Source organism: Oncorhynchus masou, chromosome 11 (genome assembly GCF_036934945.1).
Source record: "Oncorhynchus masou masou isolate Uvic2021 chromosome 11, UVic_Omas_1.1, whole genome shotgun sequence".
Taxonomy (NCBI): Eukaryota; Metazoa; Chordata; class Actinopteri; order Salmoniformes; family Salmonidae; genus Oncorhynchus; species Oncorhynchus masou.
In genome coordinates, this window is record NC_088222.1 from 50828874 (window position 1) to 50890720 (window position 61847).

General features: G+C 41.1%; 4 protein-coding genes and 1 long non-coding RNA gene across 5 annotated transcripts; 1 reads left to right on the top strand and 4 right to left on the bottom strand.

The window, feature by feature from the left end:
* Positions 1 to 5759: 5759 nt before the first annotated feature.
* On the bottom strand, positions 5760 to 13261 carry LOC135548806 (NEDD4 family-interacting protein 1-like). Its single transcript, XM_064978741.1, has 7 exons — positions 13089 to 13261; positions 8979 to 9066; positions 8570 to 8700; positions 7901 to 7988; positions 7559 to 7683; positions 7197 to 7263; positions 5760 to 6552 (listed from the first exon to the last, which is right to left on the bottom strand). The coding sequence occupies exons 1-7, from the start codon at positions 13116 to 13118 to the stop codon at positions 6449 to 6451; spliced, it is 633 nt and encodes a 210-aa protein (XP_064834813.1). The 5' UTR covers positions 13119 to 13261; the 3' UTR covers positions 5760 to 6448.
* A 368-nt stretch (positions 13262 to 13629) lies between these two features.
* On the bottom strand, positions 13630 to 21480 carry endou2 (endonuclease, polyU-specific 2). The gene is made up of 6 exons (XM_064977201.1): positions 21379 to 21480; positions 20737 to 20857; positions 17085 to 17206; positions 16730 to 16842; positions 14109 to 14262; positions 13630 to 13893 (listed from the first exon to the last, which is right to left on the bottom strand). Exons 1-6 carry the CDS (start codon positions 21478 to 21480, stop codon positions 13630 to 13632), a joined length of 876 nt encoding a protein of 291 aa, XP_064833273.1.
* A 1609-nt stretch (positions 21481 to 23089) lies between these two features.
* LOC135548807 (E3 ubiquitin-protein ligase RNF14-like) lies at positions 23090 to 29370 on the bottom strand. The gene is made up of 8 exons (XM_064978742.1): positions 29275 to 29370; positions 28561 to 28719; positions 28319 to 28449; positions 27120 to 27644; positions 26812 to 27040; positions 26473 to 26645; positions 26232 to 26362; positions 23090 to 24650 (listed from the first exon to the last, which is right to left on the bottom strand). Exons 2-8 carry the CDS (start codon positions 28709 to 28711, stop codon positions 24590 to 24592), a joined length of 1401 nt encoding a protein of 466 aa, XP_064834814.1. The 5' UTR covers positions 28712 to 28719; positions 29275 to 29370; the 3' UTR covers positions 23090 to 24589.
* Positions 29371 to 32418: 3048 nt separating this feature from the next.
* Positions 32419 to 34084, top strand: LOC135548005 (uncharacterized). Its single transcript, XR_010456757.1, has 3 exons — positions 32419 to 32795; positions 33570 to 33761; positions 33859 to 34084. It is a non-coding gene; the product is annotated as an uncharacterized LOC135548005 (long non-coding RNA).
* A 4126-nt stretch (positions 34085 to 38210) lies between these two features.
* LOC135548808 (heat shock 70 kDa protein 4-like) lies at positions 38211 to 57567 on the bottom strand. Its single transcript, XM_064978743.1, has 19 exons — positions 57172 to 57567; positions 44046 to 44103; positions 43816 to 43956; positions 43568 to 43690; positions 43300 to 43399; positions 43077 to 43210; positions 42760 to 43004; positions 42500 to 42576; positions 42225 to 42376; positions 41884 to 41990; positions 41644 to 41777; positions 41320 to 41501; positions 40918 to 41010; positions 40373 to 40516; positions 39979 to 40104; positions 39787 to 39894; positions 39583 to 39702; positions 39293 to 39454; positions 38211 to 39131 (listed from the first exon to the last, which is right to left on the bottom strand). The coding sequence occupies exons 1-19, from the start codon at positions 57276 to 57278 to the stop codon at positions 38922 to 38924; spliced, it is 2523 nt and encodes an 840-aa protein (XP_064834815.1). The 5' UTR covers positions 57279 to 57567; the 3' UTR covers positions 38211 to 38921.
* Positions 57568 to 61847: the final 4280 nt, after the last annotated feature.

Below are 61847 nucleotides of genomic sequence, written 5' to 3' on the forward strand. Positions count from 1 at the left end.
TATTACCTTTATTTAACTAGTTAAGAACAAATTCCTATTTACAATGACGGCCTATCCCTGGCCAATTCTGGACGACACTGGGCCAATTGTGCGCCACCCTATGGGACTCCAAATCACGGCCGGATGTGATACAGCCTGGATTCGACGCCTCTTGCACTGAGATGCAATGCCTGAGACCAACGCGCCACTCGGGAGCCCAATGTGGGTTGACGTTCAATAGCTGGGTCGTTCCACGAAATGGGTGCCTTTTGCGTCCCTTTGATATTTTAAGTCAAAATTGTGCACCAACATATACTTTTAAAAGCCTTTTAAGTTCTCTTTAATATAGACCACATGGAGAATTACATGAATCATAAAAATTCGGCATTTTGACATGTCCCTCCATTAACCTGTGTCACTTCTAGGAATATTTCATCCCACTTAATCAAACCATTTCTCCATGTTTCACCATTATAGTTATTTTGCTGCTTATTGCACAGGGTTGGGGAGTAACGGATTACATGTAGTCAATTACGTGTAAGGGATTACAAAAAAACAGTAACTGTAATCCGTTACATTACCTGGCAAAAAATTGTAATCAGATTACAGATACTTTTGCAAAACTACATGATTACTTTGAGGATTACTTTAACATTCAGAAAGGATGTTTGCGAAAGAAATCTTTGACACTTCTCTGTTTTCTCAGTGACATTCAAATCAGGCTTGAAAAAGGTGTTAATGTAAATTTGTTCCAACTGAGCGAGTTCGACCACAAGTCAGAGACCACTATGATGACACACCAAATGTGTTTGATGGATCGTGGGGATGACAGCAGTGGTGTAATCTACGGCGATACAGATATATCACTTATTATTGATATCTACATAGCGCATTGATGTGATTTGAATCCAATAATGGTTGAATTCAAGAAGTTTAAGCTTCCTATCAACCTTTTTTTAAGTGGACAGCCAGTGAAAAATGCATTCCAGCAACAGCTGCATAGTGCGGATCCCAGTCTATGGAATAAAAGTGAGGATTTTTTTGCTCAATCTAATTATTATATATATTATATATGTATTTATTTTATTATTTAACCTTTATTTAACACGGCAAGTCAGTTAAGAACACATTCTTATTTACAATGACAGCCTACCGGAGAACAGTGGGTTAACTGCCTTGTAAAGGGGTAGAAAGACAGATTTTTACCCTGTCAGCTCGGTTACTGGCCCAACACTCTAACCCCTAGGCTACATGCCCACATTGCTTTCATTGATTCTTGAAGAATATAACTTAGAAATGGCTCATAAGCTTAGTTCAACTGTCACACTCCATGAGAACATTTAATATAAGCTTGTTTTCTCCCATGTTTGTAAACATTGTAAATGTAAACAAACACTGTATAGCCTCATAATATGGTTAAAACAATCATTTTGATATCTTGGATGGTCTGTCCTTGCATGCATAGCTCTGTCTATTAATCTGAGAGTGGTTACATTTCTCCAGGCAATCCCTCAGCTTTTTACCAAAACAGAAGCGGGGCAACCATTTTGTTATTGTTTCAATGTGGACTTGCCTTTTAAACAGCTGCATATTATCAAGATATCAAAGTGCCAACAAAAAGGTAAACAATGGGCCTATAGCAAATGCAGCATATGGCATTCATTTTTCACATGTAAATAACACATTTCAGTAGAGCTCAAAGCCTGCCATTCCATGAGAGAAGCATTTATTTTTCAACTCAAATCAATGAGCCCAATCAGTCCTCCATGACAACAAAATAAACAGAGTAGGGCTGGCTAATAAATCCTTAGTTTTGGGGTCATGCTCAGGTAAAACAATTTGGCTAATCTATACTTCCATATTTCCAAGTCCTATTCTTGAAGATCAAGGGTTATAACATTTATTGGAATGACTGGAATTCTGATAGACTTTGGTTTTTAATGTAAAGATATAATTTAATCGTATTATTATATGTAGTAGAAAGCGATGGGTTATAGAAGAAGCCTAAATATATAACCCATAAAGTCAAATTTAACATCCCCATATATGTCCAGCTATGTAAACGTTAACATTGATTTGTCCTGCAATGGATGTTGTTCAATTGGTAACATACATTCTTGTCTTCTTCTAATGCCTCTTAAGAGGAAAGTAATCTAAAAGTAACTGAATGTAATCAGATTATGTTACAGATTTTTTTTTAAATTGGACAGGTAACCTGTAACGGATTACATTCAGAAAGTAACCTACCCAACCTTGTTAGTGCATGCTCTGCAAACAATACAACAGATGAAGGTGTGGCAAGAGCGTGGTGAATGGATAGACGTGGTTATGACCAGCGAGGAAGAAAGTAAAGATATGAGTGCAGAGGTTAGATGTGTTTTGAGGAAGTATGGCGCCAAGTACAAACCGCACTCTGCTGTCTCTGATATCTTTGAAATTTAACCTGACAAGAGTGAGGATGAATTACCTGTGGTTGTAGGTGTGGTGAAGGTTAAAACATTATTATTATTTTTTTTAAAGATCTCTTGAGTCCAAACCTCACCCTGATGGTCATGTAAAGGATGAATTTGGCCCAGTGGGAGTGGTATTTTTGGAGAAAGTGGATCCCTGCCTTTTGTCTGGCCCATATGTAGTATCAGGCTGGGTAGAAAATAATTTGGGTACTGTTAAACCGGAGAAGGTAGCTCGAAGTGGTCTTGTGATGATTTTCGCTGTGTCTTCCGCACAGAGAGAGCGGGCACTTTGCGACACGTGCATTGGGACAAAACCTGTGACTTGCTTTGCTTTCAGGAGCAAGGAACCTTTGAAGGAGTGATTACTGGGATGGCGTTAAGTGTTGTGGAACAACTGACATTGAAGATTTCCTGTGTCTGCGATGACCACCGTTTAGTGCAACGCAGACCCAGTGGCGAGCCTGGTGAAACTGAGAACCCACTGTCTGTCATTTTTTAGTTTTGAAGCAGAGCATTTACCTGACAAAGTAATGTCAGGATATGCCAGTTATCCCGTGAGAGCTTTTATGCCAAACCCACTAAGGTGTTTTAGATGCCAAGCTTATGGTCATATTCCAGCAGTGTTTTAGAGGGAGATTCCGAGATGTGAGAAGTGTGGCAGGAGGGCATGGGAGAAAGAGATGTGTAGCATCGGTGGGAAAAAATGGTGTCAATTGTGAAGGGGATGTTGCTGGGGATCAGAAGTGCCCGGTGTGAGATAGACAGGTTGAGGTTGCCAGAGTCAGAAGGATACAGGCTGAGATTGCCAGGGTCAGAGTAGAACAGAAGGTGTCGTGTGCTGAGGCAGTAAAGAGAGTAGAGGATGATGGGGTGAGTATTAGGCCTAGGCTAACACATAGTGATACAATTTTGTGCTTCAGTAAGGTTGGCTTCTTAGCATTCACTGCTATGGTTATCAACTGTACTATAGAAATGGATGGTAAATCACAGAAAAGAGATGTTGTGGTGGCAGCTGCAGAAAATTGCTTGGGTGAAGAAGGGTCACTTTTGATGAAATAGTGGTATATACGTAGGTGTACGGTTAGTTGGCGGTGCAATTCTTTCCTTTCCCGCTTCCTTTTTATTTTTGTATCAAAATGTAACATGATCGACCACACACAGTAGGTGGCAGCATGCACAAACACAAACAAATGCCATGATACCAAATAATAATAACAATAAGAGATCAATTGGGTTAAGATTTCTAAAACTAGATCCTGTCCAGAAATGTTCCATATGCACAGAAACCTATTTCTCTCAAATGTTTTGCAAAAAATTTGATTACATCCCTGTTAGTGAGCATTTCTCCTTCGCCAAGACAATCCATCCACTTGACAGGTGTGGCATATCAAGAAGCTGATTAAACAGTATGATCGTTTTACAGTTGCACCTTGTGCTGGGGACAATAAAAGGCCACTCTAAAATGTGCAGTTTTGTCACACAACACACTGCCACAAATGTCTAAAGTTGAGGGAGTGTGCAATTGGCATGCTGACTGCAGGAATGTCCACCAGAGCTGTTGCCAGAGAACATAATGTTGATTTTTCTACCAGAAGCCGCCTCCAATATTGTTTTAGAGAATTTGGCAGTACGTTCAACTGGCCTCACAACCGCAGACCACGTTTAATCACGCTAGCCCAGGACCTCCACATCCGGCTTCTTCGACTGCAGGATCATCTGAGACCAGCCACCCGGACAGCTGATGGAACTGTGGGTTTGCACAACCGAAACATTTCTGCACGAACTGTCAGAAACCGTCTCAGGGAAGCTCATCTGCGTGCTCGTCATCCTCATCAGGATCTTGACCTGACTGCAGTTATTCGTCGTAACCGACTTCAGTGGGCAAATGCTCACCTTCGATGGTCACTGGCACCCTGGATGGAGAAGTGTGCTCTTCACGGATGAATCCTGGTTTCAACTGTACTGGGCAGATGGCAGACAGTGTGTACGACATTGTGTGGGCAAGCGGTTTGCTGATGTCAACGTTGTGAACGGAGTGCCCCATGGTGGGGTTAGGGTATGGACGGGCATAAGCTACAGACAATGAACACAATTGCATTTTATCGATGGCAATTTGAATGCAGAGATACTGTGATGCGATCCTGAGGCCCATTGTTGTGCCATTCATCCACCCTCATCACCTCATTTTTCAGCATGATAATACACTGCCCCATGTCACAAGGATCTGTAATCAATTCCTGGAAACTGAAAATGTCCCAGTTCTTCCATGGCCTGCATACTCACCAGATGTCACCCATAGAGCATGTTTGGAATGCTCTGGATCGACGTGTACGACAGTGTGTTTCAGTTCCCGACAATATTCAGCAACTTTTCACAGCCATTGAAGACGAGTGGGACAACATTCCACAGGCCACAATCAACAGCCTGATCAACTCTATGAGAAGGAGATGTGTTGCGCTGCATGAGCCAGTTTCATCACAGCGCTTGATGGTTATGTGACTGCACTTGAAGAAACTTTCAAAGTTCTGGACATTTTCCAGATTGACTGACCTTCATGTCATTAAAGTAATGATGGACTGTAGTTTCTCTTTGCTTATTTGAGCTGTTCTTGCCATAATATGGACTTGGTCGTTTACCAAATAGGGCTATCTTCTGTATACTACCCCTACCTTGTCACAACACAACTGATTGGCTCAAACACATTAAGAAATTCCACAAATTAACGTTTAACAAGGCACACCTGTTAATTGAAATGCATTCCTGGTGACTACCTCATGAAGCTGGTTGGGAGAATGCCAAGAGTGTGCAAAGCTGTCAAGGCAAAGTGTGGCTATTTGAAGAATCTCAAATATATTTTGATTTGTTTAACACCTTTTTGGTTGCTACATGATTCCATGTGTAATTTCATAGTTTAGATGTCTTCACTATTATTCTACAAATGTAGAAAATAGTCAAAATAAAGAAAAACCCTTAAATGAGTAGGTGTCCAAACTTCTGACTGGTACTGTATCTGTGACCAACAGATGCATATCTGTATTCCGAGTCATGTGAATTCCATAGATTAGGGACTAACGAATATATTTCAATTGACTGATTTACTAACACAAACTGTAACTCACAAAAAAATGTATGATGCTTTTAGATATTTTTGTTCAGTGTAAATGAATGGTTACCTTAGCAAATTTGCCTGGGATTCTCCTTGAAATGTCTGAAATGTACTGACAAACCCCTAGCTACAAGGTTCCAGTGCATTCCTCCACCACTGTATTTACTAGGATTTCCAGAGTAAAAATTAAGCTTGAATACAAAATCATTGTTTTCTCCACATTGAAGGCTACATCTTGAAAAGACTAACTTTAATCTCATTATCATATACATTAATAGATTTCACTCAATGCTCCTATTCACAGACATAACTCTATGGGTAGTTTCACAGGGTCAGCATAGAGCCGAGCTGTCTCCATATCAAACACTTTGAAAGAGGACAGAGAAAAAGACAAATACTGCCCCCTATTGTTTAACAGGAACAGTACATGCCATTGTTAAACAGATAATACAAATTATATAAATCAAATCCAATTTTATTTATCACATGCGCCAAATACAACCGTACCGTGTCGACTGTACCGTGAAATGCTTACTTACAAGCCCTTAACAATGCAGGTAAGAAAATATTTACTAAATAAACTAAAGTAAAAAAAATAATAATACAAAAATCAAATATAATAAAATAACTATACTGAGGATATATACAGGGGGTACCGGTACAGAGTCAATGTGCAGGTTAGTCTAAGCATCATTTCTGCGTCGCAGACTTGATTCCAAACAGCACTTGAAATAAACCACTAATGATTGAATAGTTACAGAATTGTCAGCATCCACTAGTTTACGTCAAGAGACATAGAAATGATTGTCAGATTTATCGGCAGCAAAACAAGAGGTGTTTCCTCTCTGTTTTTCGTGATGGAGTCGAGGCCAGATAGCGAACTTCTAAAGAAGAGTTCAGATTTCCCCTTTTAGTAGATGAAAAGGACTCTGGTTCGCGGGAGACTAGAAAAGGAGTCTGCCATTTTACGGATCTTGGCGTAGTTGATGGATCCTCTGAGGAAGAGCAAGAATCCTGGAGGACAGAGAATACAGTAGATTGGGGCAATAAGGGTCACTGTTATTTTAGCAGGATTTAACAGTAGTTCTTTTTCTTTTTCAATCATGTTTTTTGGGTTAGCACTTCCCAACTCCCAGCAGCACAAACAAGATAGTGTGTGTTTAAAGGTGCACTATGCCAAAATCGCTCTACCATTTCCGGTTTGAATAGTTCGCCTAATTTCAATTCGTGACAAACCCACCACAGCCAATGTAGAGAACCATTGTACTGTCTAAACCACTGAAATATATTCTCAAGAACCAAAAATATTGTATTTTTAGCTGTTAGAAGCTGGTGTACAAAACTGAAAAGTAAAAGACGCAAAAACAAAACTTAAGAACGAGAAGCATAGAAAGTGCACATAGAACACATATGCCGCTCCTTTGACTTGCTTTCAATGAGAATGACGCCTCTATAAAACATATTTCTATGCGAATTTTGTTGAGTCTCCCAAAAAGTTACATATTGCAGCTTTAACTCTTCTATAAGGGTCATTGTCATAATATATTGGTTTTATGCACACTATCCATTGAATATATACCTTTACACCAAAGCTACAATGTTTCTGTATTTACTTGTCTAGTTCTACAAATGAGAAAGACAGAACTGGTTGTACTTACCCAATACCAGGAACACCCACCACAGCCAGTACTGCCCATCAAAGTACCCAGGGAAATAGGTGGAGAACTGGGAAGAAAAATTAATAAATAATAATCACACAAACATAAAAGATAAGTGGACTGGTCATAGTAACCATGAATGTGATTGATCTTGGGCTCTGGAAGAGGGAAACCATGATCTGATGCTTTGCCATCAGATCCCTGCCACTAGATGATTCTTATGTTAAGGAACCACAATCTACTCTGACCAAAATATCATTACATATCATTCTAATAAATTATTTATTTGTTGATTATAAATACCAGGGAAACCTTTGTCTACCACCTTTACATCTCAGGGAGGGTTGGTAGGGAAATCTTACCCGGACAATGAGGATCCACTTGATGAGTGACAGGCCGAAGCCAGAGATGGCCCCGTAGCGGCCTGCTGCCGACGTGGTCAGACAGAAGGACAGGAAGAAGCCGATCCAGTTGAAAAGGAATGCCACTAAAGTGGAGGAAGAGCGGGAAAGAGGCTGTGTATATGGTCTACTAGGATGGGCTTTCTCCTCACAATATAACATTCTACAATCACATCACAGATCCATCAAATACCTGTATCGGGAAATAAATACATTACATGACTGTTCTTCATTTCGCTGTTGTGTAGTGTACCAACCCCCGTCCCAACCAAGGAGAAGATCTTACTTCAAGATGTGACTTACTAAAAAAGGTCAACATGAAAATGCCATCGTTCCCTATCCGCAGCTGGTCTGCATCCTCAAAGTCGTCCCTGGCTACAAAGTCTTCATCCTGCAGAGATAAACATACGGTAGAGATCATTATCAAGTAATTTTATGATGGAAATCCCATTAAAAAAGGCTATATCGACCAAGAAAGGAAACACTCCCGCTACAAAGCACAACTTCTTCTCTTCATTGACCCTTCGCTTTACATTTCTCTAATGTCATGGATGGAGAAGGCATTTAGCTGGAAAGCTGCTTCAATTTAAAGCATTGTGTGGCAAAGAAACACAGACCAAAACATTTCCCACTAGAGGGCATAGATGAGCAGTCTCAATATCTGACAGTGATTATTAGGGTGTCTGCCGACAATGTATGACTCACCATTTCAATACACTATATTGAGTACAGTATATCTACACACACAACCATAGTTAAACAGGTTTGCTTTGATATTATATGCAATGGGGTTCATGATGTTATATTCAGAAACTAGCCTACCTCCAGCTCTAAATGTAAACAGTACACAAAACAGAAGTGAGGTTGGTTGGGAGATCGGCCACACCTTTAAAAAAATAAACATATATATAAAATAGTCTGGCAAAACCACACGAGAGGATTACGTGGAGTTTGTAACGGTGGGACACTCACCCTTCCAGCTACCAAGGGAACAAGGGCTTCAGCCTTGGTTCTCTCTGCCTCGTCATAGGAAGGGAGCGTTGTGGCCACGTTGTATGATGGTGGATTGGGGAAACCCCCATTTTCTTTGCAGTCAAAATAAGCTAAGAGAGATAAATAAGTGAAATTGCAGAGCATAAGCTGCTGTGTTACACTTCAGTGTTATCTATCCCCTTATGGTGGGCTAATTGCTGTAACAGCATAGGTAAACCTAACGCTAGAAGGGGAAATCTCCTCTGTGTCCTAACAAAGATACTTGATGGTCATAGTCTAGTTCTGGACTGTGTAATGTCCAATGTCTCTTGGAGTAAAGGAAAGGACATTGATTTCCAGGCCAAACCATAGTGCTGCACTGTGATGTGTGTGTGTATTGTGCTTTTACCTGCATTTTCTTCTGCAATGCTGCTGTAAGAGGGTGGGGCATCAGCAGCCACCTGGAGAGCCTCCTCTGGCTCCTCTTCATTGGGCAGCTGCATGGGGGAGGAGTCAATACACTGGTTAGGCCTAGATGACCGTGACAACGTCAACATGACGTAGAGAAAGAAAGAAATCAGTCCAAGGACTATTGAGATGTAGCCTAAGGAAAACAAGCTAGCTAAGCTACAGGGTCAGGCGACTCCATATTATAGCAGACTTATGGACAAGACACATCCTAACGAACACCGGACATGCGCAATATATCACCTGCTGGGTGTCAATGAACGATGGCGATTCAGCATGTAGAATCGTCAGGAAATTAACTGAAAATGAAGGCCAATGTGGTCAGATGAGATAGGACGGTCGCCCGCTGCACAAGCTCGACGTTGAGATGGCATTTTCCCTCTTACAGGGTCACGCTAGGATTCAGCCAAAGATAGTGGATAAATAACCATGTCTTACTCAGGCTGTTTATCATTGAAGAAATGTTCAAGTTCTGGTCTGCTTGCTTCCATTCAGCCACAAGAGCATTAGTGAGGTTGGGGACTGATGTTGGGCGATTAGGCTTGGCTCGCAGTCGGAGTTCCAATTCATCCCAAAGGTGTTTGATGGGGTTCTTCCACACCGATCGAGACAAAACATTTCTGTATGGACCTCGCTTTGTGCATAGGCGCACTGTCATGCTGAAACAGGAAAGGGCCTGCCCCAAACTGTTGCCACAACGTATGCTGTAGCGTTAAGATGGCCCTACACTGGAACTAAGGGGCCTAGCCCGAACCATGAAAAACAGCACCAGACCAAACTTTACAGTTGGCACTATGAATTGGAGCAGGTAGCGTCTGTCAGACTGCCAGATGGTGAAGCGTGATTCATCACTCCACACAGTGCCTTTCCAATGTTCTAGAGTCCAATGATGGCGAACTTTACACCACTCCAGACAACCGACGCTTGTCATTATGATCTTAGGCTTGTGTGCGGCGGCTCGGCCATGGAAAGCCATTTCATGAAGCTCCAGACGAACAATTATTGTGCTGACGTTGCGTCCAGAGGCAGTTTGGAACTCGGTAGTGAGTGTTGCAACCAGACAATTTTTACGCTCTACGCTTCAGTGGTCCCATTCTGTGAGCTTGTGTGGCCTCCAACTTTGCGGCTGAGCTGTTGTTGCTCCTAGACGTTTCCACTTAACAAAAACAGCATTTACTGTTGACCGGGCAGATCTAGCAGCGAAGAAATTTTACAAACGGACTTGTGGCATCCTATGACGGTGACACATTGAAAGTCACAGCTCTTCAGTAAGGAGATTTCATGGATGTATGCTTGATTTTCATACACCTGTCAGTAACGGGTGTGGCTGAAATAGCCAAATCCAATCATTTGAAGGCGTGTCCACATACTTTTTTGTGTGTATACATGTATGGGCAGGCATAAGCTATGGACAACCAACACAATTGCATGTTATCATGCCGCAATTTGAATGCACAGAAATACTGTGACGAGTTCCTGAGGCCTATTGTGAGGCCCATTTATTTATTTATTTTTTGTGAATTTTACCACTTTTTCTCCCCAATTTCATGGTATCCAATTGTTTTAGTCTCATCACTACAACTCCCGTACGGGCTCGGGAGAGACGAAGGTTGAAAGTCATGCGTCCTCCGATACACAACCCAACCAACCCGCACTGCTTCTTAACACAGCGCCATCCATCCCGGAAGCCAACCGCACCAATGTGTCGGAGGAAACACCGTGCACCTGGCAACCTTGGTTAGCGCGCACTGCGCCCGGCCCGCCACAGGAGTCACTGGTGCGTGATGAGACAAGGATTTCCCTACCGGCCAAACCCTCCCTAACCCGGACGACGCTGGGCCAATTGTGAGTCGCCCTCCCGGTCGCGGCCGGTTACGACAGAGCCTGGGCGCGAACCCAGAGTCTCTGGTGGCGCAGCTGGCGCTGCAGTACAGCGCCCTTAACCACTGCGCCACCCGGGAGGCCCAGGACCATTTATTTTAAGGTATCTGTGACCAACAGATGCAGATCTGCATTCCCAGTCCATAGATTAGACTTAAATGTATTTCAATTGAGAGATTATTTTTAAATTGTTGCGTTTATTATTTTGTTCAGTATATATGGTGTGTGCACGGTACCTGTTAGATATTGGGGCCTACCTGGGATGTGCTTTTGTATGTTATTGCTGTAAGAACGAGCTAGCATGCTTTAAATTGTAACAATCGCATTAGCCCCTGCTAATTCAGTTATTTCCATGCTAACAGATGAATCACAGATCTACAGTGTCATGACTGGCCTGTTCGGGTCTGGTTACCGTGGACCATAATCCTACTGAGATATCTCTCACACCCACCAGCGGGGAAGAGATCGAAAGGTATGGTGGTGGGGGGTTATGACAACTCTCGCCCATTGTAAATCTTAAGGCAGCAGACAAAATCCCTTCTGTCCTGTCAGTATGGATGGATGGAATGTATGATGGGCCTATGGAGAATCTACCTCTGAACAGTAACATACAATAAATGGACTTTGGGACAATATGTTTCGTCAACCAAAACGGTAGTAGTGACGATAGATGAAACACGAAAATGAATGTCGTTTTTGTTATGTTATTAAAAGTTAAATGACGACGTTATAATGAAAACGTTGTAACTTGAAGAGTTCACACTATGTACTTGATGTTTGCATACTGTACGTTGTGTGGAAAATGTCCAGATCAAAGAGAATGTTTTGTAAAGACGAAATGTGAAGTTAGTTGTCTAAATTGGATCTGTGTAAAATCCAGACCTTGTCTCGTAACTAGTTACGCCCAGAGAACTTGCCTAGAGGCGGAAACGCCCATTTCTGACCCAAGGGTATAAAACATGTGAGTTAAGAATTCACCTCTTGAAACTCTAGGGGCGCAATTTCATTTTTGGATGAAAAACGTTCCCGTTTTAAACAAGATATTTTGTCACAAAAGATAGCTTTCGAAAGAAAACACTCTGACGTGTCCAGAACTGCAAAGATATTTTCTGTGCGTGCCCTAGAACGTGAGCTTCAGGCAAAACCAAGATGAGACGGCACCCAGGAAATGAGCAGGATTTTTGAGGCTCTGTTTTCCATTGTCTCCTTATATGGCTGTGAATGCGAGAGGAGTAAGTCTGCCCTTTCTGTCGTTTCCCCAAGGTGTCTGCAGCATTGTGACGTATTTGTAGGCATATCATTGGAAGATTGACCATAAGAGACCACATTTACCAGGTGTCCGCCCGGTGTCCTGCGCCGAAATTGGTGCGCAAAAGTCAGCTGCAAGTATTTTTCCATGGAATTTAGAGAAGAATACAGGCTTCCACGAACGATATATCAATGAAGAGATATGTGAAAAAACACCTTGAGGATTGATTCTAAACATGTTTGCCATGTTTCGGTCGATATTATGGAGTTAATTTGGACATTAAATATAATTACGTTTTTCTCATAAACGAACTACGGATTTATGCACTTAGAGTAACCACTAACCAGCAATTACACAGAACGTGTGTAATATTGGGTTCTTTTTACGTGCCGAAATGAGTCGTTTTTTATAAAAACGTACTGTTATGCGATGTCTGCGCTCCAGTCCTGACAGCACACACTAGTCGCTGCTCAACTCCACCGTAAAACGTGGAGTTGAGGTTAATCGCCTATTGAGTAGCTAGCTAGTGCAGGGCTCTCCAACCATAATCTAGCACACCTGCTTCTAATAAAGAACTGGTTGACAAAATAAACCAGGTTAGTTACAACTGGAGTTGGAGGGTAGCTTTCAAGGACAGGGTTGGAGGAGCGAGTGTTAGTTAGCAAGTCAAAACATCACCTACAAATATTGACCATGTTAAATCAAATGTATTGCTAACCAACAAAAATGACTCGCATTTTAATTTAGCTATAAAGCATCATGACGTGTTGATATTAACTTGTAAACTGACGTTGCAGTCATGGTGCCTTCACAAAACAATGAGGCCTAGATCCAACCCATTACCCGTGTTTCTTAGTAAACAAACCACAGTTAGCTAATGCTTGCTAGCTGAAACAGACACGGATAAACTTTTTTACTCACCTGCTGATATCTAGCACACGGCTCAGCCATCCTAATATGAACAGACTCAAATCTTTGAATTTAAACAAGCGATTGTCAATGTATTCAATACAGAAAGTATAACGGAAACATAAACTATTGGGACGCTGTCTGCTCAAGTCCCTCCCCTCTTTCTCTGCGAGCTTGTAACGTCAATACTCCCAAAACTAGGTCACGCATCCGCTCTTTACTGTACTGCCCCCACAAAAACACAGGCATTGACAGTAAAATAATAACCATCCATATTCCAGTTATTGTACATTTTGGCTTAGAGTGGCAATACTATGTGTAGCCTACTCACTGTATTCCACTATTCAAAAACTTGAAAGGTGAAATAATAATAGAGGTTACCTCGAAGATGACATGCTGTGCTGCCAGTTCTTTTAGTTCAGCAATTAATGAATACAGCAACATAACACGTATTCTTGTAAGATGTATTGTATCTTTATTTAAAAATAAAAAAGACTAAAACAATACTCATGACACTTGGGTGAGAGTGTATTTGAGTCCTGTTTGATTAGTTTTATTGTTTTTTTGGTTCATTTTGATATTTCACAAGAACAGGGTAAGTTGTGCCAATATGCTTCTGGTTGTAGTGGTGACAGACAATATCCACCTCATAGATACTGAAGAACACTTTGACACGCTCATTGGGTGAGACCAGGAAACACAGGGTATAAAGGGCAAACTCAAATTCAGGACTGACACCAACGAAGATGCTGCCTTTGGGTTTAATTCCATTCTTCCAACTGAACTGTAGTGCCAGGATATGCTTGTTCTCGTCAGGCTGGTTTTTAAATAAAAGAGAGAAGAGGGAGACAACAATAAAGACATAGAGGCCTACACCCATGGGACAGTCATTCAATAGGTTTGAAAGTTCTCACATAATTTCCAAAGAAATGCCCTGGAAATGTTAACTACCATCTCATCACAGTCACACAACTGATTCTACATGATAATCAAAAGATACATTCATAATTTCAGTATTTGTTTTAATCTAACCTGGGGGGAATTTGCGTTCACACTGTAGCCTTTGTAATCAATGTGTCCCAGCTTTTCTTGCAAATACAACTGAATCCAGTTATGAAAGCCGATGACTGTGCGGCCCCCTCTGGTCTCTCCGACAAAGACATGCTCAAACCCTGAGGAGTCTGGCCTGGAGGAACATGGGAGAACATCATGAGGCTGGAATGCAGACTACTGATTTTACACCCTCTTTCTGAAGGGATGATATTGGGCAGGTCTAATGGAAGCTCATCCACCACTTGAGTGGTAGTGCACATGATGAAATTACAGCACAATCTGCATGTTAACATACAGTATAAGTGTTAACTACTGAAAATAATAGGCTACTCTCCTTCTCCCCCGAGGAATAAACAAAGCTAAGTGCAAATCAAGTCCAAATCATGCATAGTAATCTCAAATCAAGTTCAAATCATGCATAGTAATCTCAAATCAAGTTCAAATCATGCATAGTAATCTCAAATCAAGTTCAAATCATGCATAGTAATCTCAAATCAAGTCCAAATCATGCATAGTAATCTCAAATCAAGTCCAAGTCATGCATAGTAATCTCAAATCAAGTCCAAATCATGCATAGTAATCTCAAATCAAGTCCAAATCATGCATAGTAATCTCAAATCAAGTCGAGTCGAGTAACAAGTGTTTTTTTCCCCAAGTCTCTAGCCTCTAGTTTCATTTGGTAATTTTTTCCCCAAGATATAATGACTATTTTTTTTATTTATTTTTTTATTTAACCTTTATTTAACCAGGTAGGCAAATTGAGAAAAAGTTCTCATTTACAATTGTGACCTGGCCAAGATAAAGCAAAGCAGTTAGACAGATACAACAACACTGAGTTACACATGGAGTAAAACAAACATAGTCAATAATACAGTAGAAAAATAAGTCTATATACAATGTGAGCAAATGAGGTGAGATAAGGGAGGTAAGGCAAAAAAGGCCATGGTGGCGAAGTAAATACAATATAGCAAGTAAAACACTGGAATGGTTGATTTGCAGTGGAAGAATGTGCAAAGTAGAGATAGAAATAATGGGGTGCAAAGGAGCAAAATAAATGAATACAGTAGGGAAAGAGGTAGTTGTTTGGGCTAAATTATAGATGGGCTATGTACAGGTGCAGTAATCTGTGAGCTGCTCTGACAGCTGGTGCTTAAAGCTAGTGAGGGAGATAAGTGTTTCCAGTTTAAGAGATTTTTGTAGTTCGTTCCAGTCATTGGCAGCAGAGACCTGGAAGGAGAGGCGGCCAAAGGAAGAATTGGTTTTGGGGGTGACCAGAGAGATATACCTGCTGGAGCACTTGCTACAGGTGGGTGATGCTATGGTGACCAGCGAGCTGAGATAAGGGGGGACTTTACCTAGCAGGGTCTTGTAGATGACCTGGAGCCAGTGGGTTTGGCGTGGAGTATGGAGCGAGGGCCAGCCAACGAGAACTTACAGGTCGCAGTGGTGGGTAGTATATGGGGCTTTGGTGACAAAACGGATGGCACTGTGATAGACTGCATCCAATTTATTGAATAGGGTATTGGAGGCTATTTTGTAAATCGCTGAAGTCGAGGATTGGTAGGATGGTCAGTTTTACAAGGGTATGTTTGGCAGCATGAGTGAAGGATGCTTTGTTGCAAAATAGGAAGCCAATTCTAGATGTAACTTTGGATTGGAGATGTTTGATGTGAGTCTGGAAGGAGAGTTTACAGTCTAACCAGATATCTAGGTATTTGTAGTTGTCCACATATTCTAAGTCAGAACCGTCCAGAGTAGTGATGTTGGACAAGCGGGCAGGTACAGGCAGCGATCGGTTGAAGAGCATGCATTTAGTTTTACTTGTATTTAAGAGCAATTGGAGGCCACGGAAGGAGAGTTGTATGGTATTGAAGCTCGCCTGGAGGGTTGTTAACACAGTGTCCAAAGAAGGGCCAGAAGTTTACAGAATGGTGTCGTCTGCGTAGAGGTGGATCAGAGACTCACCAGCATCAAGACTGACATAATTGATGTATACAGAGAAGAGAGTCGGTCCAAGAATTGAACCCTGTGGCACCCCCATAGAGACTGCCAGAGGCCCGGACAACAGACCCTCCGATTTGACACACTGAACTCTGTCAGAGAAGAAGGACTAATGTTCAAGTAGCTGTCTTTCATCTACTCATTGAATGAAATAGCGGTCAGCCATTTCCATTTGTTTCATACAGTAAAATAAGATATACAATTCTGACAAAGCGGTACAGAAACAGGCATTTTTAAACAATCCTTTCGAGTCATCAGTCTCAAGTCAAAATCGAGTCCCGAGTCTTGAGGCTCCAAGTCCAAGTCAAGTTTCAAGTTCTTTCCTGCCAAGTCAAGTCTCAAATAATCAAATGTGTGGCTTGAGTCAGACTCAAGTCCAATCTTGAGCTGCACGTCCACACTCTGCCATTTGAATAGACTGGCATAAAGACAAAGGAAAAGAGAGTCTGAGGTGATGATACAGCTTTCTCTAATTGTGAATGGATTGTATATTGACTGAGCCTAACCCTAACCAGGGAGGAGAAAACATTTAGCAGCATAATGATGAATTATTTTGACATCTGAAAAGTAATAGTTACGTAGAGGAGAGTTCCACCCACTTGCTAGCTCCTCGTCTGGCGTACAGCTCAAACCAGATACGGTAGAGCTGCTTCTTGAATTCCGGTAATCCCTCTGGGGAGAGCTGTTTCTCTACTAGGTACTTATGTGCAATCTAAAAATGAGAGAAACATATGAAGACAATTTCAATCATGGGATGTTGATTGACTCACTTTCGCTGTTGACGTTCCAATTTGGCCATGGTTCTCCCTGTAAATTGATGTCGCATACATTTAAAAATAAAAATAAAACTTTTTCTGATCTGTATCTGTGATTTGACTTATGTTCCTTTTCATCTGATCAAATAAATACAGTTTTCTTTTTATCGACCTCTCCACCATATGTTTTAACTGGTACCTTCATGGTGGGCGTTCGAAGCATGCAGTCCAGAAACTTGTGGTTTTCTGCTTCCTCCTCTGGGGTTACAATCTCAGGCTCACCCGTATCACTTTCATAGTTATCCAGTAGAGAGATAAAGGCTGGAAGAAGACATTCAATTTAGTTTAGAGTGTAGCGTGTGTTCTGATCTTGTAAGATCCCAGCAAACATGACCTCATTGGCCCCATGTGGGTATTTGTTGGGCAAGTTGGGCAGGGGCTATCCCACACTTAGCCCAAATCAGCCCAACATGGGCTAGCCCACAACAATCCCAACATGGCCTAGCCCACACCAAGTCCAAACCAGCCCGACACGGGCTGGCCTACACCAACCCAGCAAACTAGTGGACACCAGCCCAACATGGGCCACCCCACACAATAACCAACATGGGCTAGCCCACACCAGACCAACACGGGCTAGCCTACACCAAGCCCACACCAGTCCAACACGGGCTAGCCTACACCAAGCCCAGCACAGGCTAGTCTACACCAAGCCCAGCACAGGCAAGCCCACAACATAATGTAGAAGTAGGGGCTCATTAGAATATTTGCAGGCGTGGTGTACAAATACCCCATTTCATGTTGTTAAGTAAAAAATAATACAAAATAAAAATGCCTGACACCATTCAAACTAATGAGGGTTCAGAACTTTACAGCCAATTATCTTTTAATTCTATTTTTTTCCAGTTATAAACGTATAGCTAAACGTTCACAAGTTATTTTTGTGCAACCATTACTGAGTGTTATTCCAGTTTAAGTATTCTGTTGTGTGAAATCAACAAAAAATGTACATTGTACACTGCCAGTGATGAAGTGGCTGTGTTTACACAGGCAGACCAATTCTGATCTTGCTTTCACTATTTGGTCATCTGACTAATCAGATCAGCTTAGAAAAAGATCTGATGTGATTAGTAAAAAGGCTAATTGGTGGAAAAAAGATAAGGATTGGACTACCTGTTGTAAACGCAACCTTAGATAAGTGCATATGACATAAGATAAACTGATTTTTCTCTGGTAAAAATATGTATGACAGTAACAACTTTGTTATCTTTCTGACACAATGTAACTTGCAGCCGATCCAAAAGGGTGGGCTTATTTCAAGTGACGTGAGGCCTGCCCTTGCGCCCACCTGCCCTGGGGCCAATGTGGAGTTTATGGGTTAAAGGCACATCGGCCCAATGTGGGCAGCCTACATGAGGCCAATATTTTAGCCCCTACATCGTGCCAATGTGGACATGTTTGCTGACAGGACTAGTTTGTTTTGTCTATCCACTCCCACTGAAGTCAGTACACATCCTGTTGTATCATGTTCAATCAGTGGTGACCCATCATTCAGGTAGGGCTGAGCCCCACCTGTTTTGTTGCCAGTTTTGCATGTTATTTTGGTATTAGTACGTGTCACATATCAGTTTGCAAACAATATAAAAAAATACATAATTGAGTTAATAAAGCTGCATACAAACATGGTGTCTTTTTTGCTTTCTTGAGTAAGGCAGATCAAAAATGCAGGTGTTTGAGATTAGCTCAGTGCTTTCTGTGGTTGTAGGGCAGCCAGTGGAAAATACAGACCATAGAGGTTGGTAATGTTCTCTAGTTACACCATAATTGGCATCACTGCAAAAAAGCTCGAAAATTCAAGCCCCTTGGGTGCTGCATAGATTTACATTAGAAGTGCCCATCCAAGAAGGTTTAAGGCCATTGGCATCAGATAAAATGATGTCAGCTCACGTTATATCTACCGGTAGCTTTGATTGGACTGATCATGTCAACATCATACCTTCAAAATCTTAGCTAGCAAGCTAGACAAGCAGTCATCGTCATGAATCAAGTTGACAATCTACTGGCAAATTCTTCAATCCTTGTCATATGAAGAGAAATTATAGATATATCGTATCGGTGCTCATCGGCCATTGGAAATAAACATTATACAACAAGTCAGAAATTGCAAATCCAACATTGAGTGTTTTGGAAGGAATCGGTGGCTAACTGCAAGCGTTGCAAAGCAATCACTAGCCTTCTATTCAGTGGAGAGGGTTTGTGGTCCAAGTCTGGGTTTAAGGGTCTCTTTTCAAAGCTTAAAAGGATAAACATTCACATGCAACACCATGGGCCAGAAAAGGTTGAATACAGTGGCCATGCTGTTAATCCAGGTGACTTCTACCGCGTCCAAAACAACTGGAAACTCAGAAATATCGTACTTCAGTGAGTTCAAGACAACTGGAAACTCTGAAAAAAACTAGCTCCGACTGGTGAAATACGTTTTGAACAGTCAGAAGCATTTCAAGGTCCTGGAGTGGCCTAGCCAGTCTCCAGATCTCAACCCCATAGAAAATCTTTGGAGGGAGTTGAAAGTCTGTGTTGCCCAGCAACTGCCCCAAAACATCACTGCTCTAGAGTAGATCTGCATGGAGGAATGGGCCAAAATACCAGCAACAGTGTGTGAAAACCTTGTGAAGACTTACAGAAAACGTTTGACCTCTGTCATTGCCAACAAAGGGTATATAACAAAGAATTGAGATAAACTTTTGTTATTGACCAAATACTTATTTTCCAACATAATTTGCAAATAAATTCATTTAAAATCCTACAATGTGATTTTCTGGATTTTTTTTCTCATTTTGTCTGTCATAGTTGAAGTGTACCTATGATGAAAATGACAGGCCTCTCTCATCTTTTTAAGTGGGAGAACTTGCACAATTGGTAGCTGACTAAATACATTTTTGCCCCACTGTATACTGTAGCTAAGAAAGTAATACTAGGTGTATGTTGTGTAGTAAGCTGTTAGAGGCCCATGTGCCTCACCCTAATAATTGTATCCCTTTCCCCCTCATAACTTAGCCTACTGTTCTGACTTGGTGTTGCACGTGTAGCCTATAGCCTGTTTTAGAGAAATATCATAATTGAATATTATTAGAGCTTTCATTGTTTGCTTATATGCCCCCTTTATTTATCCTATGGTTCCTTTATTTATCCTATGGTTCTGACTTGGTGTACAGGGAGAATACTGTAAGAATAGCCCATGTTCTGAAATCTGTCGTTTACATTTCAAAAGTGTTGAACAAATATTTATATTGACTAAGTCCGTCTTAGCTCGCTCATTAATGTCTTAATCGAAATTACAGATTGCCTCTTATCCGCTTATCGTTCCCTTATGCCACAACCCACATTTGTTTAAGCAAGTCAGCCATATCAGCTATGTTTTTAAAAAATGCAGTAAACAAGGCTAAACTAACTGTTTCGCTGCCAGACAAGGCTATGCCGATAGCCAGGTGTAGCAGTGGTAAGGATTCACTCCTTGGTATTGGAAAGAAAGCTCTGCTGTTGGGACAGCTTTATGTAGGACCTAACAGTTTGTGGGCACCGCTTGTCACTGTTATAGTGCAATTAATGTATTGTTAGTGTTGTGGCTTTGCTGGCATGCATAAAAAAATTGAGTTTGCTTCACCAAGATTTTCATGCTAAAATCGCCACTTTGTTCAATTATACTCGAACTCCTGCTACTCTCTGCTTATGTAATACATTGCAAATATGGCAGAATTTCAAAAGGAAAATAATGATAACACACAGGAAACTGTATGGTTGAAGGCAAAAGTTGATCCCAAAGCTCTAACCCTCACACGTCAGGCCCTTACCTAAGAAAGACTCCTTTTTGAAAATGCGTTCATCGACAAATGAGAACAGAGGATATCCGGCTCCATCATTGTCATCATTCATGTCATCATTCATGTCAGCATTCACAAGCCCAGCTTTCCCCTGCACAAAACACATCAGAGGAAGAGCAAATCAGTTACATACAGTATTCCAAATGTCTAAGCACTCCCACCAATGATCCAGGAATAAATATTTTTTATTTTTTTACATTGTAACCCCTTGATGGAAAAGAAACATGACCCAGTTCCCTATAAAGCTGCAACTCCAGTGTTTTGTTTATGAGAGACAGGAAATTCTAACAACAGCAGCATGTTTTCACTTGACTTGCATTCTCTCTCTCTCTCTGTCTGTGGCACAGTGTCTAACATGCTATTGTGTCCTTCAGAAAGACACCACAGAGCAACAATCTAGAGCATTTTAGAGGTCTAGATTTGTTCAATGTGCTCTGACCTTCCTCATCAAACAATGCTTGTGGCCTCAGGATGTTGTGCAAAAACATCCATTAGTTCATTTGGAGTAAAACGCCTCTGTACAATTTGTCATGGGAATGATGTGTATATATATATATTTTTTTAAACATCCACATACAGTAGTGCCATTTGGATCATTTTCAGTTTTGCTACCTGCAGAGAGATCCGGTAGTCTGTCCCTGGTTTCAGTCTGTTGACATCTTTATCCCATATATCCTGCACCATGGCTGATAGCTCTCGGTCAGCTTCAATCATGATGTGACTGGTTGGTCCCTCTGTACTCTGCAGGCTACAGCTGACTGGGTCAGGTTCCTCTGGTGTGAAGAAATATCACATCATGTACAGTGACTCCTATGCTTACGTTGCTATACAACTCTGAATGGTGTTGTCAATCCTGCATTCCAACATCTGTACATTATACATCTTCTCAATATATGATTTACACATAGGCCTACTAAATGTGGTAAATATCCTAATCTTTTTTTATACCCTCCATAAAATTGAATTAACACATTTATTGGTCAATGAAGTTATCATGGAGAAAAATAATTCTGTGTTCATCAAGGTAAACAGATTAAGTGTATGACAATTAACTAAATAATACATTTCCAGACATGTTATCACTGAATAATTCAGTGAACTGATAATCAACACACCAAAAAAAGAGCCAATTTCAAGCTAAAATTATTACATCAACAGTTTTAGTTCAACATTCAGGTTTTGATTGACACTATCATCTAATCAGTATCTCGCCATCGACGCAAGCTACTCATCATATATTTACTGACCTTGTTCAGCTTTGGCCTGCTCACCGGCGTATAAAGAGAAGTGGTCTGTGGGTTTGGGGCAGCTAAGGGGATTCAGTCCTGTGGCCAAATTTGTGCGTGTGGAACTGGCCCGCTTGAAAGCACAAATCTTTACTAACATGCTGGGGGGGCGCTCCTATACCACGAGGCATGACAGGGGCCATTTTAAAGGGTTATCCACTGTCAGCAACTTTAGCCAAAGGGATTAAACTGTGTTGTACTGATGGCTTTTGAATCACTTGCTACAACATGGACTCTCTTTGTTTCTTTAGTACTGTTTTGTTCTTCTCCTGTCTCTGTGTCCTGTCCCTCCATCACCCTGTCCCCTTCCCAAGTGGAAACGCATGGTAATAGTGTGTATAAATAAGATCAACTATTGTGTGTAATAAATAAGGTCCCTTGATAGGCATGGAGAACAGGGAAGCTGTGTTCCTGCTGAAGGACAGATTAAAGGGGCCAGTTGAATTAAAGACAACAGTTACATTGTAGTCTGTGTCTGTAATATCACGACACACAGTTACAACAATGCTCTCAATTCTCAAACATTTTGTAGATGAGTGGCATAAATCCAAAACATGTTTTAATACACATCTGTTAAACTCATGACAGGAAATTAAAATATGTTTGCATTCTAAAATCGAAGGTTGCCTTCAATAAGAGGCTGATTACGTGATCAGGATTTAATCGAAGTCAGAATATTTGATTTCAGAATGTAACCATAATCAGCAACATGTCTAACACCTCATGTTAGTTCAGTCATTTTGGACCAACAATCATTCTTGGTTTCCTCTGCCACCTGTTTGACTCAGCAATGCCTTCTGTGTTAAAGACAATGACAGCACAGCCCTTGCACTCTCTTGTGGAAGGAAAAGGCATTGTATGTTCTCGTTGGAAAGGTTGCGTCCTTCGGATGGGTCTCATCTCATCACTAATTCAGCAGTCAGCAAAGCCAACAGTGAACTTACAAGGGAGGCAATATAACTAAAAAGAGTAAGTACTTTGATTAAAACAATGCCAAAAGGCAGAATTTCTACCAACAGATGAGTGCGACTATGGGACAAGATATAAGGAACTATAATTGCATGCAGCGGTATCAAGGTACAAGCACTTTTGCAAGTATAGGAATGGACTGGAAGTGATTCTGTTATCACATGTTCTCTCTTAATACAGTGTGACAAAATAAACAAGGGAGTACATTTCTGAGTGACTTCATATAACATGTAATGAGAAAAGGAACACATGAAGAATGTCCTAAAACCCCCAACATGGGAATGAACACTAAAACCAAATGGTTATTTATGTATGTTTATGGTTATTACAACACTTTTTAAATTCAGGACTACTGCAAATATCAAAGACTGTCCCCCTTCAACATTAACAGATTAAAGTGAAAGCACAATGTAACTATTTTAAGAGCAGGACATGTATTTTGAATGTGATTTACAATGATGTCCATTTCCAAATTAGCATCACTTTCTGAAAAGTTTTGATGAAGATCATAATGTGAGTAGGTAGTAACTAGCAAATGTCAGGGTGGTTACGGACATATCTTTTGTACTGAAACAATGCAATATTTAACCTAATCAACAGTGTGCGTCAGAGGAGGCTGGTGGGAGGAGCAATAGGAGGACGGGCACATTGTAAACTATTGTAAAGTGGCTGTTCCACTGATGTCAGAAGTTGAATTCACCAATTTGTACGTCGCTCTGGATAAGAGCGTCTGCTAAATGACTTAAATGTAAATGTAAATGTAATAGCTGGAATGGAGTAAATGGAATTGTATCAAACATATGGAAACCATGTATCAATCCATGTTGTATTAATTCCATTCCAGCCATTACAATGAGCCCATAATCATAACCCCTCCCACCAGCCTCCTCCTGAGTGTGTCCCATTCAAACAAATCATGTTACATGATAAATAAAGTGTACATTTTGGTGAAAAAGGAACAAAAACATGCAAAAAAGGACAATAGTGTGTCTAAAAATCATTTCTTGATGGCCATTGGATGAATGTCACATTTGGCAAAGCTTTATTCACCCTTTTTTTTTTTTACATTAAGCTGTGAGCTCATGGTTTGGATGGTATCCGGGTATACAGAGAGTTAACTCATCATGATTAAAGTGGTTCTAAAGGACAGACATTAAATTGTACAAACATTATCCCAAAATGTTGTCCTCTGTTCTTGATCGAAAGATTTCAACCCCGGATCCCTGAATTTCCTTTTCATATTGAGATTGATAAAACATACCAACGTTATCTGTTCAAATCATCTAAACACACTATAACCCATTTGTTTTTGGTACACTCGCTCACACTCTCTTCACGAGTATTCTTTCAGAAAAATACTGGCCCTGAGTATTTGACTGCTGTTTGGAGTAAGGTAATGTGCCTACTTCTAACTGGAATTGCTCTCCGCTAGCCATTCAACTATCAGAAATGACTGATATATTTTGGGTAAGTAAGTGCCTGATCAATGATGGTGAGAAATTGTATTGGCTAAATCCATGGGCGGTTAAAGTGCATACAAATGAAGCACGCATGGGAGGTATTGCACATCAGTCCTCTTCATCACTCCAAAAGGCATCATCTTCCTCAATATCCACACCCTGGAACAGCCTATAAAATAACAACAAAGAAACACAAGAAATTAGTCATTTTTACTCATTAATTAAGAAGCCAATAAAAAAAATGTTAGATAGACATTCTATGGGGCCGATTCAGACTTGAACGCCTTTCGTACGCACTTCAGTAGTTGGTATTTAGAATGACCTTATGGAGGTGCATAACAAGGTTTGCGGGCGTGGTTCCCTTGCGCGCACTAAATACATTTAATTCAACCCCAGAAAACACAATTTCATCAGTGAGTTTTTGTTCAATTAGTTTGTTAGTTTATCTAAAGCAATCCCTTTAAATACGGTGTTCATTTAATTTGATTGGCCCAAGACTTGAATGTATGGAGAACGCGGTCAGAATATATAAAGATAGCCATGAAAACATTTGGACATTTGTCTCCGTTTCAGAACCCATGGATAGATTTAAAATCAAAAACAAATATTACATAAGTGCTCCCGAGTGGCGCAGCGGTCTAAGGCGTTACAACAGTCCCTGGTTCGATTCCAGGCTGTATCACATTCAGCCGTGATAGGCAGTCCCATAGGGCGGCGCACAATTGGAAAGAGAAAGGGGGATACCTAGTCAGTTGTACAGCTGAATGCATTCAACTGAAATGTGTTTTCCGCACTTAACCCAACCCCTCTGAATCAGAGAGTTGCAGGGGGCTGCAATAATCGACATCCATGTCTTCGGCGCCCGGGGAACAGTGGGTTAACTGTCAGCTCAGGGATTCGATCTAGCAAGCTTTCGGTTACTGGTCCAATGCTCTAACCACTAGGCTACCTGCCCCAGCGTCATCAGGGTTTGGCCCGGGGGAAAGAAGTCATTGTAAATAAGAATTTGTTCTTAACTGATATGCCTAGTTAAATAAAAAGTATATACATATGGATTTGGAGTCACGAGAGTGCGATGAGCCAAGTAAAAGCCCCCCCCCAGCCAAACCCTCCCCTAACCCGGACGGCGCTGGGCCAAATGTGACTCCCGATCACAGCCTGGGATCGAACCCGGGTCTGTAGTGACGCCTCAAGGACTTAGGGCGCTGCGCCACTCCTTTTCCGCACGAAAGAAAAAATGGTGGTTTGATTCATTCTGAAAATTTACACATTAAGTTCATCAATGGTAACGTTGGAAGTAGTGTAGCCTACAATATAATTATAATATGTATAGTATAAAAAAATATATACCCTAGTTGCCTGCACTGATCATGGAACTGTGTATTGGAAAAAATTATGTAGATTCCACTTGGAACCGGCAGGTTAACTCAACTGTATTCACCGTTTCCTCGTGCATAAAAAAGTGGTGGAAATATTAGGGAATTAAGTCGAGGTTAGAATAGGATGCATCTGTAGACACACCTCTGCCACACCTGTTTCTTTGATCTCCACCCTAAATACTTACCTTGCTGGCACTGGTAATTTCCCCATGCTTAAATTCAAGTTCAGAATATGCATAGAGAGAAAAGTGACATTTAAATTGATGCATATGTAACTCGCGTCTGAATTCCCCCCTTTGTGCATAATCCTTATGTATCCTACACCTCAAAAGGACACAGAGCCAATTGTCAGACATAGCAAAGCCACTCACTGGTTGAAGCAAGGCGAGGAGGGGTTGTTGAAGTGGCTGTAGGGGTTGACACGTGTGAGCTGGCCCAGACACAGCCAGCAGAAGTACTGCTTACACGAGGTGCAAGTCATCTTGTTGCAGCCATCAACCTTCTACACATAAAGACAGAACAGAGAAGATGATAGATTAAAATCATGTAGGAGCAGCAAAACATATGCATACTAACTAGTTATAAAGCTGTGTAGTGCGGAGAGCAACATACCTGTATATTAGTGCCACAGCGAGGGCAGCCTTTACAGTTCTCATTAAGCCAATCCCTGCTGAAGGATTCCTCCACAGCACGCTGGATGACCCGCTTCCCAAAGCGCTGCTCCATGAACTTCTTCCCCTCAGCACTGGCAGATATATACTCATCCCGCAGGCCTCGCAGCTCATCTACAAGGCAGGAGGTAGAGACCACTCTCAATACCATAACCATTACTCTAACCTACATTTAGATTGATCATCTTTAGTGTATAGACTGTGCACAGCATATAACTCATTACTTGTCAGGTAATATACTATATAAACTATGTAATACAATGTAAACTATTTCCTTTACCTGCTGTGACCTTGCAGTGGGACAGGCCGTGGTATCCCCGTTTGCAGAGGGTGCAGAAGGCGTACTGGCAGGCAGGGCAAATGCCCATGGTGGTGTCTGGCTCCACCATCACAGCCTGGCAGCAGGACTGGCGAGGGCAGTACACCACGTCAGCCATCAGATCCAGGCTGGACTGAAGCAGAAGGCGGTCATAACGCGCAAACAACTCCTCCCCGACAAGGAGCTTGACCTGTAAAAGGGGCAGTGCATTAGTCAGTGCTCATAAGATTGTCACAAGAGCTCATTAATGTCACAAGAGTCAAAGTTACCTGTGAGGGTGTAGCCAAGGAGGTGCACTTGGGCTCGGGGCAGTTAAGGCACTGAACGTTGCCGTCACGGATCTGAATCTGGAAGTATTCCGTCATGCAGGTCTTGCAGTACACATGCTGGCATTCCTTAAAGCACAGGCAGCCCGAGCCCAGCTTCTCCATGAAGCAGATACCACAGCAGAACGCCTTGGCGTCAAACACCTTCTGCCGCTGAGCTTCATCAAAGTCCAGGAGCTGAGGTAGGATATCAGTACGGGGGTCAACCACCAGGACAGCACGGGGGTCCAGCTCCAGCAGGGGCTCCAGTTTATCATTCTCCCCGGTTAGACTCCCCGCCCGCTTCACACCAGCCTCGCTCCTCTTCCATTCCACTGGAGCGTTGCCCCCCTTGACCACCTCCAGGGGAGACTTGACGTCGAGGAAGGCAAAGGCCTCCTCCTTAAGGAACTGGATCCATGTGAAGAGAACAACACAGCCCTGGTTCTCCTCCCACAGCCCATCCAGGCGCTTGCATAGAGAAGTCATCTGAGGGGGAGAAAGAGAAGGGTTGGTGAGGAGCCTGTAGACCCAACGTTGAATTCTACATCGGACATGAGTGAGAGTTTGGATCAGGAAGGTTTCCTCTCACGACGTCTACCAACCAGAATGTTGAATAAAATTATATTTTAACTTACTTTACCTGTTGTCCGTGCGGTTGGTCCTTTTGCAGGTAGGAACGTGAGAATATATCCACAGGAAAGTATAATTATATAAACTTTTCAAAGCACTGGTAGTGCTTTCCGATTTTTACCACCTGAAGCATGCATAGAAGCATGTAAATACGTACACGAGCTTAGCAAGTATGCATGCATCTCGTGCATGTATTTTCATCTTGTGTGCATGCTTCACATAATAGAAACCTGAATGTACTACCAGCGCCTTGAAAAGTTGATGTAATCATACTTTCCCTGAGGATATATTGTCTGACTTTACTACCTTCAACAGGACCAACCGCTCAGACAACAGGTAAAGTAAGTTAAAATATAATTATATTCAACATTCTGGCTTGTAGAGGTCATGTGAGGGACATCGTTCCTTATCCAAAACGCTCATTTATGCCCAACGTAAAATTCAATGTTGGGTTTCCAAGCTAGAGGACAAGGGGAATATTGTTGAAACATGTTATGTGATTTCTTGTCATGTTGATGGGTCTACCTCACCTGGTCCCTTGACAGCCATTTGGAACTTAGTGTATAGACCGGAGATGAGGAAGAAGGGTAGTCAGCAGGAAGTTCAAAGTTAAGCACCAGAGGAGGTAGGAAAGATATGTCATATTCGGTCTGCTTGTTTCCTGCCAGAAACATACAACACATTTGATTGTTCAGGTTTTAATGCTGATTGACAGTTGATTCATTTTAAAGGGACACTCAGTATTAATGGAGAGGAAGGTAAACAGCCTTACCATCGACTATCAACTTGAAACTAGGAGGAAGTTCAAGGCATAGTTGTATCTCACCGCCCTGTGCAGATTTGGCTCTGTGAAACTCCTCTTCATCGTAAATACTCGCTAGAGCAAGCAACTCATCCTCCTGGGCTTCCTGGTCCTCCGACATTTACATTCCTGTGCGGCAACAATAGTAAAACATGTGAGGCTCTGCGTGATAGCCAATATAATTTTGATTGGTAGTATATTGGCATTTTTTTTGCCAAATAGCTAGCTAAGTATTGCTTCAATAATACAGAGACGTTTAGCACCAGCAAATGAACACAGCATTAAAGATAAAGTGAGAGGTAACAAGGTTAAATAAACTAGTTCTTACAACGTTTCAGGATAGAGCAGCATCATCATAATAATAATAATAATACATGGGTATTAGGTAAGTTAGCTAGCTAGCAGGCTGATTAGAGTCGTCTAACGTTAGCTAGCTAACAGTTACCTTGCTAACGTTTTTTGGTTTCAACTAGAGAACCATAGTCTAAAGTGACTATGTAACAAATCTAGCTAGGCCCTGATCTCAAGGGCTGACGACGTTAACGTAACATTAGCTAACTTTAGCTAAGTGCCTCTTTAATAATAAGATATCTATCTATCATGACTAATCAGTCACTGGCCGAGATATATAAAATGACTATCACAACTAGCTATAATTTTCTTAGATCATGTTGTGTTATTTACCTTTTACTTCAGCCACCACAAATTACGTTTTGGTTTCACTAGTTAACACAGCCACAATGTCATAAACTCCGCCTATTTCTACAATTTATCTTCTTAAAATTTAAACCAAACCTTAACCACACTGCTAAGATTTTTGTTTTCATAAATGTTTACAATATTTGTCTTTGTGGCTGTGTTATCTAGAGGAAACCCCGTTTTTGGATGACCACTGAGGTTTAACGAAGAAAACATGTTTTTTATTAACAACAAATCATTACAGGAAGTACATGTGGGAACACAAGTATATATAAATAATATTCATTACACGAGGACCTTAAGGGACATACATAACCTTATAATTCGAACAGCTTTTTTGTTAGTAGAGTATTTAATTGTCTTAAAGTGTCTTACAGTTCAATTTATTTTTGTAAGGTAAGAAAACGTGGTATTTTGTTTGTAAATTTACATTTGTGAATATGAAATTTGTCCAAAAGAATAATGAAATTAATTACATAAAAATGTTTCAGCTTATTTCTATTGTAGGTAAAGAATCCAAGCAGTACATCTCTCCACAGGAGATGGAAAACTCAATTGGAATCGTATTAACACCCATTGCGTACGTCGTCGACGTGTCGTCAAAGGGCCGCGGGGTGCATTCTGGGCGATACTGGGACAAGGAGCGCTGTCAATGAGTGAATGGGAATCAATTGGTATGGGGTCAATTTCACGCCATATGTATTGAATTCAAAATAAAATAAATCGTGAACATGAAAAATAAAGCTGAGAATGTAAATATTATATTTTCGAGGACGGGTGAAATAATGGATGTTGAAATCAAAAAACAAATAATTGAATGCAAAATGTATAGAATTGTAAACAAAAAATAAGACTTCAAAAGCAAAAACAAAAAACTCGTAAGCAAATCATTTTAAAGCGAGAGAAAAACACTATGACAATTGATTTAAAAAAATATTTGAAAACGAATGCAAAAATCGTTTTCGGTTCAACTTTCCCAGCAACCAATCCTATTGAATACATTTTGCATATGCTATTTTTAAAATTATATAAATATATATATTATATTATTTTTAAATTAACAACAAATCAATACAGGAAGTACATGTGGGAACACAAGTATATATAAATAATATACAAAGGACAATTGGGCTAGTACAATATCACATTACAGAAGGACCTCAGGGGACATACATACACTTATAATTCTAACAGCTTTTTTGTCAGAAGAGTATTTAATTTTCTTTAAAAACCGTTCAATTTATTTGTGTAAGGTAAGAAGATGTGGTGTTTTGTTTGTAAATTTACATTTGTGAATATAAAATTAGGAAAATGTATGTTTTCCTTAAACTTCTTCATATAGTGGTTGGCAGGGTAATATTTAAGAATAACTTTAAAGGAAACTTCCTTAATTTTGTTAACAAGTAGGTATGTGTGTGGCAACAGCCAAACTTTTTAGTGCATTGGACCTTTACTAGTGCTGTATTTGCGGACCGAGAGACGTCTTCAGCGCGAGCAATTTGTTTTTCTTCATAATATAAAATTGCCATACACCCAGAGAGGCTATGCAAGAAATGCATGTGTGTGTGTGTGTGTGTGAGAGAGAGAGAGAGAGAGGGAGAGGGAGAGGGAGAGGGAGAGAGAGAGAGAGAGAGAGAGAGAGAGAGAGAGAGAGAGAACCGTGACAACCCTAAATAGCTATTCCAATACCTGAAGTCGAGGCCAAATATTGCCTGTTACCAGCTATTTGGTTGACATGATTTCAAATTCAAATTCCCTTCTGTCCTCACAGTCTATGGGGAGGCACATTATGGAGACGCTCCTGTACAGATTACAGCAGGCTATGCAATGCCTTCCTCTGGTCCTTGATTACTTAGTTTGTCAGCACCATTGAGATTATATTTATCAGCTCACGGGTGGGTATCATTTGTGGAACATTCCAACAGGAATCTGTTCCAAAAACGTAGTAAATAAGGTTGCCAACAAACAACGTATACAAAGTTGTATAGTGGCCGAATAAAGTACCGTGTAGGGAGTGGGCTATTTCATGAAGTTTTCACTCACCACATTTATTCTGAAAAAGTTTTCAAACATTAAGAATAAGCTACGTGGTGAGTTGATGCCTATTCGGCTATAGTTCGCTAGGTGAATTGATCATGCTACTTTGTATACGTTGCTTGTACTTTACAAAGTTTTTGGAACAGATTCCTGTTGGAACGTTCCACAAATTATACCCATCCTCCGCTCACTAGCAAATCAAGTAGACTTGCCACAAAAGGTAGTGCAGTGTTTCCCCAACCTTTATAGTCTAGTCAATGCTGCAATGGAATAAATATGTGCCCCATCAATTGTTGTTGAGTTGGATGGCGAAATGGGACGTCTTAAACTGATTGTCAGAACAGCACCTTCAACAGCTGATTGAAATAGATCTGCCTGTATCTTGCAACTGCTTGGCATCTCAACACAAACTGACCAATGCAGAATGCAAAAATACGGTATCGTGGTGAGGGAACATGCAGCCAAATGATAGATGAGGAGCTGGACAATCTGGTCGACACAATCAAGACAAGTTCACCACAATTAGGATGGCGAGAGAATGTCTGAAAGTAGTGGGTCATCGAGTCAGTGGACCCGAGTGTGGGACTCAGCGCATCATGTCGATGCTGCAGGAATACAGCAAAGAATGGCACGACTTGGTTGTGTTGTCAGAACATACTCTGTTCGGTGTCCTCTTTCCCTCATACATGTGGACACCAACCACACGTTGATCAGGTAAGCTAAAACCCCTTTCTGCTCAGGTGTGCACATTTAGTCATAACTCCTAGCCCATACTATGCTGCCTCTGTATTTTACTGCCAGACTCCTGCTTTCGCAAGTATACACTACTGTCCAATGGTCTTTCAACAGATATGGCTTTTTATATTTGGTGGTATAGACAGCTTCTCAAGAAAGTTAACCGATTGACCTCCCATGGTATTTGACATTTGCCTGGCTTAATGTGGATAATCCAATGCTTTCTATTCAAAATGGGTTTGAATTATACAACGGCCCCGCTGTTTTTATATACATGTTATTTTTTTGTATTACACAATCAGTTTCATAATGATGTGCTATAGATCATGTACACAGTGCAGCAACCAACAACAAAGCATCAACTGCCATTAGTTTCTTCCTGGAGTCTGTAGAGAAACTTGGCTTTCCATTAAGGTAACCGCATCATTCCCTCAGTAAGTGCTGTGTAGAATCAGGCACTTGTTTGTATATGGTCTCGAATCAAACCATATGCCAGGTCTGCCTGAGGCCTTGTCTATCAAGACAAATATATATTTATGTTGACCAAGTTTCATACATCACAGAGGAGAGTGACTGAATTACACCTTGAAATATGACGAACAATTGTCTTTATTATAATCCCAGTGTCTGTCTGTCAGCATCTAGGGTGAGGACAGACTAAGGAGTGGAGAATGTGGACATCCCAAGATGCATGTTTCATGTCTGTGGTTGTGGCAGGGGAAGCTTTATCTCTGGTAAAAACATTCACAATCAACATTCATTTCCACCATTATTTGTATGTGCTGAATACATAGATTATGACCACATTATTGAAATTTCACTAAGACTATACTTAGACAAGTGGCCTACACCTAAATTATAATCCCTACACGGAGTAGAGAAGACAAGCTGTGCTGTTTCATGCATGTATTTAAATGCTTTGCAAATGAGTGCTTTATAGACAACGTTTCCATTCAGTTTTTATGCAAGTACTGTATAAAAAAATGATGACAGCTGTGATGGAAACAGAAAGTTTCGGTACAACTTGATAAATGCCGACCGATCATTTGTTTGGACATGGTGCGTTCTTGCCGGTAAAATTCATTGTGTGAGAAATGGCTGTGGAAATGCCTTTGTGTCAATATTGATATAATAACCATCATATCGAAGTAAACTTGGAGTCACGTGATGATAGTGTTGTGTGGTTCTCCTACTATGTCTCTGGAAACCATGCAGTTTATTAGACTACAGATTAAATCAATTATGAGCATCACAGGATGGTGAAAGTGCACAGTGATGGGGTTGAAACAGGTCAATTAAACTGGAGACGGTGAAGTAGAAATGCAAAGTACCTTAGAATACTTTGACCAATTACATCTCCTTATGCTCAAAGGTTAACATTTGTTGTTGGACAGGACTGGCTATGATGTTGAATTTTTCATTATGTTGCTTCAAATGCTCTCTCCTATGCTAACGGTTATGGTAGGATGTGTGGATCGCCGTGTCAAACATTTTACAATGTCCTACAGTTTGGAAGATGAGGGCTCCCTTGAAGGCTGTTTGACGGGTCACCTATTCTGTGCGCACTGTGTGCCTCCAAGCAGACCTAGACACCTTTACCAATGGATGGGATAAACACCCTCTGCACACCGAGCAAAATCTGACCCCCAACCAGCTATGAGAAAGTACAGAATCCTGTCACATTCCCTGGAAATGTTGAGGTATAGATTTTAAAGGAGCCATTATGAAAATGTAAGTCTTATCTAAAAATACTTAAAAAAGTGGTTGTAAATGTTACACGATGTTCCATGTTTTCAGGATTTAAACAGCTTGGACGATGCCTGCCTGCTGGAGGAGCATGGCCAGGGAATTGAGGTCCCACCAGTGGAGTGCCCAGGATATAACACTGCTCAAAGCAGCCATTGACCCAACCTCACCATCTCGAGACTATGGACAAGATATTTATGCATCTGTTTTGAAGTATGTGCTGCTACATTTGGCTGTATTATCCTTATACCGCTGCTTGATACTGTCGCAAGGAATAAGTCTAGTCCAGTAATTCTAAATTACTGTAGTGTTATGAAATGTGTTCGCAGCAAAATGAGACCAATTGGCCTATTTAAAAAATAAATAAATAATAATATTCTATTTTTTTATTCAATGTTATTTGTTTATTTTTATGTATTTTTGATTGGATAAAATTTTCCACAACATTAGTAACCAAAGATTCAGGCAGACTATTTTAATTGTATAATAGAATAGTCTTCAAACAAGGAGCTGCAGGGAAGAACTCAGAGTAAATGGTTGCATGTCCCTTTATGTAGTGAGAGGTAATAATACAATCCTATTGTTACAAGTTATTTATGCAAGCAACAGTTCCAGAACACAATGGCATTGTGTTAGGGTGCAGACATACTAGGAGTCTATGAAAGGCATATCACAGTCCAACACCGAATAGGCTACAGAACAACTTACTAGCTCACTACTTTTAACTACATGGTAAACGGTGATCCTTTTGAACAGAAATTAAACCTTCAAATAGAAACTATCAACAGAATGTCAAGTGATGCAATTAATTGGGTGTAGTAATGACTAGGATTCTATGTTCATATGTAAGTGATTACTTTATCTGCCGTCCCAATGAAAACTAGTTTGAAAATTATAACATTTTATGGAAAATATAAATGTCTCTGGACGATGCACCGTGCTGCTTTGTTGACAAAATGACGGACACTTCATTGGCCATAGACCTGCGGCTCAGCATAATGTGGGATATGCCACTTTGCTATATGAGGTCAAAAAAAGGGTAAATATTGTTTTGTCTTATTTACAGTGAGTGTCTAAGGCCTACATTTAAACAGTATTTGTATAAAATACTTTAACTAATTTCTTATGGCGCCCTGACCCATCAGCGATGGCATAACTATAGGGATAGTGGGAACTGTTAAACTGGATGGCTCCACTTCTTGTCCATCTTTCTCTCCTACTAACTCACCATGCACTGCCACTTCCTTTTCCGCCATTCCTCCTGAAAAAAATTACCGGTGTGTGTTTGCTGGTGTCAATGTGAAAAATATTGGCTTTGGCTATTGAAGGCAAAGTAATTGGACTATGTTACTAGGTGAGCAATCCAATAGATGTTACCATTTATAAACTGGTAATCAGCAACTGAACACATTATCTTCCCAGCCCTGTTGGTTTATTACCATTAAATGTTAACAATTAAAAAAATACAAAGGCTGACGCTCACCTGCAGTTTCCACATCTTTAACAAAGTCCTTAAAGTTTGACTATGGCAGCCCTGAAGGTTCCTCTCCCGCTCATTTCAGGAGCGATGAGGCCGACTACAGTGTCAGCATTGGACTGGAGAAGGATAAATGAAATGTATAAATAAATCTGACTCATACAACACAACTAGTAATAAACATTCATTAACTGCAATCTTCCCCCAGGGACAGACTCTTGCAGAGATGTGTCTGCTTCTGACGGGTTTCCAGGAAGCCGTAGACTGAATAAAAGGTTTTCAGGCCTTTGTATTCTTGCCTGGTGTTCTAGAAGAAGGGTTCATTTTTCTTTTTTCAGAGGCAGCCTGCCTCCGGAAGAGGTTCAGAAAGGACCTTCAAGCAAAAGTGAGAAAATTCACATTGATAAGGCTATGTTTGAGTTTATTTAATTTAAGAATTGTAATGAGAAACGATGTAGTGAGGTGGAAGAGGCATACAAGATAGTGTGTCACTATCAGAAAGAGAGAGATTTAAGTGTGCATCACTATGTATCAGAGAGAGCATGTCTATTAATCTTATTTTGTGTCTGCAAATGTGTAAAGTACCAAAATAACAACTTTGCATGTGTAACATGCAAAAAAAGTGTGAGTGCGTGAGACATGATGAGAAAAGTAATGCATCATTTACAGACTGGCTGAATTTATTAATCGTCAAAATAGGGTAAACCCTATGATGGGTTGAGTACAGACAGCAAAAGTACACATTTCCTATATTCTAGGACCATTGATATGCACCTGGCCATCCTGGTTACTGGAGGAATGCAGCTATCTCTGGGTTTGTCCCTGCACCTCTGTCAACTGATGATGTCCCTGAACCATGCAATTGATGTGCCTGTGCTTGCTGATGCAGTGGCACTAGACTCTTGACACTTATTCATAGTCTGGGGCAGCACAGAGATGAGGCCAAAACCATCTCTGAATAGGCTGCTGTGAACATGAGCTGGATATATGGGGAAATGCACGATCATACTTGACCAAATTGGAATGTCTCTAGCTTAAATAGCCAGCTCGTCCAGAACATTTTCCAAGGGTAATTCAGATATGACTAGTTTGAAAGTATGCTTTCTGTAAACCAAGTAGCTGTCCGTAAAGGGCGAAATGTGATTTCAATCTCATGATTTTAGTGTCGTCATGGTGGATACAATGTAAAGTTACCTAGCTAGCTAACTGGATACATTAGTGATGGGTCTAAAATCAAAATGGCTTATTTCGACGTGACTTGGTTTCATAAAAACATATGGACAACCCTATGGCTGGCAGTGGCTAACTACAGGCTGGCAATGACTTTAAATAATTTAAGAGTTTTGATGTCTTATGTTAGTTTACATTTCTATTTTGATTTCAACATCCATTATTTCACACGTCCTCGAAAATATGTTTACATTCTCAACTTTTTTTCATGTTCACGATTTATTTTATTTTGAATTTAGTACATATGGCGTGAAAATGACTCCATAAATTGGGCGCTAGCTCCAAAAAACAACTTCGTCAACAAGAACAATAATACAAATAGATAGATAACTTGTTCTCTGTAATATCGTATAGTTTTGGAATCGTGACATTAGGTACTTTAGAGGAAAATAGGCAGGTTTCTTGACTCATACTCTTGACTTTTAAAAGGGATTGCGTAACGATTACTTTAGCAGCTGCATGCCAACGTGAACGCGATTGGTCGACAGTCTACTGTGTGAGGTGTAAACACGTTCTTCATTAATTTCCCAAGGGTATTCCTATACCCGATCTCCTTTAATGTAATATATCTTGCTATATGCCGCATTCAAAACAACTGGGAACTAGGAAATATCCGACTTACGAATTCAGTACATTCTAGTTAAACAACTGGGAAAATCGTTTTGAACGGTCATCCAACTTGGAAATTTGGGCATCTTTCCAGAGCTCCGACTTCCTGAACTGAAGATCACTGACATCAAGATTTGACCTTGTTTTTTCCCCAAGTTCCCCAGTTGTCATGAAAGCACCAATAATAGATGACAGCCTTCCTCCCACCCGCAGAGCCGGAGCAATTATAAGCAAGCTCACCAGTAAAGTGTGGACCTACAGAAAGAGGCATTGCATTACAGCAACACTTTCAACAACATTTATTAATGGATCATCTTTCTGCAGGTCTCTGCTGGGGGAGATTTTCAGATCCTCCTGTGGGGAAAGAGTTTTGGGAAATGAGTGGAATTATCTTGATGTAGTGATAAAGCTTTTTTTGACTGGCCATTTTAGGATGGTTATTCAATATATAAGGGAAACAAGACAGTAAGCAGTCAGACTGTATTCGTGGTGTGAAATACTGCACCCATTGGGAGCTAAAACACAAGCATCTCACTGCACCTCTGATCAGAAAATCTGTACCCAACCAATAAACTTAGATTTGACTAGTCTCAGAAACCCAGAATATTGTGAGAGCTGTAGAGTACAGCACAACCAGAATACTACTGGTGATGTTGTGTGTAGGTCATGGTGGTTGGAACAGAAAGAAAGAGAAACCCAGCCAGCAGGGAGGAAGTGCCTTTGAGAAGCTTGTGTAACGCTAGCTTAGTTAGCGGTGGTGCGCGCTAAATAGCGTTTCAATCGGTGACGTCACTTGCTCTGAGACCTTGAAGTGAGGTCTCACTCTGCACACCTTAGGTTTTGTTTATGGAGGGTTGGTCGAAAAATAATGCATTGTTCATCAAAACCGCCACTGACCTTAAAATGACGTAATCTTTCATACAATGTGATTATGAAAGTATACCATCTAAACATTGTGTTGTTAAACAACCTTTGCATAACAGTAGACCAGAAAATTGTATGGAGTTTTTTCCTCTTGCTGAATTCAAGGTCAAAATCAACACGCTCTGCATTGCATTTTCAAATAACCTTTCAGCGATCTTTCACATAATTCTCAGACACCAACATGTATTTATTTTGCTTTTGGTTAGTGGTAACAGCACTAAACTGGTCTTCCCCACACATCCACACTGTTGTAGAATAGAAAAACAAAAAAAAGTCTATACCAGAGAACAACTCACAGACCATTGCTTTTAAAGAGACAGCCTTACATTAAAATACTGCATGACAGTAACTCAAATCTAATTGAATATAGTGGACAGATAATTGGTGCCTCTATAATACCCATCTCTGAATACATTAACCTTTATTCCATCCAATCTCTCCCCAGCAGGGTGTCCTATCCATTTATCCAACAGCTGCAAGATTTAAGTGAAACAAATGCACAGTAAGTCATCCAATGGGGAATAATGATGCTTAGCTTGAACCTCTACCCCCAATCAATAATAGTTAACAATTTCAAACGTCTTTACTACTTTCCTCTGCATACCACCTCTTAATGACATTCTCAGTGGAAGTGGGCTGAACATTCCTTACAAAATGGCCATTGAAGCGAAACACAGAAAACAAGTTTCCATCCTGCAACCTTACAGTATTTTATGTCAAACAGCCTGATCAATACGCTATCATTGTATATCAACAGGTAAAGTGTTACATGCCAAGAAGGCAGATTGAGAGTATTTAAAGGAATAGTCCAATTGTGTAATCAAAAGAGGCCATCAGCAAGATGTCAGAGGGGTTAGATAGGCAGCTGCAGCAGTTAGTCAATGTCCATCTCAGGCATTTTGTTGCCCTCTGCAGATTCAGGAGCCACCGTGCCCCCTGCTGCACCCTTCTCTGGGCTGCCCGGCTGGGCCTCTGTGCCCTCCTGTCCATTTACTGGCCCATTCTGCTCTGCCTTCTCATCCTTGGGGACCTCCACTTTAGGTTTGGGTTTTGACACGATTGGGTTGCAAGCTGAGTCAAGCTCCTACAAAGATGGAGAGAGGATATCATAGTTAGACATCTGGGACATTTTTACATTTGGATGAACATATGTCATATTAGGACCAGGAGTTGTCCTTGACCATGTGACCTGACCAGGCAAAACAGTTATTGGAAAGACTATGCAAACCGATTATTAGCACTTACCTTTGTTTTTGCCTGAATCTCTCTGACTTTGACAGCAGGCTCTTGGGTAAGATTGTGTTTGCTCTGCGCGTTCATTTTGCTGTTCATCCAGATCATGGCGTCGTTCACCTGCTTATCCACCTTCAACATCTCCAACTCATCCAAATGCTCATACTGCTCCTCCTGGGTGTCAAGACAGGCATAAGGAACATTTCAGTGCTGGGAGACATTGAGATATCATTAGATGTCCAGTAGCTCAAGGTTGATAAAACTATGTCCACAACTATGCAATAATAAATCTCATAAATTACCTTTGTTTTGTAAGCTTCTACAATCTTCATGAACTGTTGGATATGCTTTCCGAGTTCATCGAATGCTTTTGGCCTTTCCTCAGCCTCATTGTATCTTTCCCGGATGGGCTGCCCAAGTTTCTGAAGAAGGGACATTCAGTTCAGTCACCTGACACAATCTATCCTATGCTAAACCCAGAGACATGAATTGACCGACAATGTTACCTTTAATTCAGCCAGTTTGTCGATGTACACTTGTTTCTGTTGGTCCTCGCCGTCTTCATACAACCAGTTCTCGGTGTCCTCAAGTCTTAACGAAAAGGTGTCTCTGTCCTGCATTTGGAAAACATTAACTTGAATAACTTCACATCATTTGTTTTCAATGCGTGTAAGGTTATATAGTGGCAATATACTCACAGATTCACTGACAAACTTCTCCAACAATCCATGCAGTTTGTCTCTCATATCATAGACGTACTCTTCTACATTGTTCTTGGCATCGTTCCGCTCCTTCTCCAGCTTGTCCTGCATAATCATCTTACCCTGAGATGGACACATCAAATACATGTTTTTAGATTTTTTACTTTCCTTCCCATCACAGCCTTGCTTGAGTATGTCAATCTTTATCTACAGCAAGTCATTAACCTTCAGTTTGAGTCACACAAAAATACTGTACACTAACCTTACGATTTACAATAAAATGTCAAGGTTATGCTTGTAAAACTACATACATTTCATGTCAATACAGGTTTTCAGCTAATTAAAATTAATTCATGATGGGACAATTTGCCATGATATCCTACAATATTACCTCATTCTCCACAAACAGATTGACCGTGTCGTTGGTTAGTTGCCAGCGCAGGCTGTTTTCTATTGGGAGCTCGACAGTCTTCGTTTTCACTTTCGGTTTCTTTGCTGATGAAGCTTGATTCTTCTCTTTTCCATCCTCTGATGTCTAAGAAAAAAAATAAACCTTTTAGATAAATGTGCACTGACTGGTCCCATAAATAAGGCTATATCATGGGCTCCCGAGTGCCGCAGCGGTCTAAGGTACTGCATCGCAGTGCTAGAGGTGTCACTACAGACACCCTGGTTCAAATCCAGACTATCACAACCGGCCGTGATTAGGAGTCCCATAGGGCAGCGCACAATTGGCCCAGCGTCGTCCAGGTTTGGCCGTGTAGAGAGTCATTGTAAATATGAATGTTCTTAACTGGCTTTCCTAGTTAAATAAAGGTTACATTTAAAATTAAAATCATTAATACATCTAGACAAAAAGCATCCCCTCAGAATGTCAGTGGTAGAAAAAGATGTTATCGCACTGTATAGCAAGGAAATACACAGTCCGTTAGCTACCTCCATTTCCTCAGTCTCAGACTTCTTATCAGCATTGTCTTTCTGTCCATCACCTTGGGCTTTCTGGTTATCTTGGTCAGTCTGCATCTTACTCTGATGAGATGAGAAACATTCGATTAGCCATTAATGTGGCGTTAACACCACCAAGAGTTAGCTTGGCATCCCAGTGCACAGATGGCCAGATCACACATTGGAGAAAGTCATCATTGTGAAAGAAAAAAAACCCCACAGGGAAAAGAAAATGGAGACACATCTGTCCTGGAACAGATCGAACTTGTTCAGACATGACAGCTGAATTACCTGCCATTTTACTAAATATGTTTGGGCTGATAATTTTCCAATGAACTGGGTGTGGGTAGATTATAGGCTTGTGAAAGCTGCGCCAAAACAAAGCACACAAACCTCGTCTTCCTTCCCCGCAAGGTCTGTCTCCATGGGCTCCTCTCCCTCAGTAGGTTTCAGGACCTCCACTAGAGAGGCACTGGACACGCTGAAGACACCGTGGACATTCACCCTAACTTTCACCTTAACCTTTGAGCTTTCACCATTCGCCTGGGGAACCACTTTCTGGACCATGAACTGACCTAAGGAGTTCACAAGTGGATTATTAGACACTGATTAACATGGCCTTAGAGACAACCATTCAAAGTAAATAATTAACTGAATATGTGCAAGCCTATTGCTTATTAGACGGGTCGAGAGTTTCAGGCCTGTTTGTTTTGGTACCTATTGAGGGGTCCGGGTACGGCAGCTCTTTAGGGTTGTTGTAGTAGGCCTCCAAGGAGAAGGGCTCTCTCCGGTAGAACGTCAACACTTTGGAGAAGGGTGCTGCATGGTTCTTTGGGAATACCTCGCAATCACTGACATTGGGAGAGACAAGAAGATTATGCGAGTCACTGCTGATCTGAGTTCATTGCAATCAGTGTCAAATAAGCTTATGTCAAATGTAAAGAAGAGAGTTCACACCTTAACCCTTCCTCTGCAGCAGAGTTCCACTTCAATGAGATGGGATAGGGCACAACATCAGTGATGGAAAACTCTCTGACTTTGAAGGCGGGGGACAGGATAGCACACTGGGGAGATCAATCACATGCATTATAACACATTTCAGGGGGGCTACATTACTAACTGGTTAACAACTGTATACAGTAGTTCATGGCATGTCAACAGTAAGGTTATTTACTGCAAATAGTTTGTGCTAATCAGGTTGACAACTACAGTGATAACAACCAGTTCCATGAGAGGCTAAAAACAGCATGCCCATTTGCTGAAAAGGTCATTGGAGACAGTGAGTCATGACATGATACCTGCAGTGCACATCCTCTTGCAACAGCCTCATCTGCATTTAAAGTCATGCTCAGTTCTTTTCCAAAGAATTTGCAAACTCTTTCTTTGACGGCTGGGATCCTGGAGGCACCGCCCACGATTTCCACAGCGTAGAGATCTTCCTTCTTCAGCTCTGAACAATGCATGGAACACACCACCAGTCAAATTAAACAGCCCACCCAGGTGTTAGCAAGAACATGAACAGGCTGTGCTGAGGGATACTCCTGCTACTATTAGTACTACTACAGTTACTCACTGGCTTGTTCCATGACGTTGCGCAGGGGAGCCTCCACTTTGGCCAGAAGCCCTGCACACATCTCCTCAAAGTGGCCTCTGGAACAACAGTGGTCATTGGATATTAATAGATACCGTACACACATGCAGCTGCTTGCATCATGATGATACACAGGCACCGAATGAAAACACTTCCTGACACATGGCTTTTCTACTGCAGATGGCCTAAATGTAATAGAGGTACTGTGATGGGTGAGAGGACTTGTATTTTGCTTCACCAACCTGTTAAGTTTCCCAGTGACGTCAATGTCATTCATGAAGCACTCAATGTTGAGTGGCAGATCAGAGGAATTGGCGCTCATCAGCTTCTTGAGCTTCTCACACTCCTGGTAGAGACGAACCAGGGCTCTGGGCTTGGTTTTCACATCCAGCTTGTACTTCTTGCCAAACTCCTCACAGAAATGGTTCACCAACACCTCGTCAAAGTCTTTGCCACCCAATGCTGCGTCAGACGCAGAAGCTAGCATCTGAAAGAGAAAGAACATTAATTCCATGCCTTATTCTATATAAAAAAAGTTTCGTACATATAAACAACATACTTTGAGCTTTCCTTTGTTGAAGGCACAGATGGAGACCTGATAACCAGAATGGCCCAAATCTACAAACACCACATTTCTTGGCTTTTCCTCAGGGGCAGGGAGATCTTGTTTATAAATCCCATATGCCAGTGTAACTGGAAGAATCAAAAGAGACAGAAAAATGTGTTCAGACCAAGATTACATGAGTTAACATTACTCAGTGTTGGCATGGCAATGGCATTACCTGCAGTGGTCTCATTCATAAGTCGTAGGCAGTTGAGTCCAGCAATCTGAGCAGCATCTATAACGGACCTCCTCTCTGCGTCAGTGTAGAAGCTGGGGACCTGGAACACATTTAGGAAAAATTATGACCCTGAACAAAAACGTCATCAATAGTTAGTTACAATAGGGCATAAGCATCGCTGTATTAATGACTTTTTGCTAACCAAAAAAATACTGCTCTGTATCTTTACATTTCTGGGCCTCATCTAAGTAGATGTAAAACTGCTTACAGAGATAACACAATCAGCCACAGGTTTCTTCATTGCGGTCTCAGCAGTCTCCTTCAGTTTGGTCAGCAGCATGGCAGTGACTTGTTCAATGCTGAAGACTTTCTCCTCCTCCATGTACATCACCTAGTAAAAAGTAGAGTAATGAAGTACAAACGTTTTGAAGATTGAATATCTTAATTGTTCAGCCTCTACCACCATGATGGATCAAGTGCTAAATCAGAAAGTATACTTCACTTTTGATCATTTACCTTGATCCCGGTCGACCCAGAAGGCAACTGGGCCAGGTCGTAAACCAGGCTAGATTTTGCTGACTGGACATAGGGGTCTGAAAATGCCCTGCCATGGAATCGCTTGAACCCTTGAACAGTGTTCTTACAATTTGTTACAACCTTTCAAAAACAAAACAAATACCATGATCAAATAACACTCTACTTTACTTTAACAACTGAATTGTATTAGCAATAAGGGTTAAGCTTACCTGGCCTTTGGCTGCCGCTCCTATTGAACGATTACGTGGTCCAAAGGACACACATGCTCTGAAAAAAAGTGAAGATGTTATTGATAACAGATCCTTCCCTGCGTGCATGGTGCTCAAATTGTTTACCCTACATGCTTAACTGCAACAGACAAAACTTGCAATGCCAAAATGTAGGCTACATTCCAAAGAGCCCTTTAGTCTAAACTCTTCTGTCATCACTGCTAAACACAGATGTCAATGGCAAAAGCTCACACTACAATTACTGTCAACACAAGTGTGCAGTTGTTGGTGATGTCAGCGAGAGGTTAATGCACCAAAATGTAGACAACCCAATTGCATGCCGATGTCACTACACCCGTATAGTTAAGCTGACAAGCAAAGTATAGTAAATCTTACAATGCAGTAATGTATAATGAAACCTCATTATTAATAAAAGGCTCACAATAATAATCTTACACAGTTAGACTAATTAGGGTGGCAGGTAGCCTAGTGGCTAGTACATTGGGCCAGAAACAAAAAGGTTGTTGGTTCAAATACTCAAACCGACAAAGTGAAAAATCTGGTAGTTTGCCCTTGAGCAATGGCTGACCATGTACAGCAGGGCTGCCCAACCTTCTTCTGGAGATCTATTTTCCTGTAAGCGTTCAGTCCAACCCTAATTTAGCATCTATGATTCAGCTAGTTAAGGTCTTGTTGAGCAGCTAATCATAGAATCAGGTGTGTTAAATTAAGGTTGAACTGAAAACCCACAGGACTGTAGCACTCCAGGAAGAGGGTTGGGCAGCCCTGCTGTACAACACCACATTTGCTGCACCTATCTGGTGTATGTGTCAATAAAACATCCATTAAATGTTTTCCTAACTAGTGAAAGTATACTGTATATCAGAATCATCACAAGAAGTATGTAAATCAAACATATGGATGTGTGATATAGGGATTAGACAATGTCACTCACTGACATTTATTTTAGCAACCCCACTCTGTAATCATTGACTTAAAGTGGAACTGACAGCATTTTAACTACAATGAACAGAAATATAAATGCAACATGTTAAGTCTTGGTCCAATTTTTCATGAACTGAAAGAAATGATGCCAGAAAATGTTCCATACATAAAAAAAGTACACATTTGTTTACATTCCTGTTAGAGAGCATTTAAATTTGCCAAGATAATCCAGACACCTGACAGGTGTGGCATATCAAGAAGCTAATTAAACAGCATGATCAATACACAGGTGCACCTTGTGCTGAGGACAATAAAAGGCCACTAAAATGTGCAGTTTTGTCACACAATACAAAGCCACAGATGTATTAAGTTGAGGAAGTGTGCAATTGGCATGCTGACTGCAGGAATGTCCAACAGCTGTTGACAGAATGATTTTTCTACCATAAGCCGCCTCTGTTGTTTCAGAGAATTTGGCAGTACATCCAACCTGCCTCAACTGCAGACCACCTGCAACCACGCCAGCCTAGGACCTACATATCCTGCTTCTTCACCTGTAGGATCGTCGAGGGAAATGGGGGTGCTCAGGAGTATTTATGTCTAATATTTTTATTTTACCTTTATTTAACTAGGCAAGTCAGTTAAGAACAAATTCTTATTTTCAATGACGGCCTAGGAACAGTGGGTTAACTGCCTGTTCAGGGGCAGAACGACAGATTTGTACCTTGTCAGCTCGGGGATTTGAACTTGCAACATTCCGGTTACTAGTCCAACACTCTAACCACTAGGCTACCCTGCCGCCTTTTGTGAGAAAAACTCATTCTGCTAAACTGGGCCCGGCTCCCAAGGGAGTGGGCCCGGCTCCCAAGGGAGTGGGCCCGGCTCCCAAGGGAGTGGGCCCGGCTCCCAAGGGAGTGGTACTCCCAGGCCCAGTTAGGCAAAATCCATAGATTAGGGCCTAATGAATTTCAATTGACTAATTCCCTTCTATGAACTGTAAATCAGTAAAATCTTTGAAATTGTTTTTTTATATTTTTGTTCAGTATACTTTGGTCGATATTAATAATAAGTCACAAATATTAAATTCCAAGTTTATGGTTCAAAACCAATTTTATAAGAGGTTTTAAAAATAGGTTCTATTTGACTCAAAATACAATGAAATACAGTAAGGCATTTCTGGCAGAATAGATGGATTCAGTACAATGCATGATTTATATAATTTGCCAACAGCATTATTTCTTTAACTACCAAGAAATCTTATCAGGTTGTAAATCACAGCTGGGCTGGTACATTGTTTGCTGCCTCCACCCATTCGGATGCATTGTTTCAGTTTCATTTACACAATATTTTAAACAAAAACGGGTGGTTGTAACTAAGGCTGGGAAGGTCAATACAATCAAACTAGCAAAGGCAATGATCACAAGTCAGTCATAACGTGGCTAATAGGCTAGCACACGTGTCAAACAAGGCCCGCAGGCCGAATACGAAACACAAGCGAGTATAAATAAGTTAACAGTGGAGTCATCTACGTTGAACAAAAATATCAACACAACACAATGCCACAGATGTCTCAAGTTGAGGGAGCGTACAATTGGCATACTAACTGCAGAAATGTCAACCAGAGCTGTTGCCAGATAATTTAATGTTAATTTCTCTACCATAAACCACACCCAATGTAATTTTAGAGAATTTGGCAGTACGTCCAACTGGCCTCACAACTGCAGAGAACACATATGGTGTCGTGTGGGCGAGCAGTTTGCTGATGTCAACGTTGTGAACCGAGTGCACCATAATGGCATGGCGGTGGGGGGCTATGGTATGGGCAGGCATAAGCTACAGACAATGAACACAAAAGCATTTTATCTGCACCTGTTGTATTCAGCGTATGTGCCAAATAAAAAAAATGTATTTTAATATCCTACAACTTTGGACAGCCATTGAAGAAGAGTGGGACAACATTCCACAATCAACAGCCTGATCCACTATGTGAATGAGGTGTGTCACGCTGTATGTGGTAAATGGTGGTCACAACAGATACTGACTGGTTCTTATTCACGCTCCTATATATAAAAAAAAAAGGTATCTTAATAAATTATGGCCTAATGAATATATTTAAATTGACTGATTTCCTTATATGAACTAATTCAATTGTGGTTGGTTCAGTATACTTTATTTAATTACAGCCTATTGCGCTTGCGTCTGTAAATTCAACTTCAATTGTGCTGCTTTCGTGTGTCCTGTTTACAGCGCGCAGAGGGAAAGTGTACAAACATGCCACAGTCCTAGCTAGGATACTAAAATATTGCAGTCTAGCGTCAGTTAAAGCTTGACAATGAATAACCAAAAAACAAATCCTGCAATAAAACACCATGCAAAGAAGAAATATGTAGGCCTATTACAACAACATTTGAGCAGTAGCCTATGCTGCCGACTCAACTACAAGACATTGAGTGCACCATACAGAAATGCTGAATTCAACCACCCTGGTGATCCATGAAGTGTAAAAAAAATGAAAAACATGTTAAGTTTAAATGTTACAACAACCTATAGCTACGTTTTTTGTTACTGGAGTTATTAAATAATTTTTGATTAGGGTCGCAGTATATTATGCACATCAGAAAGCATAGCAGCAAAGGCTGGAGAAATGTATATTTTGTTAAAATTCGGGATGCACGATATATCGATGGACATATCGGAATTGGATAATATTAGCCAAAAATGCAAACATCGGTATCGGCCCGGGTCTAGTTAAACGGCGATGTTAAAAACCGATGTCAAAGATACCGTGTATACCTATATAATGTAGGTACATGATGTAATAATAATATGAAATAATAATTTGTGGGTTGCCTTCTGAATAAAAGAATGTAATCGACAGTGATGCAAATGAATACAAATAGTAGAATTATGCCATACTTTTATTTTGAAAGCTAACTGCAAAGTCCACTATTGTGGCTAATCCTTATTGTGGCTTCACATAGACGGTCTGACAGCCATTAATCAAATAAGAACCGTCTTATAAATTAGGGTTATTTTAAATGACAGCTAGCTGGCTAACTAGCTAACTATAGCTACTGAAACAGATTATGTTGTGTTATTCGACACGTCAAACAGTGTTATTGACGTGCATCTTTTTTCACGTCTTATCCAAGATGGCGTAGCAATCAGACGTCTTTGTCCTTTGTCTTGTCCCATGTGTATATATTTTTATATATTTTTCTAAACCTCAACTTCAAAATATTCTCCTGCAACCCGGCTCACACAATGTGGTGTGGATCTGTTTTTTTTTCTAAAGTTAATTTTTTTTTTAACTTCGGAACTGGAAACACCCAACAGAAGCTAGCCAGCTCACTAGCTACTAGCTAGTAGTCAGCTAACCACTGCTAGAGGTCATCAGCTAACCTTTAGCTCGGAAAGCTCTCACCAGTTTGTACAATGCAACTCAAACCAGAGCATACCAGACCAATTCTCTCTCCATATCCCCCGGATTCCTACCGCAAGCTCGGAACCGTTTCACCTTGATCATCGCAGCTAGCTAGCTGCTATACGAGTGAGTACTCCTGGCTAACGTCTGTCCCGAAGCAAGCATCAATTAGCCTGGAGCTAGCCCTTGCTAGGCCCATTCTCCCAGCGAGCTGAAGAGGCCTATCAGCCACTTCTGGTCCGGGAAACGGAACCCCACCGATCCTACATGACTGGACCATAACGTAATCTGGTCGAGGGGGTACTCAACTGGCCACTACATCGCGACGTCCCCTGAACGCCAATCTGCTAGCTGCGGCCCGCTAGCTGTCAGCCGCGGCCTGCTAGCTAGCTAGAGCATATTGGACTGTTAGCTGAATAGATCCATCAGTCAATTTCTTGGGCCACTATACCTATTTTGCCAATTGGACTTGGACCCCTCTGCTACTCGGAATCCTACTAATTCCATCATGACTGGTCTATCGACATCACCGCATGTGGAGGCTAAAACAGACTTTCCTCCGTTGAGACGTCCCTCTAAGGCCCTTCTGCTAGCTGTCTGATTCGCCGTGTCTCCAGCCAGCCCAACCACTCACTGGACCCCTATGATCACCTGGCTACGCATGTCTCTCCCTAATATCAATATGCCTTGTCCATAACTGTCCTGATTAGTGATTCTCTTATTTCACTGTAGAGCCTCTAGCCCTGCTCAATATGCCTTAACTAACCATTTAGTTCCACATCCCACATAGCACCTGGTTTAAACGTCTCTAGAGACGATATCGCTCTCATCATTACTCAATGCCCAGGTTCACCTCCAATGTACTCACATCCTACCATACCTTTGTCTGTACATTATGCCATGAATCTATTTCTTTGGCACCCATAAACCTGCTCCTTTTACTCTCTGTCCCGGGCGTACTAGACGACCAGTTCAGATAGCCTTTAGCCGTACCCTTATCCTACTCCTCCTCTGGTGATGTAGAGGTTAAACCAGGCCCTGCAGTGCCTAGCTCCACTCCTACTCCCCAGGTGCTCTCATTTGTTGACTTCTGTAACTGTAAAAGTCTTGGTTTCATGCATGTTAACATTAGAAGCCTCCTCCCTAAGTTTGTTTTATTCACTGCTTTAGCACACTCTGCCAACCCGGATGTCCTAGCCTTGTCTGAATCCTGGCTCAGGAAGACAACCAAAAACCCTGAAATTTCCATCCCTAACTATAACATTTTCAGATAAGAGAGAACTGCCAAAGGGGACGGTGTTGCAATCTAGAGTTCGGTCTTATACTATCCAGGTCTGTAGACAAACAATACAAGCTTGACCTGGCCCGGGTATCCTGGAAGGATATTGACCTCATCCCGTCAGTAGAAGATGCCTGGTTATTCTTCAAGTGTTTTCCTCACCATCTTAAATACTTATTCCCCATTCAAAAATGTTTGAACCAGGAACAGATAGAGCCCTTGGTTCTCTCCAGACCTGACTGACCTTGACCAGCAAAAAACCATCCTGCGGCATTCTGCATTAGCATCAAATAGCCCCCGTGATATGCAGCTTTTCAGGGAAGTTAGGAACCAATATACACAGGCAGTTAGGAAAGCTAAGGCTAGCTTTTTCAAGCAGAGATTTGCATCCTGTAGCACAAACTCAAAATAATTCTGGGAAACTGTAAAGTCCATGGAGAATAAGAGCGCATCCTACCAGCTGCCCACTGCACTGAGGCTAGGAAACACTCACCACTGATAAATCCACCATAATTGACCATTTCAATAAGCATTTTTACAGCCGGCCATGCTTTCCACCTGGCTCCCCCTACCCCAGTCAACAGCCCTCCACCCCCCACAGCAACTCGCCCAAGCCTCCCCACTTCTCATTCACCCAAATCCAGATAGCTGATGTTCTGTAAAAGCTGCAAAATCTGGACCCCAACAAATCAGCCGGGCTAGACAATTTGGACAATTAGTAGCCTGTTCAACCTCTTTCGTATCGTCTGAGATTCCCAAAGATTGGAAAGCTGCCGCAGTCATCCCCCTCTTCAAAGGGAGAGACGTTCTACACCAAAACTGCTACAGACCTATATCTATCCTACCCTGCCTTTCTAAAGTCTTTAAAGCATTCAGAATTTTGGATGAAAAGCATGCCCAAATTAAACGGCCTGCTACTCAGGGCCCAGAAGATATGATATGCATGTAACTGGTAGCATTTGGATAGAAAACACTCTAAAGTTTCCAAAACTGTTAAAATAGTGTCTGTGAGTATAACATAACTGATTTGGCAGGCAAAAATCTGAGAAATCCATTCAGGAAGTAGTTTTTTTTTGGTTTTGTAGTTTTCTATTCAATGCCATTACAGTATCAATTGACTTAGGAACTGCAATTTGAGTCCTATGCCTTCCACTAGATGTCAACAGTCTTTAGAAATGGTTTCAGGCTTGTATTCTGAGGGTATAAATGAGGGAGTAAGACCAGTCTGAATGAGTGGACCCTGCCGTGTCACAGAGCTTTATCATGCGCAATCCCGAGAGAGTGCCTTTCTTGTTTACCTTTTATATTGACGAAGTTATTGTCCAGTTGAAATTTTATAGATAATTTAGGCTAAAAACCTGAGGATGGAATATAAACATCGTTTGACATGTTTCTATGAACTTTACAGATACAATTTGGATTTTTTTGTCTGCCTGTTTGACAGCATTTGAGCCTGTAGATTACTGAATAAAATGCGAACAAAAGGAACATTTATAAAGTAAATAAATGTCTTCTGAGTGCCAGTATGAAGATCAAAGGTAAGGGATTAATTTTCTCAATTTCTGACTTGTGTAACTCTTCTACCTGGCTGGTTACTGTTTGTAATGATTTGTATGCTGGGCTATGTTCTCAAATAATCATAAGGTATGCTTTCACCGTAAAGCATTTTTTAAATCTGACACCGTGGTTGGATACACAAGAAGTTAGTCTTTAAACCTATGATAAATATTCATTATTTTCTGAATTTTTATAATGAGTATTTCTGTATTTGAATTTGGCTCTCTGCAATTTCACTGGATGTTGGCCAGGTGGGACGCTAGCCCTAGAGAGGTTAAGCGATACCATAACCGCCATCCATAAGAGACAATACTGTGCAACCGTATTCATCGACCTGGCCAAGGCTTTCGACTCTGTCAATCACCACATTCTTATCGGCAGACTCAACAGCCTTGGTTTCTCAAATGACTGCATCGCCGGGTTCACTGACTACTTCTCTGATAGAGTTCAGTGTGTCAAATCGGATGGCCTGTTGTCCCGACCTCTGGCAGTCTCTATGGGGGTGCCACAGGGTTCAATTCCGAGGCCGACTCTCTTATTCGTATTTCATCAAAGATGTCGCTCTTGCTGCTGGTGATTCTCTGATCCACCTCTACGCAGACACCATTCTGTATACTTATGTCCCTTCTTTGGACACTGTTAACTAACCTCCAGACGAGCTTCAATGCCATACAACTCTCCTTCCATGGCCTCCAACTGCTCTTCAACGCAAGTAAAAATACATGCATACTCTTCAACCGATCACTGCCCGCACATGCCCGCCCGTCCAGCATCACTACTCTGGACGGTTCTGACCGAGTGTATGTGGACAACTACAAATACCTAGGTGTCTGGCTAGACTGTAAACTCTCCTTCCAGACTCACATTAAGCATCTTCAATCCAAAATTAAATCTAGAATCGGCTCCCTATTTCGCAACAAAGCATTGTTCACTCATGCTGCCAAACATACCCTCATAAAACTGTCCATCCTACCGATCCTCGACTTCAGCAATGTCATTTACAAAATAGCCTCCAACACTCTACTCAACAAATTGGATGCAGTCCATCACAGTGCCATCCGTTTTGTCACCAAAGCCCCATATACTACCCACCACTGCCACTTGTACGCTCTCGTTGACTGGCCCTCGCTTCATACTCGTTGCCAAACCCACCGTCTCTTGGTCATCTACAAGTCTCTGCTAGGTAAAGCCCTGCCTTATCTCAGCTCACTGGTCACTATAGCAGCACCCACCCACAGCATGCGAACCAGCAGGTATATCTCACTGGTCACCCTCAAAGCCAATTCTTCCTTTGGCCGCCTCTCCTCTTCTCTGCTGCCAATGACTGGAAAGAACTGCAAAAATCACCGAAGCTGGAGACTCATATCTCCCCTCACTAGCTTTAAGCACCAGCTGTCAGAGCTGCTTACAGTAGAGGTCGACCGATTAATCGGAATGGCCGATTAACTAGGGCCGATTTCAAGTTGTCATAACAATCGGAAATCTGGAATTTTGGATGCCTATTTATTTATTTTTTTACGCCTTTATTTAATCTTTATTTAACTGGGCAAGTCAGTTAAGAACACATTCTTATTTTCAATGACGGCCTAGGAACAGTGGGTTAACTGCCTCGTTCAGGGGCAGAACAGAACGACAGATTTTTACCTAGTCAGCTCAGGGATTCAATCTTGCAACCTTACGGTTAACCAGTCCAATGCCTCACGAGGAGCCCGCCTGTTATGTGAATGCAGTAAGAAGCCAAGGTAAGTTGCTAGCTAGCATTAAACTTAATCAATCATAATCACTAGTTATAACTACACATGGTTGATGATATTACTGGTTTATCTAGCGTGTCCTGCGTTTCATATAATTGATGCAGTGCACATTCGAAAAAGGACTGTCGTTGCTCCAACGTGTACCTAACCATAAACACCAATGTCTTTCTTAAAATCAATACAAAGTAGTATATATTTTTAAACCTGCATATTTAGCTAAAAGAAATCTAGGCTAGCAGGCAATATTAACCAGGAGAAATTGTGTCACTTCTCTTGCGTTCATTGCACGCAGTCATATGCAACAGTTTGGGCCGCCTGGCTCATTGCGAAATAATTTGCCAGAATTTTCCCTAATTATGACATAACATTGAAGGTTGTGCAATGTAACAGGAATATTTAGACTGATGGATGCCACCTGTTAGATAAAATACGGAACGGTTCCGTCTTGTTTTCGAGATGATAGTTTCCGGATTTGACCATATTAATGACCTAAGGCTCGTATTTCTGTGTGTTATTATATTATAATTAAGTCTATGATTTGATAGAGCAGTCTGACTGAGCGATGGTAGGTACCAGCAGGCTCATAAGCATTCATTCAAACAGCACTTTCATGCATTTTGCCAGCAGCTCTGCTGTTTATGACTTCAAGCCTATCAACTCCCGAGATTAGGCTGGTGTAAAGATGTGATGTGAAATGGCTAGCTAGTTAGCGGGGTGCGCGCTAATAGCGTTTCAAACATCACTCGCTCTGAGACTTGGAGTAGTTGTTCCCCTTGCTCTGCATGGGTAACGCTGCTTCGAGGGTGGCTGTTGTCATTGTGTTCCTGGTTCGAGCCCAGGTAGGAGCGAGGAAAGGTACGGAAGCTATACTGTACAATGGCAATACTAAAGTGCCTATAAGAACATCCAATAGTCAAAGGTTAATGAAACACAAATGGTATAGAGAGAAATAGTCCTACAATAAATAAATAAATACAACTTAAAACTTTTTCCCTGGGAATATTGAAAACTCTTGTTAAAAGGAACCACCAGCTTTCATATGTTCTCATGCTCTGAGCAAGGAACTTAAATGTTAGCTTTCTTACATGGCACATATTGCACTTTTACTTTCTTCTCCAACACTTTGTTTTTGCATTATTTAAACCAAATTGAACATGTTTCATTATTTATTTGAGGCTAAATTTATTTTATTTATGTATTATATTAAGTTAAAATAAGTGTTCATTCAGTATTTTTTGTAATTGTCATTATTACAATTTTTTAAACAATTATTATTATTATTTTTTAATTTTTTTTAAAAATAGGCCGATGAATCAGTATCGGCTTTTTTTGTCCTCCAATAATCGGCATCGGTGTTGAAAATCATAATCGGTCGACCTCTAGCTTACAGGTCACTGAACCTGTACATAGCCCATCTGTAAATAGCCCATCCAACTCCCTCATCCCATACTGTATTTATCTGTCTTGCTCCTTTGCACCCCAGTATCTACCTGCACATTCATCTTTTGCTCATCTACCATTCCAGTGTTTAATTGCTATCTTGTAATTACTTCACCACCATGGCCTATTTATTGCCTTACCTCCCCTATCCTACCTCATTTGCACATACTGTATATAGACCTTTTCTACTGTATTATTGACCGTATGTTTGTTTACTCCATGTGTAACTCTGTTGTGTGTGTCGAACTGCTTTGCTTTATCTTGGCCAGATCGCAGTTGCAAATGAGAACTTGTTCTCAACTAGCCTACCTGGTTAAATTATGGTGAAATAAATAAATAAACATGTAAAGACCCAAAACGGCATTCCATAGAAATCCTGGTTCAGAATGAAACTGAACAAATTAACAACAAAACAGCACAACCAGTAAGTGAAAGAAATAGGTTTTGATGATGTTTTGCAGGTAACGGGGACATACTTAACTGCCAACAAAATAACTTGTTGGTCAGTGTGGTGTGTGAGTAACCTTTAACTAGGCAAGTCAGTTAAAAACAAATCTTATTAACAAATGGTGGCCCGGACAACGCTGAGTCAATTGTGCGCCGCTCTATGGAACTCCCAACTGCGGTCGGATAAGATACAGCCTGGATTCGAACCAGGGGCTGCAGTAACGTCTCTTGCACTGAGATGCAGTGCCTTAGACCGCTGCGTCCGTTTGTGTTAAATATTTAACTACGGTGGAATGCTTAAAAGAATGCAACATTTTTAAATAAATAGGTTATCGGTGTCGTTTTTGTTGGGGGCAAGGAAAATATTGGATATCGGTATCAGCCAAAATTGTCATATCGGTTCATCACTAGTTAAAATGTTAAGATGCAATATACAATATCCTATGTACATAAATTAACATAATGAGCCATTTTTTTTTTAGAATAAAACAATGGTCATTTTGGGACGCAGTTGATTTTTTTTTTGTAAAAACAAATATAGGATATGACTGGTCCGCAAATTTGCTGTTACCCCCCCCAATAAAGCCTGTGCACTGATTGAGTTTGACACCCCTGGGTTAACGTATCTATTTATGTAGCTAGCTATTTATTTAACAACCTAAAAACACCAAATCCAATGTTAAGTAGCTAGCTGATGGGAGGATGTCATGTCATTGGAGTGGTGGGTGAGGGAGTGACTTTTCCCCCTCGTATCGTTTTTTTGGTTGCAACAGCTAGATACAGGTGTCATTTTGTTAGCTAGCAAGATATGTAAATTCCTTTGCTAGCTATGCTGAACTTTTACAATTTATCTACAGTTAGCATCTCTTAGTTGATCTTATGTATTTGGCATCAATTAAATGGGTGGGCAGAGAGGCAAGTTGGGACAAGCATGCATGGGCAGGCAAGCTGCAGAAAGACGAGCAGGCTACGATTCCCCATTATTTATCAGGGCTATGTTGAGGTCCAACTAGTTGAAAAAGTTTGAGAGGGTTTATCGAACGTTTCCTCGTTAAATTTGAAATAATCTCGCTCTGGCTGGCATTAGTTGTTGAGCTTGTTTACATGCATAGGCAACTAACCCTAACCCTACTCAATAGGACTGAAGTACTCAAAATCCACTCAGGTGTATTTTGAGGCAAATTCGTTCTAATGCTCTAAAGTCGCACTGTTACTAAACACAGTCCAGTTCAAAGTCAATGATGGCAGGCTGGTGTGGCAAATGGCTTATTTGCATATAGGGCTACTGCAGCTCTGATTGGCTATGGTGCACTGGTCTGCATAACATGTTTTTTTTTGTAGTTTTATTTGGTGCAGTGTCTATTAGTTGTCCAAAACGCATGGCTGCTTTCTCACTACATGTCCATAGAATCATATATCTCATTCCCAAACATTCAAAAATGTAAAAACATAAAATAATTTTAAAGTCAATCTTCCTGGGGGTACATTTGAACAGATTTTAATATGATTTAATGTAGCTAAAACACTAAGTCTGACACTAGCTGTAAATTACAAATGTTGCCAGTGGTGCCATAAACGAAAATGGAAAGGATAAGAATACACTTTTTACTACATTTGGGATCATTACATCTCATCATACTCTGCAAAATTGCTAGAATATTCCTACCGGCGATTAACGGACGTCATCATACATAGCAAGCAAGCTACTACAGTAAGCAGTTTCCACTAGTTATCCCAGCTACAAAATAAAAATGGCTGTATCGTAAACATTATTGAAAACAAATATTTTATTTGTGGTCTTAATTTAATGTTAGGCATAATGTTAGCAGTGTAGTGACGGTTAGTATTAAGGTTACATTTAAAAAAATCCGATTTTCGTTAGAGAATTTGTAGAAATGGGCGGGGTTTATTACTTTATGGCTGTGTTAACTAAACGCAGTAAGTGGTGAGCTAGCTAACTGGCTAGTTAGCTATGATAGTAGGCACCCGCCTTATGATAACTTAGTGCTAGTCAGCAACCATTATCTAGTTAAATACAAATGTGAAATAAGACCATCTGATAATAACGATAATTACAATTGCCGACAAAACGAGATGAATAACGCTATCCAGCGGAATTCGCGTGCAGTAGCTAGTAACGTTACCCTGCACACACACACAACTGTTAGCCAAATGGCTAACTAACGTTAGTTGTCAAGGCCGCAGAAACTGGCCACTCACAAACCAAATGTATTTATTTCAAGCGGATGGCAAATCTCGACAAGTGAAACGAGTTCTACTTACGGTGTACTTCGGTCGCTATATTCGTTAGCCACGGTTTCAATTCCTCCGGCTCGAGCTACAGCAACATAGCAGCTTTGAAAGCCCAGATCAATTCCCACCACTGACATCTTCCACGCTACCTTGCCTGTACTCTACTACTGTATGAAATGGAGACGTAGATAACTCTTATTTTTTTAAACAGAAACGTGTTTGAATTATTTTGAAAGACGTATAAAAGTCAGAGGATAATGTTAAATCAAAAGTGTAAATTCAAATTGAATTCATAATCCACAGCACAATACGGAGTACTCTGGTGGTAGTGGTGCACACCGGTAGATGCAAGGTGGTTTTGCGAGTTCACGCGGAATCTTAATGCAATATCGCGAGAATTGAATAGTTCTCGATGGCTCTAGACCTTTCTGTCAAGAGATATTTGGCTCTGAACCTTTCTATTTGAAAGATTTCATTCTGAACAAGGACCTTCTTATTCTATCAACTTTATATGGCGGTTGGCAACCAACTTTAAGGTGCATTACCGCCTCCAACTGGACTGGGGTGTGGACCAGAGACATTGAAGGTCTCAATCCTACCTGGCTCTTCAACCCCATTACTCCTCAAATCTAATAACAATCGCTCCCTTTCCCTCACATATTTCTGGCACTGAAAAAAATAAAAAAAATCAAATTGTATTTCTCACATGTGCCGAATAAAGCAGGCGTAGATCTTACAGTGAAATGCTTACAAGCTTACAATGCAGTTTTAAGAAAAAATAATCGTTAAGTAAAAAATAGATAAATAGAAAATAAAAGTACAAAATAATTAAACAGCAGCAGTAAAATAACAATAAAGATATAATAGTGATATAATAGCTATATACAGGGGGTACTGGTGCAGAGTCAATGTGCGGGGGCACCGGTTAGTCAAGGTAATTGAGGTAATATGAACAAAAGTGACTATGCATAGATAATAAACAGAGAGTAGCAGCAGCGTAGAAGAGGGGTCTGGGTAGCCCTTTGATTAGCTGTTAATGAGTCTTATGGCTTGCGGGTAGAAGCTGTTAAAAAGCCTTTTGGACCTAGACTTGGTGCTCTGGTAGAACATGTTCCACTGTTTCCATCTCCTTCTGACAATGATCACAGTCGGATGTTTCCCCACCAATTTCAATGTACTATTGAGCCTTGTGTGTCCCAGTCTCAGCCTTGTGACTACACTTTCCTCCCTTCTCTCGGCCTGAGGACCTCCCTGCCCCCACCTTTTCCAGGATCTTATACAGGTGTCTTCCCTTTCTCTCCCTGTTCCACAACTCTTGCCATTTGTTTTTCACCAATTTCTTATTAACTCCTTGGCTTCTGCTTTACTGATTGACAATTCCATGTCAACATAAGGATGTCTAAGAGCCTGCTTGGCGATGACATCCACATCCTCATTCTCCTCTACTCCCATATTAGCTAGTACCCAGAGGAACATCACACATAACCCCATCTGTTTCACCCTACAGTAATGGCTAAAATTTTTGAGAATTACATAAATATGAATTTTCACAAAGTCTGCTGCCTCAGGTTGTATGATGGCAATTTGCATATACTCCAGAATGTTACAAAGAGTGATCAGATGAATTGCAATTAATTGCAAAGTCCCTCTTAGCCATGCAAATGAACTGAATCCCCCAAAAACACTGCATTTCAGCCCTGCCACAAAAGGACCAGCTGACATCATGTCAGTGATTCGTTAACACTGGAGTGAGTGTTGACGAGGACAAGGCTGGAGATCACTCTGTCATGCTGATTGAGTTCGAATAACAGATTGGAAGCTTCAAAAGGAGGGTGGTGCTTGGAGTCATTGTTCTTCCTCTGTCAAACATGTTTATCTGCAAGGAAACATGTACCGCCACCATTGCTTTGCACAAAAGGGTTTCACAGGCAAGGATATTGCTGCCAGTAAGATTGCACCTAAATCAACCATTTATTGGATCATCAAGAACTTCAAGGAGAGCGGTTCAATTGTTGTGAAGAAGGCTTCAGGGTGCCCAAGAAAGTCCAGAAAGCGCCATGACCGTCTCCTAAATTGAATTCAGCTGCCGGATCGGGGCACCAGTACAGAGCTTGCTCAGGAATGGCAGCAGGCAGGTGTGAGTGCATCTGCACGCACAGTTAGGCAAAGACTTTTGGAGGATGGCCTGGTTTCAAGAAGGGCAGCAAAGAAGCCACCTCTCTCCAGGAAAAACATCAGGGACAGACTGATATTCTGCAAAAGGTACAGGGATTGGACTGCTGAGGACTGGGGTAAAGTAATTTTCTCTGATGAATCCCTTTCGGATTGTTTGTGGCATCCGGAAAAAAAGCTTGTCCGGAGAAGACAAGGTGAACGCTACCATCAGTCCTGTGTCATGCCAACAGTAAAGCATCTTGAGACAATTCATGTGTGGGGTTGCTTCTCAGTCTAGGGAGTGGGCTCACTCACAATTTTGCCTAAGAACAATAGAGAATGGTACCAACACATCCTCCGAGAGCAACTTCTCCCAACCATCCAGGAATAGTTTGGTGATGAACAATGCATTTTACAGCATGATGGAACACCTTGCCATAAGGCAAAAGTGATACCTAAGTGGCTCGGGGGAACAAAACATCGATATTTTGGGTCCATGGCCAGGAAACTCCCCAGACCTTAATCCCATTGAGAACTTGTGGTCTATCCTCAAGAGGCGGGTGGACAAACAAAAACCCACAAATTCTAACAAACTCCAAGTATTGATTATGTAAGAATGGGCTGCCATCAGTCAGGATGTGGCCCAGAAGTTAATTGACAGTATGCCAGGGCGGATTGCCCTGACTCTTTGCATCAAATTCATGTAATTGTCAATAAAAGCCTTTGACACTTATGAAATGCTTGTAATTATACTTCAGTATTCCATAGTAACATCTGACAAAAATATCTAAAGACACTGAAGCAGCAAACGTTGTGGAAATTAATATTTGTGTCATTCTCAAAACTTTTGGCCACGACTGTATACACACACTGCAAAAACAGTGTCCTGTCTGTTTTAGAGTCCTTAGATACATATGTGAATATATTCAAGAAAGCATAGTATTGTGTTTGTAAATATTCACTTACAACTGAATCTACTCCTTCCTCAACATCTCTTACCCTATCAAGCAACCCTAGATATGTCAGTGGCTGAGAGAGAAACCAAGGTGGGATAGCAGGAAGAACCACAGAGGGGCTAAACTCCCTCCCAAACAACCCCATCTCTCTGGCCATGCCACTGCCTATCCACCCAAGGCTTGTATTCAGATTTAGTTCATCTTCACAGTACTCTAGGAGTACCTTTTCTGTAGGATGTGTAACCTTATGTCCTTGTAGAATTACTCAATATGTCACGGCCATCTGTTCTTAACTTTAACAGCATCTCTCCCAAAGCTACCTGCATCACTACCACCGGGAAGGTCCTGAGTGCTCCACAACATATTCTTAGGGCTTGGGCCTGGATTACATATTTTTTTAAGATGTCTGAGCTGCTGATTACTTCCATAATCTAGTGATGACCTTAACAGCGCTATATACCGTGCATTTGGAAAGTATTCAGACCCTTTGACTTTTTCCATATTTTGTTACATTACAGCCGTATTGTAAAATGGGTGGGAAAAAATCCTCAATCTATCCACATAATGACAAAGCGAAAACAGGTTTTTAGATATTTTAGCAAATTTATAAAAAAAAACAGAAATATCTTATTTATGTAAATATTCAGACCATTTGCTTATGAGATGTGAAATTGAGCTCAGGTGCATCCTGTTTCCATGGATCATCCTTGAGATATTTCCACAACTTCATTGGAGTCCACCTGTGGTAAATTCGAAAGATTAGACATGATTTGGAATGGCACACACCTGTCTATATAAGTTCCCACAGTTGACAGTGTATGTCAGAGCAAAAACCAAGTCATGAGGTCGCAGGAATTGTTTGTAGAGCTTCAAGACAAGAGTGTGTCAAGGCACAGATCTGGGGAAGGGTACCAAAACATTCTGCAGTATTAAAGGTCCCCAAGAATGCAGTGGTCTCAATTCTTAAATTGAAGAAGTTTGGAACCACCTAGATTGAGCAATTGGGGGAGAAGGACCTTGGTCAAGGAGGTGACCAAGAACCCGATGGTCACTCTGACAGAGCTCCAGAATTAATCTGTGGAGATGCAAAAACCTTTCAGAAGGACAACCATCTCTGCAGCATTCCACCAATCAGGCCTTTATGGTAGAGTGGCCAGACGGAAGCCACTCCTCAGTAAAAGCCCCACGGCAGCCTGCTTGGAAGTTGCCAAAATGCACCTAAAGAACTCTCAGACCATGAGAAACAAGATTCTCTGTGTCTGATGAAACCAATATTGCGTCACGTCTGGAGGAAAGCTGGCACCATCCCCATGGTGAAGCATGGTGGTGGTAGCATCATGCTGTGGGGGTGTTATTCAGTGTCAGGGACTGGGACACTCGTCAGGATTGAGGAAAAGATGAACGGAGCAACATACAGAGAGATCCTTGATGAAAACCTGCTGCAGAGAGCTCAGGACCTCAGACTGGGGCGAAGGTTCACCTTTCAAGAGGACAATGACCCTAAGCACACAGCCAAGACAACGCAGGAGTGGCTTGGGGACAATTGGAGAGACCTGAAAATAGCTGCGCAGCGACAGTCCCCATCCAATCTGACAG

Excerpts from the sequence above, each read along its gene's own strand:
- LOC135548806 (XM_064978741.1), bottom strand. The coding sequence starts at position 13,118 with ATGGCTGAGCCGTGTGCTAGATATCAGCAG. Across the intron at positions 9,067-13,088 it reads CGTGTGCTAGATATCAGCAG|CTGCCCAATGAAGAGGAGCC; the intron begins GTGAGTAAAAAA and ends TCCCCCATGCAG. Across the intron at positions 7,264-7,558 it reads AGTGGATCCTCATTGTCCGG|TTCTCCACCTATTTCCCTGG; the intron begins GTAAGATTTCCC and ends TTTTCTTCCCAG.
- endou2 (XM_064977201.1), bottom strand. The coding sequence starts at position 21,480 with ATGATTGAAGCTGACCGAGAGCTATCAGCCATGGTGCAGGATATATGG. Across the intron at positions 17,207-20,736 it reads CAAAAAGGAGTCTTTCTTAG|CCTTTATCTCTCTACTGGAT; the intron begins GTAAGGGCCTGA and ends GTCTTCTTCCAG. Across the intron at positions 16,843-17,084 it reads TTCGAACGCCCACCATGAAG|ATTGCACATAAGTACCTAGT; the intron begins GTACCAGTTAAA and ends TCTCATTTTTAG.
- LOC135548807 (XM_064978742.1), bottom strand. The coding sequence starts at position 28,711 with ATGTCGGAGGACCAGGAAGCCCAGGAGGATGAGTTGCTTGCTCTAGCG. Across the intron at positions 27,645-28,318 it reads AATGGCTGTCAAGGGACCAG|ATGACTTCTCTATGCAAGCG; the intron begins GTGAGGTAGACC and ends TCTCCCCCTCAG. Across the intron at positions 27,041-27,119 it reads CCTTGGCTACACCCTCACAG|GTCAAGCTCCTTGTCGGGGA; the intron begins GTAACTTTGACT and ends CCCCTTTTACAG.
- LOC135548808 (XM_064978743.1), bottom strand. The coding sequence starts at position 57,278 with ATGTCAGTGGTGGGAATTGATCTGGGCTTTCAAAGCTGCTATGTTGCT. Across the intron at positions 43,691-43,815 it reads CTGGGTCGACCGGGATCAAG|GTGATGTACATGGAGGAGGA; the intron begins GTAAATGATCAA and ends ACTTTTTACTAG. Across the intron at positions 40,105-40,372 it reads ATCTGTTTGTGGAGAATGAG|GGTAAGATGATTATGCAGGA; the intron begins GTAATATTGTAG and ends TGTCCATCTCAG.